Here is a 62,644-nt window from a genome sequence, read left to right as displayed (position 1 = left end):
GAGAATTGGAAATTTAGCTTATCGACTTTAGTGACTCTGATTAGACCGGATGTCCTAATACTAGGTGATCTTTAATAAGCTATTGTTTCTTCTTGGACAACTCTTTAGTCTCTTGAAAGACCAAGAAGCAAATCACCGTTACCCGAGCAGACTATCCTGTACTTGCCAACACAACTTGTGAACTTCAATGAATACTAAATATTTTACAATTTTTACGCATCTTCCCTCTCCACCCACCAGTTTTATATTGTGTTAATCAAAGTGCCATTTATATTGCTGCTAATTTGATTTTTCATGAATGGACCAAACATTTAGAGGTTGATTGTCACTTGGTTCAACAGAAAGTTCAAGTTGGAATGATGAAACTTCTTGCCATTCCCTCTTTTGGATAGTTAACTGACATTTTCACCAAACTTTTGTCTCATCAACCTTTCCATCTTAATCTTAACAAGTTTGGTGTTCTCTACATCTTTCATCCTCTAGCTTGTGGGGTGTATTAAACCACTCTTCTACCTTTACTCATGACAACAACAAAGAAGTCTCACGATCCATAAATTCAGCCTAATAGAATACATAAATTCGATTACAATTTTAGTATATATATTTTAGCTTTACCTTTATAATTTTTTAATTAAGAAATACATAATAATATTTTTTATCTTTACGTATTCTTTATATATTCTTTCAGTTTTATTAAGTGTTCTTGCCATCATCACAATCTTCTTTTCTTTTACACGTTGATGATGAAAAGAATTTTCTCTTGTATAGTTGAAAATGGTAACTTAAATATTGGCATGTATACATTATTAGATGGAATACTATTTTGGCTATCAACATTTTAAACAAATCTTAATTTAATCTTTAACGTTTTAAAAGTTTTAATTTATTTTTAAAACGCTTTAAACAAGTTTAATATTACCTCATTATTAAATTCGACACGAATAATTAGCATATTAAAAAGTCAATAATATTCGATTTTAATATGTAAATAAAATCAACCTGCTAACGATCACTAATATAAAATTGTTTTTTTTTTGTTCTAGATAGTTGATGATTGATTGTTTGAATTCAAAATTTTATATAAAAAGGTGAACAAGAAGAGAAAGTATTATAAGAAGATTTATGTGTCTCTAATACACTAGAACAAGAAGAGAATAAGAGGATATGACTTAGTTAATAATGTTATTAATGTTTATGTTACTCATTCTGTTAATTATTTATGTCAAATTTAACAGCATGACAACATTGATTACATTTCTCTAACACACGGAAATAAGAAGATATAATTTAGTTAATAACGTTATTAATGTTTATGTCACTCATTTTATTAACTATTCATGTTAAATTAACATTAAACCTGCTTAAAATTTTTTAAAATAGAAATATAACGTTTAAAATGTTAGAATTAAATTAGTATTTGACTCAAATATTGGAGACTAAAATAATATTTTATTTTAAATTATATTAAATAATTTAGTCAAATATATTATATCATTTAAATAATAAAACATTTTTATGTGCTGTAAGTTAGTAAAATAATTCACCACCAAATACGTATTCTAAAGTTTGTTCTGTACTAAATAAGAAATACTACACACGTTATTAATTAAACAAATATTTTGTTTGTTTGTTATATTTTATATCAATAAGTCATATTTAAAGTTTAAAGTTTAGAATTTATGAATTTAGATTTAAAATTTTAAAATTTATAATTTAAAATATAAAGCTCAGAATTGAGAATTTAAAGTTTATAATTTAAAAACGTTATACTTTTTAGTTTTTCCTGGATGCATTAGTATTCGCCATATTTCATTACTATTTCAATATTCGCGGGAATCAAAACCATCTGCGAGGCTAAGAGACATGAAACGGTTTTGTTAGAAAATCAAGTTTTCAAACCAATTGATATAATATATTAGTAGAAGGAAAATTGACTGCATCCAACAAAATTAAAAGGGAACTTGAATCTTAGAGTTGCTTAAAGAATATATTTGTCATTGTATTATTTGAATATATTAAAAAGTTAGTTATCAGTTCAAATCACATAATTTTTCATACTCATTTAAGAGATCACGAATTTGAATCACTTTATTTTTAATAAAAAAAAATTAATTTAATTATTTTACAAGTCTTTATAATTTTTAATTAAGTCTTTATATTTTTTTTTCTTTTCAATTGGTTTTTTTTCAATTTAGTCCTTACTAACGTTAAACGTCCAAAAAATGTTAATGAAATATGAATTTACTTATATACCTTTGTTTTCATTTTTGGAGACTCTCAAGCTCCATCAATAACTTCCTCACTCCTTTCCTCCTAATATTTAGTCTCTCCGTCATTACTCATTTCTCTCTCCACCGCCCTTCCAAGCAAAGCTATCTCTGACGCCGCCGACATCCTCGCTGACTCAAGTTTCGTCTCCACGGCCCTCACCCTCCAAGTTGTGGTGGAATCCCTCTTGGAGCAGTCCTCTTCTGTCACCATCTTCGCCCCTACCAACTCCGCCTTTAAGAAATCCCAACGAGTGCCAAGGTTCCCACTATGCTCTCCGGCCAGTCCCTTGTCGTCACCACCTCTCTCTCCTACCGCATTACTTCCCTCAACAATGTCTGAATCACCGGATTTTCGATCTATGATGATGACATCCTCCTCATCTATGACGTAGATCAATTCTTCGATCCAAATTTTCAGGACAACCGTGGATCCAACCAGAAAACCTAATTCCAATGCCCCTTGCATAGTGAGGAACCTAACCGCGAACAATTTCTGACTCCTTTTTCCCAGCCATTGAAACATTGAAATTCGGAGGGTACACCGCCATGGGGTCGTTCTTGGCTTTGCCAGACGAGATAGTGATGAATCGATTTGAAGAGTATCCATCGTTCTTTCTCCGGCACGTTGTGTTGTGCAGACTTTTTTGTACGATCGGGTGAACTTCAACGTTACGAGTTTCTTCCAAGGATTATCTTAGAATTTTAAAAATATGGAGGTCTCCTCAATTAGATTTTTAATTCTAATAGTAAAAATATTCATTTTTTTAACAGAATATTTTGTAACATTTTTTGTTACGATAGAGATTAAATTAAAAAAAAATTATGGTATAGGGACCCAACTGAAAAAAAATATAAGAACCTAACTAAAAATTTGGTAAAACTATAAAGACTTGCAAAATAATTAAATCTAAAAATTTTCATAAGATATTACAATATTTCGTAATGTAAAAGAATCAAATATGTAGATATAATTGTTTAAATTGGAAATACATTTTGGGTTCATTTGTTTGTGTAGTTAAGAAAAGTATACTTTTAGAAGTGGAAATAGAAATTGAAAAATATTTTGTATATATTTAAATATATTTATATAAATACCTTTCATTAGAATTAAAAGCAATTAGTTTGTTTGGTTATGACAAATGTAATTTGTATTACATAATTATTTAATGATTTTACATTTTAATATTGCGATAAATAATTTGATAATTTAAATAACTAATAATAAATAATTTTTTTTATAAATTTTATATTCTAAATACTTCAGTTAAAATTTTAAAAGATAATAATGCTAATAGTTTAAAATAATATTCAATAGTTAAATATAAATATTCTTTAACAAGACAAAAATAATGATAATAAATTTTACATTATTTTTTCATATGTTTCTAAAAGGACAAAAATTACTTATTTTTGTTTTTGTTTTTTAAAATACAAATAAATGACTCAATAAAATAAATATTTACTTTTAAAAAAATATTTATCTTTTTTTTGGTGACTGAAATAAATTAAACAAAGAAAAACAAAACAAGGAACTGTTTAAATAAAGGGACAGTCCTGTTTAAAAATACTCTTAAATTCCTCCCAAGGTGAAAGAAGCTCCACATGCGAAAGTTGTAACTTCATCGCCATCTTTGCCATAGTATCTGCCACCTTATTTGCATATCTCATAATCAAACGAAAGTCAACACGCCAATTCTAACGCATGATATCTCTTATTTTGAGCACCAATGGATCAATAAACCCAAAACCATCTTGAATAACAAGATTAAATGCTTCCACACAATCCGTCTCACAAATAACATCTCGTTGACTCACATCCCAAGCTAAGAGATATCTCCTCCAAATAGCAAATAATTCTCCTTGAAAAATACTATTACTCTCAATCATTCCCAAACACCCCCTTTGCCAACTCCCATTACAATCTCTAATAACACAAGCAAAACTAACACTATCACCTGAACCAAAATAACTAGCATCACAATTAATCTTAAAAGTACCAATGAATGAGGGATTCCAAAAACCATTTAGAGTAGAGGGAATGTACATACGTTGTGATTCAAAAATATTCCTAAGCTCCTTTTCTGAAGTTAATGCCAGACAAATCACTTTTTTCAGAGGTCAAGTTTCATGGGGATTAAAGATGTCATTATTTCTTACTCGCCATATCCACCAAAGTCCCGAAAAGAACTTGAACGGATGCTCTCTGCTATGATACAAGAACCAGCTCTTCAAATCTAAAGAATGACAAGAAATATCCAACCTATGCCAGACAAGTTGAGCTTTTGGACAATCCCAAATACAATGTAAAACCGATTCCTGGCTAGAAAGACATATTGGACACCTATCAGATGACGACATCCCTCTTCTAAAGCGAAAACTTGCAGTAGGAAGAGTCTCCTTAAGACACAACCAAGCCAAAAACTTATGCTTTTCCGGAACAAGCTGACGCCAAAGCCAAAGTCAATTATCCCGCTCCTCCCAACCAAACAGCTGCTTACATAACCACAAGTAACCATTGCGTGAGTCATAGACTTTGGCAGCAGACCCACTCCAATACCAACCCACTTTCGAACCTGCTTCCACATGAACTCTTTTAAATCTCCGGGTCCTGATGGGTTTCAAGCTTTCTTCTTCAAAGAATATTGGGAGATTATTGGTCTTGATGTTTGGAAGATGGTTAAGCAGGCATTCTCCGGTGTTATTCTTGATCCGAGAATGTTGGAGACTTTACTGGTTCTTATTCCAAAGGTTGAATCACCGATATCTATGAAAGATTTCAGGCCAATTAGTCTCTGCAATGTAGTTTACAAGATCATCACGAAGGTCCTTGTTAATAGGCTTCGTCCTCATCTTGCGGAGATTATTGGCCCGCTTCAAGGAGGATTTATTTCAGGACGAGGAACTCCTGATAACATCATTATTGTTCAAGAAGTCCTCCACCTTATGAAGAAGACTAAATCAAAGAAAGGCACGTTGGCCTTTAAGATTGATCTGGAGAAAACTTATGATAGAGTTGATTGGAGGTTTTTAGTTCATACCCTTAAGAGCTTTGATTTTTCTGTTCTTACACTTAATTTGATTATGAATTGTATCACTGCTTCTTCCTTATCTATTATTTGGAATGGGAATCGTCTGAATGACTTTACTCCTAGCCGAGGTCTTAGACAAGGAGATCCTATGTCACTTTATCTTCTTGTGTTGTGTATGGAGCGATTGGCATGCTTTATTAGTCATCAGGTTGATTTGGGCTTGTGGGAGCCGGTTACTATTTCTAGAGGGGGACCAAGAATATCCCACTTAATGTTTGCGGATGACTTGCTTCTATTCTGTAAAGCTACAAAGAGACAAGTGCAAAATGTAATGTTGGTTTTAGAGACTTTTTGCAAAGCACCTGGGATGAAGATTAATGTGGAGAAGTCTAAAGCGCTTTGCTCCAAGAATGTCTCTGCAACAAGGAAAGAGGTTTTCACTGAGGTATCCTCTATCAGATTTGTCCAGGACTTAGGCAAGTATCTTGGAGTTGCCCTTAGCCATTATAGGGTGACTCGTTCAACTTTCAATGGTTTCCTGGATAAGATTTGGAGTAGGTTAGCAAACTGGAAAGGGAGTTTACTCAATCGGGCTGGTAGACTCTGCTTGGTTAATTATGTTGCCTCCGCTATTCCTACGTACCAAATGCATGTCTCTATTTTTCCCAAATAAATCATTAGTAAATTGGAGTCTATGACGAGGAATTTTCTTTGGGAATGACAAGTTGATGGAAGAGGATTGAATGCTGTTAGTTGGAAGGTACTGGTTACTCCAAAAAAATATGGAGGTTTGGGGATTAGAGATCCTTATTGTGTAAATATTGCTCTTCTTGAGAAGCTAGTTTGGACTTTTTTCCAGCAGCCAAACAAACTATGGGTCCAATTGTTGGATACCAAATACCGATCATTTCTATATGACTATTTTAGTTATCCTAAGAACAAGAACTCTCCCATTTGGAGGTGTCTTTGCAAGGCTTGGGAAGTGTTGAATGATGGGTTTGCTTGGTGTATTGGAGATTTGAACCAGAATTTTTGGTTTTCTAGCTGGAGGAGAGAAGGACAGTTATCTAATGAGATGGATTATGTTCACATTTCTGATTCGAATCTCCAGATACAGGATATTTGGTCGGTTGGTAGGTGGCATTTGGATTCTCTTTATTCTCCTTTATCTCAAAATATTTATCTTTTTATTAAGCGAACCAGAATTACCAAGATTAAACTGAAATAATTTAGAAAAGAAAAATCAAAGCTACAAAATTTGCCAAGTTTTAAGTTTTAACCCTTTTCTTTAGGATTGCAGGTGGAGGGCCCAAAATGTAAACATGGCCCATAAGAATAAGGGGAGAGGAAAACAGACAGAAAAGCCCATTGCGATTACCGAAAAATTTTAAAGCCCAATCTGGAAACTCATACCTAAAATTCATAAAAAAAAAATTAACATCTACGTTCTTCTCTTCTCTTTATTGAAACGTTTCGCCAATTGCATCAATTCTTCATTCCTCAACAAAACAACGTTTTTTTTTTTTAATAATACTAAACTAAATATACTGTGTTGTGTTTGTGTGAGACTTGTGTGTCTGTGTTTCTCTCTCCAAGTCTTCTCCCCCAATCTGAGAGATTCCGAGATCCGAACCCTCTCTCACTCTCTCTCCTTCCACCATGTCCTTCTTCCAATCCCGATCCATTTTCTTCTTCTTCCTCTCTCTCTTCCTTTCTTCAGCGTTTGCTTCCGAATCAGATCACAAGGTAAATTTACTTCGTTTCTTGTATCCGCTGAACCCTTCTTTTTTATTTTTTTATTTTGGCTTCGATCTGCACTTTGATTGCTGAATTGGGATTTGGATCTGCACCACATGTGGGTTTTCAGCTGCTATTGGTCACTGGCTACGACTCACTTTGAATCTCTTAGCTTCAAAATTTTCTCGTTGAATTGTGTGCTAGGTTTGTTTCAGAATGTAAATGGTTATGGGTGTTGTATCTTTTAGATCTCAACTAGGTTTTTTGTGTTTGCCTGCTGCCGTGCATTTTGTGCTTGTGATTAATGCATGTTAGGGTCAATGCTGAGCATTTTCATTGCTTATAGGATTCAATTTAACTTGTTATCCCACCAATGGTACTATCATTAATTGATGTTTTCAGGTATTTCCTGATGTGATTGGATATAAAATTAAGCTGATTACTTTTATCATGTACATGCTTAATGCTTCCAGAGTAGTGGTTTGACAACTATTCATGATTTGCCTCATTCTTTTTGTAATGATGGAATGTAACGCTGAGCTAGGCAGCTAATGTGTTAGTTCAGCATGTAGCAATTGTTTGGTTTCCATTTGAGAATAGACTTAAGGAAGAGGTTTAGAGGTGTGAGGTGAGGTTGACTTGGATGATTATTAATCTCCAAGATATAGTTTGTTGATGTGTGTATCAATTGTTTTTTATTTGACTCAAGGATGGATGAGTGCTACAGAGCATCTGCTGAAATTCGACATGTTTCTGTTGTTAGATTTAGTCATAGTTTGTACACATAATGGCAGTATAGAAGCAAAACAGTTTTGTTCTTCTGCTCTATCTGTGGATATATTTTCAGTATTTAGGGAAACCGACAACCCTATTTATTTTCTTTACTTATGTTGTCTGGTAATGATATTTCAGAATTGAAAATGTATAAATGGGAAAGATTGATTTGAAAAGAGTTCAGTGTGTTAGGTTTTCTGGGGAACCAGATTTTATATGCCAGATTCTGTACTTATGTGACAGGTTTTTATTACTGGCCTAGTTTTGAATGCGCAGTACTTGTGATGTCTATTGGTTCCTGTAATAATAAACCATTTAAAGCTAGAATTTGAGTTTGACATGTTGACTTGATTTAGACAGCCACAACATCATTCTATCATGTGTTCGTTGGAAGGTTTAAAATGTTAAGCCTCAAGCTACATTCTTCCAAACTTCCAATTTTTGGTGGCTTAAATATTTGTTTAGAAATCAACCTTAACTTGAGTAGTTAACTATTGTGCATTCAACCTAAGCTATAAATCCATTGAAATCTAAGTTTTTGTTACTCGTCCTAAGGGGTTTTTATCATCTGATACATATATTCTTGCTCATAACTGTGAGTCAATGATTTCTATAATAATAAGATGTATATCATTTTATTGCAGTATCAACAAGATGAACAGGTTACCCTTTGGGTGAATAAAGTTGGTCCTTATAACAATCCACAAGAAACATATAATTATTACAGCCTCCCATTTTGTCATCCATCTAGTACTTCTGAAGCTGCACACAAGTGGGGTGGCCTTGGTGAGGTCCTTGGTGGCAATGAACTCATTGATAGCCAACTTGAGATAAAATTCCAGAGTAAGAAGGCTTCTGTTATTCCATTTATGTTATAGAAGAGATGTCAGTGGCCAAACTAACATTAACAAATACTCCTGTATTCAGAACATGTGGAAAAGACTGTCTTCTGCCAGATAGCTCTGGATGAGGCAAAGGTTAAACAGTTCAAGGATGCTATAGAGAATAATTACTGGTTTGAATTCTTCATGGGTATGTTTTGCATTGTTTCTTGCACTCATTAATATGAAAACTGATAGCATGATTGTTGTTCAAGACATGATCTTGATAGAATCAGCTTGCTGTGGCATTAACTGATCAATGACATAGCTAAACACATTAACGAAGATATTATACATAAGCCACCAGAAAACACGTAAAACATGATAAACAAAGACTTGTCTGTACTGTGATATAATTACAGATTATTATCTTTGGAACTGGAGCGAGCAAATTAATGATCTTGTGTGAAGTAATTTATTAAGCATCTTTTAGTAACCTAAACATTAATAATTGAATTATTGTATAATGATTAAGATAATGATGTTAGTGAGGATTTGTTCTGCAGGTTTTCTCCTTATTGTTTATTTTCATATCTTGATTTTCCTTTCCATTATTTCACTGACTAACTGACGTGCACTTGTTCTTTCCATGGTCATTGCTTTGGGATACTATGCGCTAAACACAAGTTCAGATGACCTTCCTTTGTGGGGTATGCCTAGAACAACCACTTCTTTCTGTTTCCTATATGTGATTTCTTGAGTTCGCATTTTATTTGTTAATCATTATCAATGATTCTTTTCTTATCCCCCTCCCCCAATCTTTAAGGATATGTTGGTGAGCTACATCCTGACAAAAACAGTGATAATGGCAAGCATGTTCTCTACACACACAAGAATATTATAGTGAAATATAACAAAGATCAGGTCAGAATATTTTTTGACATCTAAGGGTGATTGGTTTCTATTTTCATTTTCATTTTTTCCCGGTGTTTTTTATTTTCGGATTATGATGGAAAACTGAAAATAGTGAAAAACTATACTCTAAATTTATCTTGCGAGAAGTTCTGGTATCCATGAAGTGTCATATTTTGTTCTCGACTTGCAGATCATTCATGTCAATCTCACTCAGGATATACCAAAACCTTTGGAAGTAGGGAGACATTTGGACATGACATATGCTGTTAAATGGATTCCTACTAATATCACCTTTGGACGACGTTTTGATGTTTACCTGGACTATCCTTTCTTTGAGCATCAGGTTAATAAATGTCAACAGCTTTGTTTTAATAATTTCTATGATTGGTTATTTTCAGTTGTTCTCATTGCTGTATAGATCCTAGCTTGGCCCTGCCTCTGAGAATTTTGCTCTTTTGGCCTTGTTCCAGATCCATTGGTTCTCCATTTTTAACTCTTTTATGATGGTCATCTTCCTTACTGGATTGGTGTCAATGATATTAATGCGAACTCTGAGAAATGACTATGCCAAATATGCTCGGGAAGATGATGATCTTGAAACTCTGGTGATAATTTCTTCCCTTTTTTATGTTCTATGTATTTATGGAGGATGGAGTCTTCCTAGAAAAATCTGTGGATCTGATTGTAAAACTTTGGTCAATACTCACATGTTTACAGGAGAGGGATGTTAGTGAAGAATCTGGCTGGAAACTTGTGCATGGTGATGTATTTCGCCCTCCTCGCGGTTTAGTTATTCTTTCCGCTGTTGTTGGCACAGGTGCCCAGCTTGCATTGCTGGTTCTTCTTGTCATCTTATTGGCTATTGTTGGGATGTTATATGTTGGGTATGTACGTGAAACTTGACTTCTTGGCAACGAATTTTACTTCATTAGTGCGTGCACAGCCTCCACTGCTATGGCATATTTTGGCTATTTGTTCATCATTCTGGTTTTGTCATAAAATTTATGTTTTTTGTCCCTTGTTATTAATTTCTTTCATTACCCATCTGTATCACAGGCGAGGAGCAATTGTCACAACCTTCATTGTGTGTTATGCTCTCACATCATTCATTTCTGGTTACGTAAGTGGGGGAATGTATTCTCGGAATGGGGGTAAGATCTTAGATTAAGCTGCTGCAGTTTTCTTTTCAAGATTGCTTGGGTCACTTTGTCTCGGCCTTCTCAATTTGTTAATTTTGTTTAACTGATTATAACACTTTGTCATCTACTTGGTAGGGAAAAGCTGGATTAAATCAATGATTCTTACAGCTTCACTGTTCCCATTCATGTGCTTTGGAATTGGATTTATCTTAAACACAATTGCTATATTCTATGGGTCTCTAGCTGCCATCCCATTTGGCACAATGGTGGTGGTTTTTGTTATTTGGGCTTTTATCTCTTTCCCTCTAGCACTTCTTGGTACAGTTGTTGGAAGGAACTGGAGTGGTGTTCCAAATAATCCTTGTCGTGTGAAAACCATTCCTCGCCCCGTTCCTGAGAAGAAGTGGTACCTCACACCATCTGTGGTTTCTATGATGGGAGGGCTGCTACCCTTTGGAAGCATATTTATTGAAATGTATTTCGTATTCACTTCCTTCTGGAATTACAAGGTGAGTAACCTGATGATTTATTTGCTAATACCAACACTGATGGTTTTGAACTTGGCATGATTAGAAAGGTTACTATCGCCTTGACAGAGAAGAGCAGTATCAAGAAAATATTTCATGATGTTGATGTTTTCAATTAAGAATAGTTATAGTTAAGTGAAAGATGTGAGCATGCACTGTTAGTTAGCTTACCTTTTATTTTCCTCCCTTGTGGTGACAGGTTTACTATGTGTACGGCTTCATGCTACTGGTTTTTCTGATTCTTATGATTGTTACTGTCTGTGTGACAATTGTGGGTACATACTTCTTGTTAAATGCTGAGAACTATCACTGGCAATGGACGTCTTTCTTTTCAGCTGCCTCGACAGCTGTTTATGTGTATTTGTACTCAATATACTACTACTATGTGAAGACAAAGATGTCGGGCTTCTTCCAGACGAGCTTCTATTTCGGATACACTTTGATGTTTTCTCTTGGGCTAGGAATTCTATGTGGTAAGTTCTCTATAAATCTCTCCTTTTTTCTTTATTGTTTTGGCAGATGTTCACTCTGCAGGGATGAAAAATGGAGGATTAAAACCCCATGTCCTCCTGTCCTACTTCCTTGATATATATTTTTGTTCTTGTCACCTGCATTGAGTTTCTGGCTTTCATCTAATGTGCAGGAGCTGTGGGTTTTCTTGGTTCAAATTTGTTTGTGAGGAGGATCTACAGAAACATCAAGTGCGATTAAGGATTTTTTCTTTGTTCAGACGCGGAGCACTTCTATTAATTTGTTGTTGGAGACAATGAACACTTTGGAGGGGGCCTATGGTTATATGTGGGGAACCTAACAACATTTACAGGTAGAATCACAGGGTTTTGAGGATGTTGAGGATGAATTCTTTCTGTATTGGGCCCTGAGATTTTTTTTCCCCGGCTGTAATTGATTGTCTTTATAATTTAGATAGATAGTTTAATATCAAACTCTTGTGGCTACTATTTCATCCCTTTATAAGATAGGTGCCAATTGAAGAACGAGAACTGGTCTTTGATTCCCCTACATGGTTAAGTGGTTAACTATTCAATGTATGTAAGAGGGGGATGAAGTCTGAATTTTGTATGAAGATCTGAATATCATTCCTATCTGCTTCCTTCGCACACCCCATATGTTTACATTTCAGTTTAATGCTTCCAAGTTTCCAATGTACTTGACCCTTTTGGCTGTGTAAAATGTTTAGTTTGCCCATAATCGAATTAACAAAAGGCATTCTGGATCGAAATGTAGGACTTTAATAGTGATATTACAGTGTTTTATTATTATTATTATTCAATGTTATCATGTAAACAATTAATGCTGCAGTTCTTTAGAGTGTACTGCACTATCGCCAACTTTTGTAATCAGGCTTATTTCTCTTGCTGATATTATGCTTGAATTGGTAAGTTAAAAGGTTATTATAAATTTGCCGATGGGTCATTTGGCAACTAATGGTGCAGTTCTAGACTGCATTTTACGACGACTAAGGATGGACCTTGGATTTTATTATCTAAATTCGTTTTTAAATTAACTCAAAGTAAATTAGGTTGATTCGATTTATAATTAATGCATGTAATTTTGCAAATTTTATTGAACATTAATATAATCTTATCTTTAAATATTGAATTTATTAAATGTTACATAATATCTATATCGAGTAAATTATTTTAAAACAAAAAATCATATAACATTAAAAATATTAACTAAACTATGAAAATATAATACCTTATTACTGATCTTAACGCAAAATATATATTTTAACTATAAACATGATTTCGGCCGGAGCCAAGTCCATTCGAAACATGACTCAAATCGAGTCTAAAAATTATAACTGATAAAAATGACAAATTTAAACTGAAAAAAATATGTTTTGTGTTTGAGGCCTTGAGCTGGACTAGATTTTTACTTTTTAACACCCCTAATCTTAGAGGTGACAAAATAGAGGTACTCACCACTAAAAATGGACCTACCAAAGTAAGATGAGCCTAAGTATTAGTCTTTGTTGTTTTATCGAGGATTGGTGGCTAGTATGCTTAACTTTTTTAATATATATATAGACAATTAATTAAAATTAATATAATAAAAATAATAAATAAAATTTTAATCATATTTTAAATATAAATAAAAATATTAAATCTTTAGCAATTTTTTTTACAAATTTCTTAAAAAAATTTAATATTAATAGAGCTATCCATCATAATATCTATTTTTAAGTTATTACAAAGAATAAAAAATATCAATTTTAACTTAATTTTCAATTAACAAATAATTTTAAAACAAAATTAAAATTTATGGCATAATATAACACGAAAGCAGAAACAAGATTTTATGATAAAAGAAAAAACAAGAGAACCTTTTTGTTTTAAGAAAACAAGCTAAATAAACATATATATGGAAGTTCAAAATAAATAAATAACAGAAAAACAAGATAAATAAAGGAAACAATAGAACGATAATGAAAAAGACGTGTTTGAAAAAAAAACAAAACACTTTCGTATAAATATTCATCTAAGTCTTCTATTTTCTTCTAAAAAAATTGACCCGATCTGTAGGTCCGCCCGTCAAAACCCGTTTGACAATATGCTCAAAATTTCAATTGGACATGGTTTTTTGGCAAGCTTGGTAGCTTGGTTTGACTAGAGATGACAACACTATCCGAACTTGCGAGTACCCACCTCGCCCCTATCCGTTCGGAGCGAGTAATTATCCGTCCTGCACCGAGTCGAATTTTGGACGGAACGAATTTCCGGGAGGGTGGGGGCGGGATCGAGTTTAGGTAATATTGTCCCATTATATATATAATATATATAATATATGTAAAATAATTAGTAAATGATTAATAATATTGTATCATATTTAAATTTTTATTTTAATTTATATTATGTATGTGATGATGGTTATATAAATTTTGAAATTAAATTTTATTTATTGGATTTTAATAATTACAGGGGTGAATAGGAGTGGGGCGGGTACCCGCAGGAGCGGATTAGGGTTCAACGTTTTACTACCCACAAGTAAAAACAGGGCGGGTTCTATGCGAGTTGTTGTACGGCGGGCGGAGTCGGGTAGAGTAAAAACTCGCCCGTAACCGTCCTGTTGCCACCCCTAGGTTTGACAGATTGGCTCATTTTGTGACTCCGACTTCATTTTTTCTGAATTTATTTTTAGGAGTTTAATTTTGATAAACTAAAACTTTTTACACACTTATTAGTTATTATATTGGTTATTTTAAAGGACTATTTATGTAATTAATATGGAAAAGTATAGGTAGACAATGAGAATACTAAATAATGTAAATAATAGATATATCGGATGTTCAATTCAATAGATATACAGATGATTATATTCATTATTTTTAATTGGATGTCTATTTCTTTTGATTCGATTTACTCATACACAATTAACAATGGCTAGATGTTCAATTCACTAGATGTGCAGTTGGTATCCTAATGTTAAGGTTTAAGAGATAATTTGGGGAGAGAAGTGTTTTTTAACTTTATTTGGCCAATTCTAGATCTCATTGTTCATATTGTTTACAAAAGTCATTGTCTACATATTGTTCATTTCACTAGGTGCGGATGATTATTCTAATATTAAGATTTATGTGAGTAATTTAGAAGTGTAATTAATTTGATTGATGATTGACAGTATATGCAGGAGTTTCGTTTGGGGAGGTAATAACTCTGGTAAGAAAATCCACTTACTTAGCTGGAAAAAGCTATGCTCTCCGAAGAAATCTGGAGGCCTGGGGTTTAGATCCGCCAGAGTGATAAACGATGCAAATCTGATGAAATTGGCCTGGAAGTTAGTTCATAATAGGGATTCTCTTTGGGTACAGGTCCTCCGCAGTAAATATAGGTGTGGTGATAATACCATCCCTTTGATGAAGCCTCTTCAACGTATGTCTAACGCTTGGAAAGATATCTCTCACATTTGGAAACAATTTGAGAGGAACCTTATCTGGAGATTGGTTCAGGTCAGACCGTGGATTTTTGGAAGCATCATTGGATTCCAGGTGTTCATTGCTTGGTGGACTTTGTCCAAACAGAGGTAACATCGAACATGAGAGATGAAAAAGTCTGTGACTATGTGGTGAATAATAATTGGAATTATGACTGTATCGGTTACAATTTGGGGGATGACTGGCTCTCCATCTTTGCCTCTATTAAGCCACCAAAAGCGGAGTTAGGTGAGGATTCGATTGCTTGGATGCTAACACCGAATGGGGTGTTCTCCATAAAATCAGCTTGTTCTGCCCTTGCCTCCCCTGCTAGTTCTGAGAATGCGAGCCTTTTTACTTGGATATGGAAGTTGGAAGCCCCTCAAAGGCTTCGCAGTTTCTGCTGGTTGGTAGCCAATAATGCACTTCTTATGAATGAAGAGCGTGTTCGGAGAAATATAGCTCAGTCTGCTTTGTGCGGTGTTTGTGGCAGCAACTCAAAATCTTTGCTCCATGTCTTGCGGGACTGTCCAGTCGCATATAGAACATGGAAGAGCATTGATGACAGGTTGGATGCGGAGAATTTCTTCACCAAACCCTCTTATCCCTTGGTTGATGGAGAACTTATCTTTCCAATCTTCTTTCAAAGGGGTTCCGTGGCCCATCCTCTTTACTAGTACCTTAAACTTCCTGTAGTTTCGAAAGAACACTTTTGTCTTTGACAATGATAGAGTCCCAGATGAAGGAAAGATTCATGAAATAGCCTGGTATATGGCACAAGACTATCACAGGGCGCATTATGAGTCTATGCGATCTAGGAGAAGAGTGGGGACTTTTGCAGAGAAGCTCATTAAGTGGCAACCACCCCCTCCTCCTTTTATCAAGCTGAATTCGGATGGCTCAGTTAGTAAGGATGGCAGAGCAGCTTGTGGTGGTATCCTTAGAGACAGCAATGATCAGTTCTTAACTTGCTATAGTGCGAATTTGGGTGCATGCACTGTGGCTGCAGCTGAGCTTTGGGGCATACTCTTCGCCCTTGAACTAATCATTAATTTGGGACATTCCCATGTTAAAATTGAGGTTGATTCAGCGGTAGCAGTGCAGCTATGTTCTCAGGATTTGGGTAACCTACATTCGGTAAGAACTTTTGTATCAGCAATAAAGATCAGGTGTAACAGACTCAGCAGTTGGACTCTTCACCATGAATTTAAGGAAGCAAACTCTTGTGCCGATAAATTGGCATCTTTTGGTCATAGTTTAAGCTATGGTTGTCATTTCTTTTTTTCATTGCCATCTTGTATTTCCTTGCATTTCTTTATTGATGCTGTAGGAATGGTTCACTCCAAAATAAGCGTTTAGTCCCATTGTTAATAAAAAAAAAATTTGATTGATGATTATTAATGTTGTTTAAAAAAATTATTGATTACCTAGCATAATCCGATATAATATTACGCAATTATAAAATTATTTTATCTATTTCTAATTGTATGTAATTTTAACATCTGAAAAATATCTGTTACTGTGACAATTACTAGTTGAAATTTTGAATTTTGTGGCACCAATGCTTAGTTCCCTGCTAGCAACTGAAGCGAAGTTGTGAAAACCAAAGTGTCGCATAGATTTCTTCCTATCCAATGGCTACAAATTTTACACAAATAAGAACCACAAAAACGTTGAATCCTAATTTTCACGGACGACAAGAGGATTGTGGCAACCACAGTCACTCACTAAGAACAAGTGGTGACAATAGAGATAAATAAAACAAGGTCCTGCATGCTGCCACGTAGCAGATAAGGCTTCTTCATGCCTTCAACTACTTGTGTTGAGCACGCTATTTCCACATTCTCACCCTTCTCTCTAAACTACTTCTCTTCTTTGTCTTTGTTTGTTAGAACTTAGAAGAGAAAATGGCCACCACACCAGCACTCTCTGGAACCATGGTGAGCACCTCGTTCTTGAGGAGGCAGCCAGTGGCCACCACCACAAGCCTCAAGGCATTTCCAAACGTGGGTCAGGCTCTGTTTGGCGTGAAAGGCGGCCGTGGCGGCCGTGTGACCGCCATGGCATCTTACAAGGTGAAGCTGATCACTCCTGAAGGTCCTCAAGAATTTGACTGCCCTGATGATGTTTACATTCTTGACCAGGCTGAAGAAGTTGGTGTTGAGCTTCCATACTCGTGCAGGGCCGGTTCTTGCTCTTCTTGCGCCGGAAAAGTTGTCAACGGGAAGGTTGACCAATCTGATGGTAGCTTCCTTGATGATGATCAAATTGATGGTGGCTTTGTTCTCACCTGTGTTGCTTACCCTCAGTCTGATGTTGTCATTGAGACTCACAAGGAGGAAGAATTCACTGGCTAAGAACACAAAAATGAATATTGTTATTGCTTTTGATGGGGTTGTTTTGTTCTGTTCTTCTATCTCTTGTGTTGTTATAGAATGAATGGGTGACTTTCTTATTTTACATTACTAAATTTAAGTGAAAGCTGTTGTAGTTGTTTCTGCACATGCTTGTATGAGGCAGGTTCAGGGAATCTTTGTTTCTTTGGTTTTGCTTCCTCTTCTTTCCTCTCTTATGAGGTTTAATAAGAGTTATGAGTTAGGCATTAATCTACAAATTAAACAACAATTTGGTAGAAATTACATGGCATCTTCTTATTTTAAAATGGGGAAATAAGGCGATTGTTATTGGTTGGCTACTTTATAAGATATATTCGCGCCAAGATGATAGTTAAGACGGGAATACACATTATGTTATAAGTTTTGATTATATTAAGTGGATATTAAAATTAGTAGCCAAAATCTATTAGAATATAAATACATGTTAAAAATAAATTAATATATAACTAATATTTTTGTATAAATTTAGTCAAACATATCAAATTTAATTATGCAACTGTTTTGAGCTATTATCTTCAATTTCTGTTGTGAAACTGCAACATGTAAAAAAAAAACAAAAATATAATTGCAGATATTCATTAAGTATATTTCATATCTCTGTGATATATTGATCTGTCCATAATTCTTAATAAGATAACTGAAATTTTACCGAGTATTTTAAAAGATGACTAAGAAAAGGGTCACATATTCCAAGAAAATTGGCACTATTTTAGGCCTCCTTGTGGATGTGGTGTTGCGTCATACTTTGCAAATTTGTTATCTGGAAAACCATGCATTTTCTTTTCTTTTTTCGACATTTTATTAATTTTTTCTTCTCATTTTCTTCTTCATCATATCTGTTAAGTTTTCCGGGTAACCTTAGTTTTTTGTTTCAGTTACTTGGACCTTGGAATCAGTTAGAAACAGGAGACATGTTAGGTTGGGTTGATCCATGTTTGCATTATTACAAGAAATTGTTGATTAGCAGATTCTGTTTTATGATAAAAAGTTGACAAAAAGAATCATCATGATGTGATGATTGAGAATCTAAGCATCAAATTCAAATGGATAATAATAATAATAATATCAAGAAAGAACAAGTTTTCTTACATGGTGACTTGGATATTTATGTAATAGAAGCAAAATCTCTTCCAAACTTGGATCTTTCTTCAGAAGCAGTAAGAAGATGCCTGAGCATGGGGAACTTCTTCACATCACCATTCTCAAAGAAAATGAGGAGTTCAGGGAAAGATAAGATGATAACAAGTGACCCTTATGTCTCTGTAGTCATAGCAGGTGCTACCATAGCTCAAACTAGAGTGATTCCAAACAGCGAAAACCCGATTTGGGACGAGCATTTCATCATGCCGGTTGCTCACCCTGCTCACAAGATTGAGTTCATTGTGAAGGACAATGATGTTCTTGGTGCTGAGTTAATTGGTGTAGTTGATATTCCTGTTCAGAGGGTAGTCTCAGGGGAAAACATAGATGATTGGTTTCCAATCATCGGACAGTACTCGAATTGCTTGCAGGCTTATCCTGAGCTGCATATTTCGATTCAGTTTTGGCCGGTCGGAAGCGTTAAGGATGATATTTGTAGTGGTGATAGTGGAGTTCCTAAGACATATTTTCCATTGAGGAAAGGAGGGAATGTGACTCTGTATCAAGATGCACATGTTCCTGATGGAATGCTACCTGATATTGAATTGGATGGTGGAAAAGTGTTTCAAGCTGGTAAATGTTGGGAGGATATTTGCCATGCAATTTTGGAAGCTCATCATTTGATATATGTTATTGGTTGGTCAGTTTATCATCCAATAAAACTTGTTAGAGAGCCAACAAGGCCATTGCCTTGTGGTGGAGAGCTTTCACTTGGAGAGTTGTTGAAGTACAAATCACAAGAAGGTCTTAGAGTTGTTATGCTCATTTGGGATGACAGAACTTCACATGACAAGTTCCTTATCAAAACTGTAATTTCTCTTTCATTCATTCATTCATTCATTTCTGTTCAAGTGCAAGATGGGTTCTAAAGCTGATCTTGTTCATTGCAGGATGGAGTGATGCAAACTCATGATGAGGAAACCAAAAAGTTCTTTAAAAACTCTGCTGTTCATTGCGTGCTATCTCCGCGTTATGCAAGCAATAAGCTCAGTATTTTCAAGCAACAGGCATGGATTTCCTGCACTTGATGTCTTGTTTCACATTCACATTCACATTATGACATTAGTACTAGTTTAATTGATTGAGTCTCTTGGTTCAGGTTGTGGGAACCCTCTTTACTCATCATCAGAAATGTGTGCTTGTTGACTCACAAGGTGCAGGGAATAATCGGAAAATATCTGCTTTTATTGGTGGTCTGGATCTCTGTGATGGCAGATATGACACACCTCAGCATAGGCTATTTCGCGATTTAGAAACCGTTTACAAAGAGGATTTTCATAATCCTACATTTCAAGTTAGTGCTTACTTTGCTTCTTTAGAATCATGTTTGTTATTCAATCAAACTCTTTCATAAAACATTGACCTCCTTCTTAGAGGACTAGTTTTTCACATCTTAGGTTTGAAATTGTGTATCATATGATGCAGGTAGGTTCTAGTGGAGGTGGACCAAGAGAGCCATGGCATGACATGCATTGCAAGGTTGAAGGGCCAGCAGCTTATGATATATTAACCAATTTTGAACAAAGATGGAGGAAAGCCAAAAAATGGCGAGACTTTAGACTCAACAAGGTCACGAATTGGCACGACGATGCATTGCTTAGGCTAGACCGGATATCATGGATTGTCAGTCCATCTTCGAGTTCTGGTGATGATAAAGCTATCCAGGTGACCGACGAAAATGATCCTGAAACTTGGAATGTGCAGGTAAGAAGCAAAATATGTTGATAGAATCTCATGCCATGTCCTAAAATCTTCTTGTAAAAACTTCAATAAAGGTTATGAACAAGCATTTAATACAGGTATTTCGGTCCATAGATTCAGGATCCGTGAAGGGTTTTCCAAAGGATTTCGACAAGGCTCAGTCTCAGGTGATTAGTTATTTTTGAGTTAACCAAACCTGATTTTCATCTAATTTGAATTATGTTAGTATGTTACATTTAAACCTTAATGTACTGCAGAATCTTTTATGTGGAAAGAATTTAAAAGTAGACCAAAGCATTCATACTGCTTATGTTAAAGCAATAAGATCAGCCCAACACTTCATTTATATTGAGAATCAGTATTTTCTGGGCTCATCATATCATTGGCCTTCATATGAAAAAGCAGGTACATTGAGAATTTAAGTAATTTCTGATGTTCAGCTAGCAAGTATGCATAATTCAGTTAATGATTTTGTTTATCTTGGGCAGGTGCAAATCACTTGATTCCAATGGAGCTGGCCTTAAAAATTTCTAGCAAGATCCGAGCGAATGAACGTTTTGCTGTATACATAGTTATACCAATGTGGCCAGAGGGGGTTCCAACAAGTAATGCTGTCCAGGAAATCTTATTCTGGCAGGTTAGTGTAATTTTCTAAGCAAATTGGAATCATGCATTGATACCATTGAAACTGGTTATAACAACCTTCTCTTTTTGGAATTTGAATGATTATACAGGGACAAACAATGGCTATGATGTATAAGATTATTGCAGATGCACTTAAAGATGCTCAAGTCTCCCATATATATCATCCACATGATTTTCTCAACTTTTTCTGCCTTGGAAATAGAGAACCTGAGGCCACACCAACTCCATCACCACATAGAGAATCATCTGAAAACCGTGGTTTGGTATGAAATATGAACAATTTATGATATGATATCAGATACCCTTTTGTTATTTTCTCAACCAAAATGCCATGATTTCATAAAAATATATTTTCCCCTCAAGTTTATGATGATTACTACTAACACAGGGATCAGTCAAGAAATTCAAACGTTTCATGATTTATGTTCATGCCAAAGGAATGATAGTCGATGATCAATACGTAATCATTGGATCAGCAAACATTAACCAGAGATCAATGGATGGTTCAAGAGACACAGAAATAGCCATGGGTGCTTATCAACCAAAATATACTTGGAAAGAAAAAAACTGGCATCCACATGGCCAGGTTTGAATCTCTCTAAGACAAATTGTATGCACTAAAAATGAAAAGAATACTAAATATCAGTAATCTATAAAACATGCCAATTTTAGCAAAATCAAACACCAAAGTCACTCATTAGTCCATTACATTACATATAGTTCAAATACAAACTAGCATGCTTCAATTACTTGGAGGTTAAGCAACATCATGCTATCAATTCTATAATTCTATCAACTTGTGTAGGTGTATGGATACCGGATGTCGCTGTGGGCCGAGCACCTTGGCAGTCTTGATGACAGATTCAAAGAGCCTCATAGCTTGGAATGTGTGAAGACTATGAACAACATAGCCAAACAAAACTGGAACACATTTGCATCTGATAGAATCAGTCATATGAAAGGGCACTTGATGCTGTATCCAGTTAAGGTTGGCAGAGATGGAAAAGTCACTGCACTTGATAATTGTGATTCATTTCCTGATGTTGGTGGCAAAATTCTTGGAGCTGCAAATTCTCTTCCAGACACCTTAACCACATGATGAAATAACGATCAATGATCATTAACCAAAACTTCTTCAAGAATTGCTTGCAGCACAAGAAAATTGTAATATAGAATGTGGAGTATCTTTGAAGAAAACATTAGAGGTGTAACATAAATACATAATATCCTAAGTTGGTTGGACAGGGTAACGAAACATGACATGAGGCCATGAGGGTATATATGATTCTTTGTTGTGACACATTTTAAAACCGTGAGGGACTTCTAAGTGTACAATATCACAAATGAGTAAAATGGGATGTCACAATATATTGTATTTTTGTATGTAGATTTTTCTTAAATATTTACATAGTGTAAATAAATCTATTGTCCATATTGTTCATACATTAAAAAAATGATAAAATTTAACAATAGAAATGTGATCGTCATGGCATTATTGTCTCTTGTCTCTCTAAAGTTATCTCTGTTGCTTATATTTAATTGAATATGGTTTTTTGTTTTGTATTTCTTTTTGGTGGTAAATTTTGGCAATGAGAAGAAACCAATGGTTTAATCACCATATACTACTTACCTTCGTGTTCAAAATTCAAGATCAATATTTCTATAATATTTTATTTTTAGGAATGACTAACACGCAGGACCGCATAGCGCAGTGGATTAGCGCGTCTGACTTCGGATCAGAAGGTCGTGGGTTCGACTCCCACTGTGGTCGTTTTTAGTAATTTCCTTTATCCTGACTTTTCTCCTCATTTTGTGAGTTATGTGACATCTAAATTATGAATTATCATCTAACCCGGTCATAATATAACTGCACGTCTGCACCTCCTAAGTTGTCATTATATTATACAACGGTCTCTAGATTATTGGTTTATTTGCTAGATTATTAGTCGAATTCATTATTCTGTTATAATTAAATAATTATATAAAATTAGTAATTATTTTTATATGAAATTGATATTTAAAAATTATTAGATAATTTAATAAATTTGATTAAATATTATTTAATAATTTTTAATTATCAACCTTGTATGAATATAATTGTATGTGAGTATTTATTTATTATTATATACTATAAGTATTTATTAAAAAAATAATATTAATTGATATCATATAATTATAAAAAATAATAAATTATGATTCATAAAATTTTTTGTTTATCTTTTTTAGTTTGTATATATTTTATAAAATTTATAATTAAATAAAATATAATTAATTTAAAAATAATTGATTTTAAAATTAAAATAAATTGAATATAAGTAAACTAAAAGATTGCTATATGTATTATAATTTGTATATATATTAGCAGGAAGTATTGCAGTTTGGTGGTACACTCATCCTTGTTGCATTCTTGAGACAAGAGGTTCAAATCCGTGAGACATTTTAAAAAAATTTTCAAAAATCACAAACCTTGACACTTGGCTGCGGTGGAGCACATGGAACATGGTGGACTTGCAAAATGTTGGTGCATCGTAGATTCGCCTTTAATTGCGATCGAGGGATTCGGTTTGGTCTGATTTTTGTCGATTCACTTTGAATTTGATCGATTTTTGTCGACATTGGTGTGGCAGAGGAGACTGGTGTTGGTCAAGATGACGAGGAAGAAGATGAGTACAGCAGAAAAGAAGCGCTTGGCAGTGTTGATAGTGAAGGGGTAATGGTGGAGAAACCCTAATTTGTCAATAAGGTAGACACCGAGAGTGGAAGTAAAGTACTGGAGTGGGGTTAAGAGGTCGGGGCAGTTGAATTGGATGATAGCGTACTTGTTGATGATGGTGAGGAGATTGGAGCAGAGTGTCTAACCGACCACAAGAAAAGGGGATTCTGTGGAGAGGAGGGAGGGGAGGCAAATTAGAAAGGTGTTGGTAGTAGTGAAGATTGAGAAAGTTTAAAATTTAAGGAAGAAAATAAAATTTGGGGGTAATTTAGAAATTTTATTAAAAAATTAATAAAAAATTAGGATTTGGATATTTTTGTCACACGGAACTCATCTTTCATGGATATAACGTTAATTTTTTTATTTGATGGATATTATTGTTAGCGTTCGCAAAGTTCATAGATACAAATGATAGTTTATTCGTTAGTTGAATGTTAATATTTTAGATACGTAATCTTTCAAAATTTGTGTTGCGCACTAAATTTTTCATGATGTGTACCGAAATTTTTATTGTGCATATTTTATTTGTTAAATATCAATGTTTTAGATATGTGGTCATTTAAAAATTTGTATTGTATACTAAAATTTTGTGTTTTATATCAAAATTTTTATATTGTGAATTAAAATTTTTGTGTTCTAATCTTTCGTATATATATAAGAGAAGAATATAAAAAAGACAACGATGATAATGATAATAAAAAAAGATGAGAAAAAGATCAAATAAAAAAAAGACTTTAAAAGAAAAGAAGAAAATGATAATGAAGATGACATTGTTAAAAAAAAAGTTACAGAAAAAAAATAAAAAAAAATGATCACATTAAAAAAAACGTGCCTATCTAATTTAGTTGAGACTAAGTTAATAAATTATTTAGTCACATAACTTTATTGATTATTCAATTATTGATACAATAATAGATTAATAGTTCTTTTGTGTTGTAACTTGTAATGTTATAGCAAATGAAAAGTATAGGTAATTAACAATATTTTTGAACGATGTGCGAATAATATGAATTAATAGGGTTAAAAAAATAAATTTAATTAATAGCATTAAATAAGAGTATAATATACTTTTATTTAATTAATAATTGTTCATATTGTTTAAAATAGTCATTATTTACCTAGCATCGCTATTTAGTGCTCATTTTTAACCCATCATTTATATCTGTTACGTTGGGTAACCGGAGATTAATAGAGTAGATGGCGTAGGTTGGCCCAAAGGTGTGGAGGAGGAGATTTCCGAATGAATGTGCAACTCGGGTGACTCCGTCCGACTTGTTTGTACGAGGAGAGGGGGTGGTACCTGCAAAGACACTCCGATGCCTAAGTTAGCAAGAGTGTGAGCAGGTCTAGAGAGTATTGGGCTTAGAGATACCTGAGGGGTGTCAGTGTATTTATAGTGGTGAGCCAATAACCACCGTTGGAGTAGTGCCGTATCTTTTAGGTGTTAACCGTCCCTTTATCTTAGGGAGGTTAAGATATGGCTTGATGAAGCGGGTAGAGAGATTTTAGGAGCGGTTACTCATTTGAATGAGCGTTTATCTGCCAGCTAATCTCATGTCCGACTTCTTTAGCGTAAGTCGTAGTCGACACCGACTTCTTATATGAAGGTCGGTGCTTAGCTAGGCTTAATCCTTCGGATTAGGCCTTTTATTTGGGCCTGGGCTTTTATCATTGGGCCAGGGTAGGAACAGTGCCCCTACTTGAGCCCAAGATCTCTTTAGGGCTTGGGTTCAAGTATTTAACTCGGGTTCGTAGCCGACTTTCTTGGAGAAAACACGGGTTTTTAAACCGACGTGATTTTCGCGACCTTTTGTTTCTGACAGTTACGTCTATTCAAGCGTCGTGTCCGTTAGGGATGCCCTTAGGGATTGATGGCTTTGGTAACGGTGCACTCTCATTAATGACTGCTCCGTTTTTACCATTATGCCCCTTAGCATGTTTATAAATACTTTCCCTCTCTTTCATTTTTCCGTTTCTGCAATCTTTCAAACTTCTTCTTTCTTTGTTCGTGCCGTACTCACTCGTACTACATTCTCGTGCTCCGGAGACTTCTGCTTCTTCCTACCTTTATTTCCGGAAAGAGGTCAGTTTCTTTCTCCTTCTTCGCATTTTTCGTATGACTTTACTTTGTAGAGAAATAGGTTTGTAGGCTTTTGCTTGATTCCTTTTTCTCCTCTCTAGAGACCTTTGTTTTTGATTTTTCCTTTTCTTTTTCCCTTTGTAGGTTTCCTCATTTTTCTTAGAGAAAGAAAATGGCCTCCGTAGATTGGGTTGACGTTACTGTTCTGGGGGAGGAGCCGTTGGTTGATGCGGAGTTTATTACTCATCTTCGCACCCACCACCGGCTCTGTACTTCGGATGAGGATGAGCCTAAATATGAGTTGCTTGTTCCCGGTTCAGAGGACCGAGTTTGTCATGGGAGAGCCAACGAAACGGCTCCCCATTTCTTCTTTATGTATGAGTGCATGATCACTCGTCTGGGCGTCTTTCTGCCCTTTTCAGATTTTGAGATGTCTGTTTTGCAGCATTGTCGGGTTGCCCCTACCCAGCTTCATCCCAACTCTTGGGGTTTCTTGAAAATTTACCAATTTATTAGCCATGCTCTGGATTTCCCGACTTCTCTGAAAATCTTTTTCCATCTTTTTCATATGACCAAGCCTTTTAGTGGGCTGAACAATAAACAACAATGGGTTTCCTTCCGAGCCATACAAGGTCGGAGGATTTTTACCCTTTTTGATGAATCTTTTCATGACTTTAAAAATTTCTTTTTCAAAGTGCAAGCTGTAGAGGGTCATCACCCCTTTTTTTTGGATGATAATTCTTCTCCTCGCTTTCCTTTATACTGGCTGGAGGCCTCCCCTTGTGAGAAATATGGTCTGGATGACCTGGATGAAGTAGAGGCTGTCGTCGTGGGGTTCCTCCGAGAAGTGTGGGGGAGGGCCCCATATTTGGATACTAAAAAGTTTCTCCAAGGGTCTCCGACCTTTATCCAATCACAGCTAGGTAGTTTTTCCTGGTCTGTTAGATTCCCGACTTGTTAACTGATCATTCCGACTTGTTTGATTCTTTAGCTATTGTTTTCTTTTTCAGAAATGGCAAAGACAAACGCCCAAGAATCTTTCCAGAGGGTCCAGGAGGCTAAAGCTAAGTCTCGCGCTCGGTCTGGTGGTGCCAGGGTTATCTCTCCTCCTCCTCCTCCTCGGAATGTTGGGACTCTTTCTAATCCCATGGTGATTTCTTCTTCAGCTCCCTCTCAGCCGCCCTCCGTCGTCCGACCTTCTCCTGATCCCAAGAAGCGCAAGACCTTAGAGTCTGGCTCTTCTGGGGAGGTTAAAGCGAATGCTCTTGCATTCGTCCGAAAGAATATCTATCCTCATGCTCGTATAGGCATGGATGATATGTCTGTTTGGGGCCACCTTACCACTATGATCGAGGAGAGTCTCAAAGCGGCGGGGGTCTGTGGCAAGCTCTTGGATATCTTTGAGAGGGCCCCTCTCAGCTCTTTAGGGACGACCTCGAGGGTCGAGGAGCTGGAAGGAAGGCTTCGCGCATATCAAGAGCATGAGGGAGAGTTGAGGAAGGAAATTGCCAAGCTGAGGGAGGAGAGAGATACCCTCCGGGAGAAAGGGAATGCTTTGCAGGCCCAATGCAACATGGAGATGGATTTGAGGAAAACGGCGCAGGCCAGCTATCAAAGCTTATTCAAAGATCTTGTGTCTGTGAAGACTGACCTGTTGAATTCTCGGAAAGCATATGAGGAGTTGGAGGACTCCATTGCCGATGGTGCCGAGGAGTCTTGGAGGATCTTCCTGGAGCAGGTCAGAGTTATTGCTCCCGACTTGGATCTTTCTTCTTTACATCCTGACAAAGTTGTCATTGATGGTGCCATCGTAGATCCTCCTGCCCCCGTAATTGTTTCTGAATCAGAGTTGAAGACTCGGGGGCAGAGGATTATTGAGTCTCCTCCTCGCTCTAAAGATGCTCCGAGTACTTCAATGGTTCCTCCGATCCCTTCATCTCCCATGGATGCTTCTGGTGGCGCTCCTCCCGATTCTAGTGGTGGTGACCCGTCTGCTGTGAAAAAATGATCTTTGGCTATTTGGGGGTCCGGCCTGTGGGCCCCCCATTTTTAAACTCTTTATTTATTTATTCTTAGTTGTGCAGTTTGAACAATTTCTTCTGGCCTTCCCAGGCCGTAAACAAAATATTTAAAAAGTACCCCTTTTTGATGAGGGTTTTTAAGTTAACAAAATGGATACCCTTTTGGGATAAGGGTTTGGATTACCTTATGCGTGCATGCTTTTTGATTTTTTAATGTTCCCTTAATCTTTTCTTGCAAACCTTCCCTTTTGGCTTGCTTGTTTTTCTGAGCTTCTTGTTTAAGGACCTTTGGGACAGCCTTTAAACCTTTCCTAAGTTTTCCAATCTCTTTTTGTTATCCCCTATACTCGACTTTGTTTTAGCGAGTTCTTATGACTTAGGTTATTTTTGCGATACGTTTCTCTTATACTCGGTTCTTCGCTCCGATTTACGGGTCGGAGTATTTCCGAGCTTTTCTACTCGGGTTCTCATTCCGACTTATGAGTCGGATTGTCCCCAAGTTTTCACGTTCAACTCATATAACCTCTTTACACCGACTTGTACCTCGTCGTTTTATCCTGACGACCATCTAGGCCGGTTCATGGGATTTTCACGTTTTGTCGAGTTTAAGTCGGCGCGTTTCGTAGAAAGACTTAGAAAAATAAAAAAGGATTTTATAAGAGATATTGTAGATGAAAAAGATCTTTATTAATTGGGGAGGTACCTTCTTGCTACTAAGGGTCTTAATAGCCTATTTTCCCTTAGCCTCTACTATGATGCCTCGTTAAAAACCCTTCTCCAGAAAAAACCCTTTTGGGAAAAAATCATGAAGTTGGGAAAAGAGTACATCAGGGAGTAGAGTTCGCTTTTAACTGTAGTACCTTTTCATATTACAAGCATGCCACGACCTTGATAACTCAGTGCCGTTCAGGTCGGTTACTTTATAATAACATTTTCCTAAAACTTCATTGACTTTGTATGGTCCCTTCCAATTTGCGGCGAGCTTTCCTTCTCCTGATTTGTTGACTCCAATGTCGTTTCTGATTAAGACCAAGTCATCCGGGGCAAATGTTCTTCGAATGACTTTTTTGTTGTACCTTGTAGTCATCCTTTGTTTCAATGCCGCTTCTCTTATCTGGGCATCTTCTCGGACTTCGGGGAGCAAGTCGAGCTCCTCTTTGTGTCCTTGTACGTTTCCGACCTCGTCATGGAGAATTACTCTTGGGCTTTGCTCATTGATTTCTATTGGTATCATGGCTTCTACGCCATAGACTAGTCGGAAAGGTGTTTCTCCTGTGGCGGATTGGGGGGTTGTCCTATAAGCCCATAGCACCTGAGGGAGCTCTTCAGCCCAAGCTCCTTCTGCCTCGTACAGTCTCTTCTTTAGTCCTACCAGTATGACTTTGTTGGCTGCCTCGGCTTGCCCATTGGCTTGTGGGTGCTCTACCGAGGTGAACTGATGTTTGATTTTCATACTGGCTACTAGGCTTCTAAAGGTGGCGTCGGTGAATTGGGTTCCATTGTCTGTAGTAATGGAATAAGGTATCCCATATCTTGTGATGATATTTTTGTAGAGGAACCTGCGACTTCTTTGAGCGGTGATGGTGGCCAATGATTCTGCTTCTATCCACTTTGTGAAGTAATCTATCCCCACGATCAGGTATTTGACTTGTCCTGGCGCTTGGGGAAAAGGACCTAACAAATCCATTCCCCATTTTGCAAAAGGCCATGGAGAAGTGATACTGATGAGCTCTTCTGGTGGAGCTACGTGGAAATTTGCATGCATCTAACATGGTTGACACTTTTTCACAAATTCTGTGGCGTCTTTCTGCAAGGTCGGCCAGTAGAATCCAGCTCGGATTACTTTCCTGGCTAGTGACCTTGCTCCGAGATGATTTCCGCAGATCCCACTATGTACTTCCTCCAATACTTCGGCGGTTCTTGAGGTCGGTACGCATTTTAACAATGGTGTCGATATCCCCCTTCTGTAGAGGATATTTCTCACCAAGGTGTAGTGTTGTGCTTTCCTTCGGATCTTTTTAGCTTCTTTTTCCTCTTTAGGGAGTTCATCCATCCGAGGTCTAGACCAATTACCTCAAGTACCTCTTGCTTATCTTCTGTTTTTTCTACCGAGGGCTCTTGGAGGGTTTCTTGAATCAGGCTTTTGTTGTTCCCTCCTGGTTTGGTACTTGCTAACTTGGATAGGGCATCCGCTCTGCTATTTAGATCCCGAGTTATGTGTTTGACCTCGGTTTCTGCAAAGCGCCCAAGGTGTTCCAAAGTTTTTTCCAAGTACCTCTTCATATTAGGGTCCTTTGCCTGATATTCTCCGCTTATTTGGGAGGTCACCACCTGTGAGTCGCTGTATATCATCACCTTTGTAGCACCGATTTCTTCTACCAACTTTAGTCCAGCGATCAAGGCTTCATATTCTGCCTGATTATTTGAAGCCGGAAATTCGAATTTTAAGGAGACCTCTATCTGGGTTCCTCTTTCATCTACCAATATTATGCCTGCGCCGCATCCCGTTTTGTTGGAGGATCCGTCTACATAGAGTTCCCATGTAGTCGGTTTTTCCTCTTGATCCCCTGCGTATTCTGCCATGAAGTCGGCGAGGCACTGGGCTTTAATTGCTGTCCGAGTTTCATATCTCAAATCGAACTCGGAGAGCTCTATTGCCCATTAGACCATTCTCCCTGCAACATCCGTCTTTTGGAGGATGTGCTTCATGGGTTGGTTCGTACGAATTCTTATTCTGTGAGCTTGAAAGTAAGGTCGTAGCCTTCGTGAGGCTATTACTAAGGAGTAGGCAAACTTTTCTAGTTTGTGGTACCTTAGTTCAGGGCCTTGTAGAACCTTACTGATGAAGTAGACTGGATGTTGTCCGACCTCGTCTTCTTTTATCAGGGCTGACGAGACAGCCCCGTTTGCTACGGATAAGTACAGAACGAGGTCTTTCCCCGGTACTGGTCGGGTTAGGATAGGAGGTTGGCTTAAAAACTTTTTGAACTCTTGGAACGCCTCCTCGCATTCCGGAGTCCATTCGAATTGGCGTCCCTTTCTTAATAAGGAAAATAGTGGGAGGGATTTTAGTGCCGATCCTGCCAAAAATCTGGAGAGGGCTGCAAGTCGGCCATTGAGCTGCTGGACTTCTCTCAAACAAGTTGGACTTCTCATTTCTAGGATGGCTCTACACTTATCGGGATTCGCTTCAATCCCTCTTTGTGTTAGCATAAACCCTAGAAACTTTCCTGCCTCCACCGCGAAGGCGCACTTTGCGGGATTTAGTCTCATCCCATGCAGCCTTATGGTATCAAAGACTTGTGAGAGGTCGGACAAGAGGTCGACTTCCTTCTGGGTTTTTACCAGCATGTCGTCGACGTATACTTCCATTAGGGTCCCTAGGTGAGGGGAAAACACTTTATTCATCAACCTTTGATATGTGGCTCCTGCATTCTTCAATCCGAATGGCATGACCACGTAGCAGAAATTAGCTCTGGGTGTGATGAATGACGTTTTCTCCTGGTCTGGCTCATACATCGGGATTTGATTATATCCCGAGTAGGCGTCCATGAACGATAAGTATTGGTACCCCGAGCTGGAATCCACTAGGGTATCAATACTTGGCAAGGGATAAGGGTCCTTGGGACATGCCTTATTTAAGTCGGTATAGTCGACACACATTCTCCATTTGCCATTCTGTTTTTTGACTAGCACTACATTGGCTAGCCATGTTGGGTACTTGACTTCTCTGATAAAGTCGGCTTCCAAGAGCGCCTGTACTTGCTCTTCTACTATTAGGGCTCGTTCTGGGCCGAGCTTGCGTCTTCTTTGTTATACAGGTCGGGACCCTGGCAGACCGAGAGCTTGTGGGACATGAGCTCGGGGTCAATCCCAGGCATGTCAGAGGCCTTCCAGGCGAAGAGGTCGGAATTATCTTTTAGGAGTTCAGCCAGCCCTTGTTTTAGAGTTTCCCCTAGGTTGGCTCCTATATAAGTGTTTTTTCCTTCCTCGTTACCGACCTGTATCTCCTCGGTTCTTCCTCCCGGTTGTGGTCGCAGCTCTTCTCTGGCCCTTGCGCCGCCGAGTTCTATTGTGTGAACTTCTTTGCCCTTTCCTCTCAGATTTAGGCTTTCGTTGTAGCATTTTCTTGCCAACTTTTGATCTCCCCTTATCGTTGCTATTCCCGCTGAGGTCGGGAATTTCATGCAGAGGTGGGGAGTGGATACCACTGCTCCGAGTCGATTAAGGGTAGCTCTGCCGATCAAAGCATTGTATGCTGACCCTACATCTATGACTATGAAGTCTATGCTCAGAGTCTTTGATTTTTCCCCTTTTCCAAAAGTGGTGTGGAGGGGCAAAAATCCAGTGGTTTTATTGGCGTGTCCCCTAATCCGTATAGGGTGTCGGGGTAGGCTCTTAACTCTTTCTCATCTAACCCTAGCTTGTCGAAAGCAGGCTTGAAAAGAATGTCCGCCGAGCTTCCTTGGTCTACTAGGGTTCTGTGGAGATGGGCATTTGCTAGGATCATAGTTATTACCACTGGATCATCGTGTCCATGGATTATTCCTTGCCCATCTTCTTTTGTGAATGAAATGGTAGGAAGGTCGGGTGACTCTTCCCCGACCTGGTAGACTCTTTTGAGATGTCTTTTGCGAGAGGATTTGGTGAGTCCCCCTCCCGCAAATCCTCCTGAGATCATATGGATATGTCTCTCTGGGGTCTGCGGTGGTGGGTCTCTTCTATCCCTATCATCTCGCTTTCTCTTTCCATGACTGTCCGACCTTTCTATGAGATATCTATCAAGCCGACCTTCTCTAGCCAGCTTTTCTATCACATTCTTGAGGTCGTAGCAGTCGTTTGTGGAGTGACCATATATTTTATGGTACTCGCAGTAATCGCTGCGGCTCCCCCCTTTTTTATTCTTAATGGGTCTAGGGGGTGGCAATCTTTCAGTGTTGCAAATCTCTCTGTATACATCCACTATGGAAACTTTTAGGGGAGTATAAGAGTGATATTTCCTTGGCCTCTCGAGACCGAGTTCTTCCTTTTTTTAGCTTCCCTTTCCCTCTCTTTAGTTGAGGGAGGGGGTCCAGGTCGCCAACTCAGGTCTCTCAATTTGGCATTTTCCTCCATATTGATGTACTTTTCAGCTCTTTCTTGTACATCACTTAGAGAAACGGGGTGTCTTTTAGATATGGACTGTGAGAAGGGACCTTCTCTGAGCCCATTGACTAACCCCATTATGACTGCCTCTGTGGGCAGGTCTTGGATCTCCAAACAAGCTTTGTTGAACCTTTCCATATAGGCTCGTAAAGATTCTCCGACCTCCTGTTTTATTCCCAGGAGGCTCGGTGCATGTTTCACCTTGTCTCTCTGGATTGAGAACCTCATCAAAAACTTCCTTGAGAGGTCTTCAAAGCTAGTGATCGATCTCGGGGGAAGGCTATCGAACCACTTCATCGCTGCTTTCGATAAAGTGGTCGGGAAAGCTTTGCATCGCGTAGCGTCGGAAGCATCAGCTAGGTACATCCGACTTTTGAAGTTGCTTAGATGATGCTTTGGATCCGTGGTTCCATCATAGAGGTCCATATCTGGGCTTTTGAAGTTTCTCGGAACTTTTGCCCTCATTATGTCCTTGCTGAAAGGATCCTCTTCACCCAAGAGCGGCTCTTCTTGTTCGTCGCGGGAGTTGTGACTCTTGAGGGAAGATTCCAGCTTTAAGAGTTTTCTTTCTAACTCTTTTCGCCGTTCCATCTCCTCTTTTAGGTACTTTTCAGTTTCCTTTTGCCGCTCCCGCTCTTGTTCTAACTGTTCCAGGCGGCTGTGGACTAACCCCATGAGTTCAGTTACATGGGATGGTCCTCCTTTTTCTGATTCGCGCCCTTCTGAGGAATTTACCTTTGGGTTCTTTACTCTGGAGGTGCCTTCTCTATGCTGATTGTCAACTTCCTGGTGGAGGGCGAGGTCCGCATCGTTATTGCCTGTGTCCAGATTCTCTTGTTCAGAATCTGTCTCCACATGGCCTTCTTCGTGGGATCTGTCCGCCATCGATGGATGATCTCTCGGGTCCCCGGCAACGGCGCTAATGTTACGTTGGGTAACCGGAGATTAATAGAGTAGATGGCGTAGGTTGGCCCAAAGGTGTGGAGGAGGAGATTTCCGAATGAATGTGCAACTCGGGTGACTCCGTCCGACTTGTTTGTACGAGGAGAGGGGGTGGTACCTGCAAAGACACTCCGATGCCTAAGTTAGCAAGAGTGTGAGTAGGTCTAGAGAGTATTGGGCTTAGAGATACCTGAGGGGTGTTAGTGTATTTATAGTGGTGAGCCAATAACCACCGTTGGAGTAGTGCCGTATCTTTTGGGTGTTAACCGTCCCTTTATCTTAGGGAGGTTAAGATATGGCTTGATGAAGCGGGTAGAGAGATTTTAGGAGCGGTTACTCATTTGAATGAGCGTTTATCTGCCAGCTAATCTCATGTCCGACTTCTTTAGCGTAAGTCGTAGTCGACACCGACTTCTTATATGAAGGTCGGTGCTTAGCTAGGCTTAATCTTTCGGATTAGGCCTTTTATTTGGGCCTGGACTTTTATCATTGCGCCAGGGTAGGAACAATATCCACAATGAATGATAATTGATGAACTAATACATACACCAGTAATTTAGTTCCACAAATATATGATATTCATTTAGTCTTTCAAAAATAATTTACATCAACTTGATTCCTAAATGATATATGTTTACATATTTTAATTTCCCAACATTTTTTTACGTCAATTTAATTAATTTTTTAAAATTTACAAGTGAAATTAAGTAGATAAATGAGTTAAAAAAAAACAGACATACCAGACTAAGTCACATCAAATCATTAAAAAAGTTGAGTTACATTAAACTAAGAGAAAATAATAAATAAGTTGTTAATTTTTTATTTTGATAATAAACAAATTTTCGACTAACTAAAAATAAAAAAGTACTTTTTATATATATATATTTTTTAAAATATCTAAATTTTTACGAATAATTTATTTGTATTTATATATTTTGAATTAAAAAGACTTAAATATTTCTATTTTAAAAAATAAAAAATATTTTTAAATTAAAAAAAAATTATATATTTTTAAATTAAAACATAAATCTATTTGTCTTTTCCTCAAAGAAAGAAAATGAATAATAAATCAACAAGCAAGCTGTTTCCGTTTTAGCGCCATTTTACTAACTAACTAACCAACCAATTTAGCTGTTTGAGCTTCAAGACGCACATCACACCTCTCATTCAGCTTATCGGATGATTCAAATGAAGATAATGATGATGATGACGATGATGATGATCGATTCGATGAATTATAATTATTATTCAATTATCAATTAATTACTATTATTATTTTTTAACCAATTTTCAACCATGGGCAAGGGCCCCTTCTTCTTTCGCCGCTCCGCCTCTCGCCGCCGTCAGAGGAAGATCGTCATTCCGTCCGAGTCTCCTCCTCCGCCGCATTTGTCGCCGCTCGGCAGCGCCATGATCGCCGGTGGCGGTGCCATTTCCATCACGAAGGTCAAGAAGAAGGCTGGCGGGGCGAGGCTGTGGATGCGGTTTGACCGGACAGGGCGGACGGAGCTGGTGGAACTTGACAAAAACGCCATCATCCGCCATGCCGCAATTCCCGCCAGAGATCTCAGAATCTTGGGCCCTGTTTTCTCCCAGTCCTCCCATATTCTTGGTAATTTTCGATTTATGGTTTCTGTAGTTGTTTTGATGGAACCAATTTACTTTATTGCAATTAAAAAATTGAAATTCGCATTATGCCTTGTACATTTCTCTCCATGTGTTTGATCATTTGCCACTTTTTATGCACCCTTACGCTATGATTCATTGGCTGCTGCATTGTAAGGTTAGGTATAATATAATTTTATGAAACCTTGTTGTGAAGAATATAAGAGGAACATTGAACTATGAATTCTTCAACCGCAAGTAACATACTGATGCTTACCTGTTCTCTGTTGTTATTCAAATCTTTTCAGAATTGTAGAGTACAATGGTTAACTCGCATTCGAAGTTATTATGTTGGTGATGAAGAATGGAATAACATATTAACATGTATTTTTCTTCTCTGCAGCTAGAGAGAAAGCAATGGTTGTTAATTTGGAGTTTATAAAGGCTGTAGTCACAGCTGAAGACGTGCTATTGCTTGATCCTCTACGCCGCGAGGTTCTTCCATTTGTTGAACATCTCAGGCAACAACTTCGACATAAATATCAACCTAAACTTAGTGGGCCTGCAGGTGAACAAGAAAGCGAAATGCAGGTTTCGGATGGCAGACAATGGTTGCCAGTGCCAAAGCCTACTGAAGGGTTGCAATCTGAGCTTCCATTTGAGTTTCAGGTTTTGGAGATTGCTTTAGAAGTTGTGTGTACCTCCCTGGAATCAAGTGTGGAAGACCTCGAGAGAGATGCTTACCCTGTATTAGATGATTTGGCCAGAAATGTTAGTACCAAGAATCTTGAACATGTGCGAAGTTTGAAGAGCAATGTTACTCGTTTGTTGGCACAAGTGCAGAAGGTACAATGCACTGCACCATATTCTGCTTATCTTCACATTTCTAGTGCTGCCAGAACCAAGGATTCTCCATGAAATTTTACAGGTACGAGATGAAATTGAACATCTGTTAGATGACAACGAAGACATGGCGCAACTATATTTGACAAGGAAGTGGCTGCAGAATCAGCAACTTGATGCTCATGTTGGGGCCACACCCTCAAACCACCCTGCTAGTATCCGTCAAATTGGTTCTAAAAGAAGTGGAAGTCTGGTAAACTTCACCTTTGGAGAAGAGAATGACGTGGAGGATTTGGAGATGTTACTTGAGGCATATTTTATGCAGTTGGATGGAAGTCGCAACAAGATATTGTCGGTAAGTGTTCCTATAAACAAATTCTATTTGAAACTGCCATTCTATATTTTGATTCTATGGTCCTATCTGATTTGGATTATATGCTTAGGCACTTTTTGATGATAAATTTTCACATTCATATATTCTATATGTATGACTTAGTATAGACAAACACTTATCATCCTTAATGTAGTTAGTAATAATATGGCGATCATTTTATTTTCTCTTGTAATGAGGATGGATAGTATCTTTTTTTATTTTAGTTTCAATTTACAAGCTTTTTTAGAAACTAATTAGATTTAGCCCTCATTAGGGGACATCAAATTTTTGTTACCCTACTATGAGAGACAATGCATACCGGAAAGTGGTATTGGTAGCTTTCAAATTTGTCTTAATTCAGAATTTAGGAAATATGCTATTATCTAGCTGATTTCCATTTCTTGTTTCTATTAAATAAGTAGAAATAATGCTGTTATCTTGATCACCAATGGCGTGAAAGGAGGAAGCAATTTTATGTTGATGGATCATGGACCAAGATCATGAGTGAAACATATTAAATTGTTGAAATGTCAGTTAATTATTATTTTAAGAAGCTTGCACTGTTGCACATAATGTGTTCTTACAATAAGAGAGAGTGTGAGTTTGAAGAAGGACTTTGATGTTTCTGTGTTATCGTTCTTGTGAAGTGATACCGTCCTAATTTGTAGGTTAGGGAGTATATTGATGATACAGAAGACTATGTCAACATCCAACTTGATAATCACAGAAACGAACTTATTCAGCTGCAATTGACATTGATCATTGCCTCATTTGCAATTTCTATTGAAAATTTGTTGGCCGGTACATTTGGTATGAACATTCCTTGTTCACTATATGAAGTACAAGGACTATTTTGGCCCTTTGTTTGGACCACAAATGCTGGTTCATTAATCCTTTTCTTGCTTATAATGGCATATGCAAGATCCATAAAATTGCTTGGGCCATAATTGTAAATTTGATACCCATCGTTGGTTTGTTGTTACAATTGGCTATACGAATCTCAGCAATCAATGATATGAAGTACAATATAATTGCCTTGTGAAGTTTGTAATTTCATTTGATAGAAGTTTTGTTAGTTGGTGTTTTCGGATGTTCCAAACTTCCAACATTGATTGACACTGTACTGTATACTGGTATAGGTGATAGTCATTGTAATTTCTCACTTTGCCAAATTTATGGGGTCAAATAAATAAATATGTTTCTTGTTATTATCAGTTTATATAACCACACAATGTGAAGATTTTTTGGATCATACAATCTATGTGAAAGTTAGTAGCTCAGTATATGGATCTTCAAAGAACTATATGGTATTATTTTTCAAGTTTGCATCTCTGTTAATAGTTTTTTTTTTCTTTTTCTGGTTAACCGTTTTAATTTACGGGCTCGCGATTCTACGTAAATTTATACATATTTTTGCTTTAAAAAAAATGTATCATACAATTAGAAGGGTAGAATTTTAAATGCAAAAGCTGAGGCAGATCACATCCAAGAACCAAGATCAAAGAAAAAAAGATGGAGTCCGAACAAGGATAACACATCTTATTTCAGAAATTAAGTAATTAACAAGAGAGTTTTCATGCTGTATTAGATTCATTCTACTTACGAGGTTGACTCAACTTATATTAACAATAAATCAATAATTATAAATACCGCAGCACTACTTTTTGAGTTTTTTCGTTAACCTAAATCAATGGATTAGTGACAACGCATAATTGCAAGTCTAAAAATCCCTTGTTGTTAAAATCTTAAACCAAGGTAAGTTTTACTTGTTGGAGAGGTATTTGTATTTTTTTTTTTGAAAATACAATCACTTTCACTTTGTATTTGATAAATCAAAATCATATGTTTGTACTTATAATTTCAAAAAGTTAGAAATATTTCTTAAAGCATTTATTTTTTAAAAAAATTATTTTATTTTATCAAAACTAAAAAAGTCTAATAAAATTTTAAACATTAATAAATATTTAGATTTATCCTTAATTAAATTATTGATGCCAAATTTTATTCACAATCAAAATTATTTCTCTATATTTATTATGGTCATTTTAAATTTTTAAAATTATTTTACCAAATATAATTTTGTTGCTTTTACTTATTGAAAAATATTTTCAATTTGATTTATCAAATAAACAGTGTTATAATTTTTGTAAGAAAAGGAAATTTTAAGAAACTACTTGAAAAATATAAAAATTTTATGGATGCGTTTGTTTTTTTATTTAAAAAAAATAATTCTATATAGTTAATAAAAACTGAAAAACTGATTTTAATCGAAAACCATTTTTTAGATTTTTCAAAAAAAAAACTAATTATTATTATTATTATTATTATTATTATTATTATTTATTGTGGGAAATTCTAGTCAAGTTATGTCAAAATTGGAAGGGTGGTAGTGTCATCTGTTACAAAGCTGCAGGCTGCTGCTGAGGCCTTATACAAACAAATTAGGTGTTTGAGAAAACGATGATATGATGTGATGTGTTGTGTGTGTCAGGCCTACTCTCCCAACAATTCTGATTATTATTATTATTATTTAATTATCACTTAATCACTCTTATTAGCTGTTACTAATCAGGATTCAACCATGGGCAAGGGCCCCTTCTCCTTTCGCCGTTCCGGCTCCGGCTCCCGCCGCCGCCACAGGAAGATCATCGTCCCGCCCGAATCTCCTCCCCCTCCCACCTCCACTACCGCCTTGCTCTCCGCCATGTCGCCCGCTGACAACGCCAGTAACGCAATGATCTCTGGCGGCGGCGGCGGCGGTGCCATCGCGATGACGAAGGTCAAGAAGAAGGCCAGCGGAGCGAGGCTGTGGATGCGGTTTGATCGGTCGGGGGGGTCGGAGCTGGTTGAGCTTGATAAGAACGCCATCATCCGCCACGCCGCAATTCCTACCCGGGACCTCAGGATCTTGGGCCCTGTCTTCTCCCAATCCTCCAATATTCTTGGTAATTTCGGTTTTCTTCATTTTATCTGGCTTTTAGGGTTTCTGTGATTGTTTTGACTTCTTATGGAACGTTTGGATCTTGAAATTTTGTTTGGTCTTCGTACTGAAAGATTTCACTTTGATCATTTGCCATCTTACACGCTTGACGCTATGATTCATTGCCTGCTATACGAATAGGTTTGGTGAATTAGGATAATGATTTTGTTAAACCTTGTTGTTCAGAATAGGTTTGATTCACCTATGTAGCGTTCAACTATGAGGAAATTAGTTGCTTACTTCCCTGTTCTCTGCAGCTAGAGAGAAAGCTATGGTGGTTAATTTGGAGTTTATAAAGGCTATAGTCACAGCTGAAGACGTGCTATTGCTTGATCCTCTACGCCAGGAAGTTCTTCCGTTCGTTGAACAACTCAGGCAACAAATTCCACATAAAACTCAACCTCAACTTCGTGGGCCTGCTGGTGAACAAGAAAGTGAAATGCAGGTTCCGACCGGCAGACAGTGGTTGCCTGTGCCAGAGTCTGCTGAAGGGTTGCAATCTGAGCTTCCATTTGAGTTTCAGGTTTTGGAGATTGCTTTAGAAGTTGTGTGTACCTCTCTGGACTCAAGTGTGGCAGACCTTGAGAGAGGTGCTTACCCTGTATTAGATGATTTGGCTAGAAATGTTAGTACCAAGAATCTTGAACATGTGCGAAGTTTGAAGAGCAATCTTACGCGCTTGCTGGCACGGGTGCAGAAGGTACAATGCATGATTACCATAATCTTCTCCCATTTGTTGCTCCTGTTGTTATCCCTTTGTTTCTTTTTCCTTCTTCATTTGTTGTTAGAGTTGTCTCTATGCTTATTTTCACATTTCCAATGTTGCCTGAACCTAGAACTCTCCATGATAGGCAGTAGTTTTATCCGATGATGATTTCCATCAACCAAGTCGTATACCTATATCATTCTTAGGAATTTTATGGCCCAATTTTACAGGTACGGGATGAAATTGAACATCTGTTAGATGACAACGAAGACATGGCGCAACTATATTTGACAAGGAAGTGGTTGCAGAATCAGCAACTTGATGCTCATGTGGGGGCCACAACCTTGAACAACCTTTCTAGTACTCGTCGACTTGGTTCTACCAGAAGTGGAAGTCTGGTAACTAGTAACTTGGGGGATGATAATGACGTGGAGGATCTGGAAATGTTGCTTGAAGCATATTTTATGCAGTTGGATGGAACTCGGAACAAGATATTGTCTGTAAGTGTACCTATTACCAAATTCTATTAAATCATATCTCTTCATCCAAGATGTCAAGTATAGCATATTGAATTCTGGAAAATGTTTTTTCATGATATCGTTCTTGTGAAGTGATAAAGTCCTGATTTGCAGGTTAGGGAGTATATTGATGATACAGAAGACTATGTCAACATCCAACTTGATAATCACAGAAACGAACTTATTCAGCTGCAGTTGACATTGACAATTGCATCATTTGCGATTGTTATTGAGACTGCGATTGCCGGTTCATTTGGTATGAACATTCCTTGTTCACTATATCACGTAAATGGAATATTTTGGCCCTTTGTTTTGAGCACTTGTGCTGGTTGCTTCTTCATTTTCCTGCTTATACTGGCATATGCAAGATGGAAAAAGTTGCTAGGAACATAAGTGTAAATTGATATTGACCGTTGGTTTGTCATTACAATTGACTATACTAATCTCAGCAATCAGTGATTATAGATGCGAACATAGCCTGGATTACCTGTACTGTGAAATTTATAATAATCTCAATTTGTCACAAGTTTGTTTACTGGTCTAGAAAATAACCTCAAAACGTGTTTAGTAGCTCAGGATATGCATGATATTATCATGCATGCAACTTACGAGGTTGAGTCAACTGTCCTTTTAATATCAATATTCTATTTTTGGTGTCTTTTTTGGTTGAAAGACATCAAATATGCTCCGCTGCTTCTTTCTGTTACAGAACACCAGAAAGAAGAAACCATAACCACTATCAGTGCCTGAACAATATCAATGGATACAATTAAAAAAAAAAAAAAAACCAATAGTGAGTTGGATATCACATTGTAATTCTCCATATTATATACTCACTCAATCTATTATTAATTAATGTGTGGTTTCACTACTTATACTTGAAATTTCAAGAATGTTTTAAATTTTAGTTAGAATTAGAATGATAATGATGTAAAGGATATTGAGATGTTGCTTGAGGCATCATTTATTCAGTTAGATACAGCTCCTAACAAAATATTGTCTGTAAGGGTCATATATTGATCAGTGTTAGATAGGTGTTTTCTTGTGGCCAGATTCTAGTTAAGTCATGCCATTGTCCAAATTTGAAAACTGAAACTGTCATGCGTTATTTTGATTCTATTATCAGTCACATTCCAATTTATACTATCCTCTCATACTTTTAGATGATGAAATTCATAAACAAAATTTATTTACATGCATGACTCGATCTGCACAATATTAGTTCCTTACAAGTTTTCAGAAATTATTTATAGCCCTCAATAGAGGCTGCAATTCTTGTTGGTAACTGTTTTAATTCAAAATTTTAGGTGAAGGAAACTCGTTTAGTTAACCTACTTGTTGGCCATAGTGATGCATGTACATTGAATTGTTGTAGTGTCAGCAAACTTTGGATTCAAACAAGTGTACCACCAAATTATGTGAATTGGTATTTTTCTTGCTTCTTATTGGCTATTGATGTAGAGGTAAGGGAGTACATTGATAACACAGAAGACCATGTCAACGTCCAACTTTGAAAACCATATATTTATAGAAACTAAATGAAAGTATTCAGCAATTTAGGAATTCAGCTAAAGCTAAAGCTGACAACTTGACATTGACCATTGCATTAATTTATTATAGTATAGCCACTAGAGCTTTAATTTCTGGTGTATTTAGTATGAATCTTCAGTGCCCATTACTATATGATATAAATGGAACACATGCTGACATGCTATCTTTATTGGAAACATATCTACACCTAGGATATTGCTCTCTCATACTTATTTTTGCCTATGCAAAATGGTGGTACAAAGTACAAACTAATTGGATCATACACATGCTTCGTTTTTAAGCTATTGTTTGGTTTTAATTTCAAAATTTATGTAATGATTTATTGGTTGACGTGTAGCATGTTACATATTGGTTTTTGACATTTCCTATATGTATGGGCAAGATCCTAAGAACTGTTCAATCTGGATTTGAGCATTGTTAATTGTTCTTTTATTTCACAACGGCACTTACAATGGATCAAATGGCTCTAAGGTTTGTGTTCCTAGAAAAGACAGCATATATAAGAGATTCATTTTGCAATGAGAAGGCCAATATGGCATCAACAAGACATTTCAGTTATTGCGAAATTAATCAATATGGATTTAATTTGTTGATCTAACAGTTGAGAATTTAAGCATAGGATATAAGCATATACATGCATGCAATGATAAGGATTTCAAAGTAGAAGAAAGGTCTAATAGATATGTTTTTTTAAGGCAAATATTGAATTTTGATTTTAGTCTAAACATTTCAAAAATATTTTATTTTTATCATTATAAAAAGCATATTTTGATATAGACTCAAGGTTTTTCAAAATGTATTTGGTTTAATCCTTGAAATAATATGATAATTTAGTTTCAAGAATGTTAAACTGTAATAATTCTTTAGAGACTTAAAATAAATCTTTTTTTTTTTCGTAAGACCTATAAATTAGACAAGATAACTATAAGAACTTAAACAAATAAAGATGGTGAATGCCTAAATATAAAGACCAAACTAAAATTTGCAATATAATTAAATAGGCCGAATTTTGTAAAAATAAAATCTTTTCTTTTTTTTTTTGTCATTAAAGTTTTATCCTTCAACGTTATTGCGACTAAATATGCTAAGTTAGTATTGACTCAAAGATAAATAAAACTATCAATTTTCTTTGTTACATTTTTAAGATCAATTTATCCACTCTAGTTAATTTGATTCGGATAAACATTATATCTCGTGACATATTTAAGGAAACACAATTAAAATATTTTTTCCTAGACTAAATTTTATTTTTTTAAATCACAAGTATTTTTTGTCAAAAATTATCCTCTGTATTTTAGAGACACTATTATCTCAAACTAAATAACTATACACACTATCTAAAAAAATATAAAGAATTTATTTTTTAATATATCAACAATATAAAAAAAATGGTATATTATCATTTAATTAAATTTACATATGAATTTTTTAGAGTGACATTTGATCAAAATTAAATTTATATAAAATTTTTACTCATTTTGAAATAAGTAAGATTTGTAGGGGTGAAAATGAGAAATGAGAAAAAATTGAAGGAACAGCATTACTTGTCAACAAGGGCTCACAAATGGAGCCCCAGCTTGAACGAGAAGACAGAGATATATAGAAGAGAGAGAGACACATAATCGTATTCGTAGGAATTGGGATATAGAAAGAAGAGAGAGAAATACAAAGGTAGTTTGAAGAAAAATAAACGAACCCTAGAGACCAGGAAAGAGAAAGAGAAAAACTTTGCTTGGATTTCAAGCCCCCCCTTTTAGCATTGCATTTTTGGGATCTCGAATCTTCAGTCACCAAAGGTCAGATATTTTTCCCCCTTCTTTCCGTTTGTTCCTTCTGCTTCGAGTTTTTGGTTCAGATTTTTTTTTTCTTCCGAGCTTAAGCGAATTATTGGTCCATTGTTTGCATACCAGACGAATCCATCTCCATTTCCAATCTCAATTCGTTCAATCAGCTTGGAACCATTGGCTCTTAGGTGCCAGAATCTGTCGTACATTGCAGCATTTTCATTTCGATGAACTCTGTTTTCCCTCTTTTTTGTGGGAGTTTCGTATTTTCTGAATGCATGCATATGCATGTTTCGTTGAGTTTGTACAAGAAAGGAAGCAAATTAAAGTTTCTATGTTTGAATTTTTTCTCATCTGGGTCCTGCGAGGATAAAACAGGAATTTCAGCTAATTGCTCAAATAGAACAGAAGAGTATCTCCCATTTATTTTAATCAATCTATGCATTTTTCAACGTCGCCCCCCCCCCTCCCCCCTCTTTTCTTTTTTTTTCTTTTCCGTTATTTGCTTCTGGGTTATTAAATTTCTTTTATCCCTTTATATAAGCCTGGAAAATTCTTCTTCCCAAAAACTTCTCTGTTCCATTAGCGAACTGTTGTTTTTCAAGGTTTCGTAGCAGGATGATTGGACCTTCTTCTTTTCAGAACTTCATCTTAGGAAATATACACTTTGTGGAGCTATGGGATTTTTAATTGTCGCTTAACACAAGAATTTTTCTTAATAAAGTATCTATTTTTACTCATTCAAAATTCATAAGATTGGCAAAATACGTTATTATTGTTATTTTGTTCCGAAACTGCCTGGCAACATGTGATGGGAGTTCCTTGGTGCACTAGTATTTGAAGATTATAGGGGAGCTGAGATGATCCTTTTGCACCAACTATAAAATTTCGTAAGCCTTTACAGGCATACTTAAAGTGCTGTAGGACCTTTATGCCGAGTAAAAATGGAATTTTTAACTATTTTTTGTAAGTATATTAGATCATTCGGTGAAAACAGGAGATCGTATTTGAATCAGGCTTGTTTAAATTTCCATTGGAATATTATTCCATAATGTCTCTATTGTATTGGTTCTTTAACATATTGGTTACATTCATTGGTAATTCAAAGCATGTTATTTGACAGGTGTTGGTTCTGCTTCTATGGCAAATTCAAAAGGCTCATCGAATTATAGGAATTTGATGTATCCTGGAAAACATGCCCTGCTTCCTCCTAAAATCCCATTTCCTAGTGCTTCTCAAGCATATGCTGATTATATCCCAAATCTTGCGGTTGGTTCTGGTCAGAAACCTAGAGAAGGAAACATACAGCACCATCGTACTTCATCTGAGAGTCTTGTCATAGAGGAGCAACCTTCATGGCTTGATGATCTCCTTAATGAGCCAGAGACACCAGTTCGAAGAGGCGTCCATCGGCGCTCATCGAGTGATTCTTTTGCATACGTAGACACACACAATATGTCTAACATCACTTATGGAGATCAGGATGAATATAAATATAAGAACTTATTATCTTTCCCATCTTGGTCATCTCAAGACTTTGATCATAACAAAGATGCTCATCATATACTCATGCATGCTGAGATGAATTCAGCAAAACAGAACATTAGATCATGGGACTCATTTTCAAATATTACAAATCATCCAGCTGGTGTTCTCTCTGGCAAAGACAGTGTTGCTTTCCAGGGTTCGGGATCACTATGCCCCCCACCACATGAAGCAGAGGGGCTTCCGTCAACTGCTAATGAAAACCATGATGCAGCGGAATCTGGCATACAGGATTCAAAATCATCTTCTGAGAAAAAGGATGGTTCACATGCAAAGTCGTCTGCTTCTGAAACAGATACAAAACGTGCCAAACAGTATGTAATTATTTTCTCTATATCCGATTCTGTGCCTATTACTTGATTTTGCTATTGGTGAATTTACAGTTTAATTCTTGCGCTGTTTCTGTTAAATTGCAGGCAATTTGCTCAGCGTTCACGGGTTCGTAAACTTCAATATATAGCTGAGCTGGAAAGAAATGTACAAGCTCTACAGGTAAGCTTCAGCATATGGCAATATTTCTCGTGAATGCTGTTTGACATTTTTTTTTGGTTTATTTTTTTTAATGCATTTTATATACACCCTGGAAAATTTGAGAGTTCTGATTCTGGTTCTTTATATGTCAATACATAGGCAGAAGGGTGTGAAATATCAGCTGAACTGGAATTTCTCAACCAGCAGAATCTTATACTGAGTATGGAGAATAAAGCACTCAAGCATCGTTTAGAAAGTACAGCGCAGGAGCAGCTTATCAAATACTGTAAGTTTCCATAACATGAGAATTGACCGTTTCAATTTTCAAGTAATGGTACTACTTTAACTTCTACCTGGGTACTGTGCATTTCTGGGAGTTGCACTTATTGCTTACATCTCCCTGTTAGAGGAATCCTTGTTAGTTGCACATTTCACACGCACGTTATATCCAAGTTTTTGCTGTACAGCATACAAGTTTATTTGTATTCAGTTACACCAAATATAAAAGGTATTTGTTTGGGACACTAATGCTTGTGCAATGTGAAATTCAGTGGAGCAGGAAGTGCTGGAAAGAGAGATTGGAAGATTACGCGCACTGTATCAGCAGCAACAACAGCTCTCACACCAGCCACAACAACAACCGTCTGCTAGTCACAGACGCACCAACAGCAGAGACCTTGAGTCTCAGTTTACAAACCTTTCTCTCAAACACAAGGACAGCGGCTCAGGGCATGACCCTGCAACTGGTGTGCTTAGAATTTAAATTTGCAGTGGCTGCAGCTTTGTTCTGTTTTTGCCTAGATTCAAAAGGTGTTGCACACATGCAACAGAATCATCCCCTTATTGGTGCGGGATTGTGCAGAGATTTTACACAGCATATGCCTTCTCTCTGCCCGCTTTGCAGATTTAAGTTCTCTTGGTCTTCCCTTTTTCTCGCTTGTTTAAATTATTCCCATTTAATCTGTGCCTAGTGGTCATCACCAAAATCTTAGTTTCGGTCAGGTTTACCTGCCAGAGGTGGTAACGCAACAGTTTCAAATCTATCACCTTCACTATATTTTCAGTGATAATTGTGTAACTGTATGCTCCCCTCTTATAAAATCTCCACTGCTGTGGAATTTAGCCTAGTGCAAATAGCAAATAGCTGATATCTCCTTGCTGTTTGATTGTGCATTATTTGTATGGATTATGTTAAGCTAATGTTGTGTAATATGATCTTATTGATATTTATGATTTTTCAACATATCTTGCTTGATGCATTGAGATGTTGGAGAAGGGCACTTTTCCATTTTTACATTTTTTATTTCACAATGTGGAATTTAGGCAATGCTTTGAAAATTGTAAATTGTAAGCAAATGATGATGTACAAGCAATTTTATTACACAAAATTGTATATATTGAATGGATCGAAACTTTTTACCGAGTCTAGTATTAATCATGATTAAAATTGGTAAGTTTTGCTCTCGGGTATTCAAAAAGCAGTTTGTAGATTGGTGTTTTATTTATACAGTATGAACATTGCTTGACTTGATGACATTGCCGATGGTGACAGTTCTTTTTCTTTCTGCTATTTTTTGGGTCAAGACAGATGATGATGGTTGAACAGTTTTTTTCTTTCTCTTAATAGATTATTAATTTATTATTAAGATCATAAGATGGGAAGAAGAATGGTACAAGAATATTAGAGGAAAAGAGATCCTCGTAAACAAAAGAGAAGAAAATGGATAAAGCTATCAACACATCATTTCCTTCTTGATTCTTCATTGTTTAATTTTAAGTACAATCTAGACTTGCATTCAATTTTATATAAAACGAGCGTTGATATAACCACTAATTATTTTTTTATTAAGAAGTTTTAAATTTTCGTCATCGCCAAAGCATATATGACCATAACATCTACTTCAATTTAATTTATTTACATGAAAATTTTCCTACATGCTTCCTTTGCTCATCTAGACAATATTGCTGTTGACACAAGTTTTCCTACTTGGATGTGGATTACTAACAAACACCATTTTCGGTAATGATATAACGTAAACATAAGACAGAATGAGATAAAAAGCCACAAGGGAGAGATTGAATCTCACAAGTACCTCATTCTGATTTTGCAAGTTTTTCATAACATGCATTATGGCCAGACCATGGCAACCATAATCCAATATAAAAGAAGCAATATATATTAAGAAATAGCCACAATATCCAATATGGAAACATCATTTTCTCTTGCATCAATTCAAAATCTGTTCTGGAATTGGTGCATAGAGATTGCTCAAGCAGTATCAGTCATCCTAGATAACCCCACACGGCTGCTACGAGGAATCTTCTTTCATTCACCGTTTCCTAAACTAACCACTTGAACGAAAAATTGAAATAATCTAGCTTAACAGTCTATAAATGGCGGTTTGAATAGTTTAGAAGCTGCATCTTGCTTACCACATTCCTTTAAGTGCATTCCGTCGTCACTTATGTTTGCCTGCGCCTTTTTGTATTATCTTCTGCAAATAACTCCCAATTATTATGATTAAGGTGGCTCAAGTCATCAAGCTCCGCAATGGCCAACAAGTATTGAGTCAGTTTCACAAGCTCCTGATCACTGTCCCGATTAGCATGAGCCTTCCTGAATGGTTTAATTATCAAACCATTCTGTGGGTTCATCACAAAATTTCTTCTGAGATCGTCAAACATGATAGTATTTGAAGCACTGTAGAACTGAAATGAAATTAAAACCCACCAATGAGACAAGTGCAATACGGTTGAGAATAAAAAAAAAAAAAAACAATGAAAAACAGATATAGATTGCAATAATTCAGCACATTAAACAGGTACTTATGTTTCATACATTTTATCCATTACTATCCTCAAAAGCATGAAACAACATAAAACATCTTTTAAAGATTTCAGGAAGATGACATTGCAGCAATAGTGTATTTCCAACTGAATCAATACATGGGTCTATTGCACTTTTACATGTCTTTTACTGTTTTTCCGGATATCCATTTCTCCCCAGAATTCTATTTATCAAATGATAGAGTAAATGGAAGGAGCATTGTAATTCGTATGTACTATACCTCGGGAAATTGAGCCCAGATCAAACCTAGTGGCTTGCAATCGAAGACCCCCCGAGATGAGGACTGAACAGTGATCATTGCCAAGTGATCAAGAAGAGCCGTGATCTTGTAGTTGGGATTGTCCAGCACCCCAAGTTGTCCCATCTTGAGGTTAATCCACTTCATGCTGCAGCAAGAGCAAATAATTCAATTCCATGAAATAGTAACCACATTCCATGAGAAGAGAATTGTCATCAAATGAACATTAACCTGGTGGCAGACCATATCATTATGTCATATTCAGCATAAACAGATGTAAGGAACTCATGAAGGTCTGCAGAAGAAACAGAAAAAGAAAATGACAAATCTAAATTGAAACAAAAAGAAAAAGAATAATTTTAGAAAGAGAAGAAGGTTATAGTTATACATGGTCTCATGAGTTGACGAGGGTTCTCAGCAGGGGAACGATGATCGAAGAGGGTGTAATCAATGTCAAGAACCAGGAGCTTCTTTCCTTTCCGACACGGATTCTGAAGCTCAATCTTCACGTAATTGTGTATGCATAAAATAAATAATCAGAAAACACATTCCAAGAAAATAGATTAGAGTGAGAATGGAGGAAAGGAGTAGTAACCTTGAAGCTAGAGATGCGTCTTCTGAGCTTCTGCTTGTTGACTTCCATGTCCTTGATGTCCACAACGTCTTCCTGACCAAGCTCGAAATCGTCAACAATCTCCGGAGCCTCCACGGGATCAACAAGAATGTCCTCTTCGGTGGTCCTGCATTTGAGGAATCAGAGAGAGAGAGAAGGGGAAAATCGGAAACCCTAGAGAGAGAGAGAGAGAGAGAGAGAGAGAGAGGCGCACCCGATCATGGTCATCTTGAAGGAGGACTTAAGGGGGAGGGTGGAGAGAAGGAGGTTGTCGTCGTTGAGCTTCGAACCAACCTTCGGGTAAAGAAGCTTCTGCCGGATAGGGAGGACGTTGGTGAGCTGGCAGATGCGCCGCTTCAGCTCCCCAACGGTGTCGTCACCGCAAACCCGGACTGTGTACTCCTTGCCGCTCCACTTCACTGTCAGCGTCACTTCCTCCTCAGACAGAGACGATGATGCCGTTGCCGCCGGCGATGCTGAAGAAGCCATGCTTGTCCTCTGCACAGTCCAAGACTCAACTCCCCAGCTTCCCTTCACCCAAACTAAACTAGGTTTCTTCAGAACTGAGGGTTTTGATTAAAAATGGAGTAAACAGTCATTTTTCGCCTCCAAAGCAAATAGTTAAAACTTAAAATAAATTCTAAAAGATATACACATCACAAAATAAATATTAAAAATTAAAAATGTGTTCTGTTTGAGAAATTAAACTAAACGTTAGTTAATTTTGTAAAACATAATATATTTTTTTTGGACAGTGCCAGGCCCACTAAGGGCCCAAAGAACAACATAATATATATTTCGAAATTATTTTGTTATTTGCCTTTTTTGAAGTCCATTTTATAATGCTACAAAATGGTTGTTCACTTGTTTGCTCAATTGAAAATATTTAGTAGTTTATTTTTTTTTAAAAGTATTCTTATCAAATGAACCAAAATTGTAAATTTTAAAAGCGGACCGAAAAACTCCTAAACTTAAAAATGTTCTCAAGGCTCTCCTTAAGATTCTGATAAACTCTAACTTAATGTCGGATTTCTTTGACTTACAAACTACATTGGTTGCTGACGAGTATGTCATGTATAGGCTTATTGAGAAGAATGACAATAAAGACTTTGGTTAAAATTCACGTTTTATTAACTAATATAATTCTTCTTCCTAACAATTATAATTTTCCAACAGCAAATACAGTCTTGTATAACATGAAACTGTCCTTTGGTGAACTAAATGAAATGAGGGAAAAATTTTGTAGAAGAACAAAACAAAGACAAATATTCAAATAGTGGCAGAGGATGCCACAAGTATCTCAGTCTTCATATTCTGTTTCTTCATCATCGTCGTCATTGTTGCCAGCATATCTCCAACCATCTTCAACATTGTCGCGATCCTCCTCTTCTGTTTCTTCGCTGTCTTCTTCGTTGTAAGCCTCCTCTCTCACATTCACAGACCAAGGTTTCTTTGTTACGGCTATGGTGGCAGGAGTAGGTGGCGGTGCTTTGCGTTTGGCGATTTTGGAAGGAGGCAACTTAAGGTTTGGTTTTAGCTTACTTTGCTTCTGAATTTTACCATTTGACCGTTTGCCACCATAGGCATCTTGATCGCTTGCTTCATCCATTTCATTATCAAGATTAGCTTGAGCATGCTCTGCATTTTCATCAGACATATGCCCAGGATGTTCCCTCTTCAAATGGAGTTTAAGCTTGTATTCATGAATGTAGGCTTTTTCACATCCTTCATAAGGGCATGCATAGGGGCGATCTGACGATGCAGAACCATATGCTGTGCCAGAATGTTTAGTAGTTTTTGGTTGTCTCTCTAAAGGCGGAGTATACATCGGCACCTCCAGTGCTGCATTCTGTAAGTCGAAATTGTGAACCAAAAGATTGTCTAAGGTGATATATTTCAGGACTTTTGAATTAGAGATATGCACCAGTCACAAACAGAAAAGATTACCCTACCTTTTCATGGTGAGAGGCAATGTGATTCTTTAGCTTGTATTCGTGAGCATATCTCTTTCCGCATTCTGAGTACGGACAGATATGATAGTTCTCTTGTGAATGTGTTTTCATGTGAGACCTTAAGTTGAAATCCAGAGAGAAGGCCTATATAGATCAATAAATTTGGTCACAAAGATGTTGCATGCATACACATAAACTCACAAAAAGGCTTGTTATCTCAAAATAAAGAATAATGGAGTTCAACAGAGAACGAAATAGTAAATGACTAATCAAGACACATACACAAACACAATTTTATCCATTGTGAAGAGTAATGCAGACTCTGAAGAAGTTTTGTCATCCATCAACAATTGTCATACTAAAAACAGTACATGTAACAGCAACCAGGGAAAAAAGAAGTCCTCAAAAAAAATAAGAACAAGCCCTTTCAATGGATAGATTATTACCTTACCACAGCCTTCATGGGGACACACAAAATCCCTCTCCCCTGTGTGAATGAGAAAATGTCTTTTCAACTTTGAGCTATCAAGAAATTTCTGAAACACAAACAATTTCTCAATAGAACAGTATGTAGATACAAGAGATGCATGTGTGTGTCCCAAGTAACAAAATCAGTACCTTTCCGCACCCCTCATAGTGACAAACAAATTGTCTCTCTCCATGAATGTGAGAATGTTTCCTCAATGCACCGGCATCAATGAACGTCTTTCCACATCCTTCATAGCTGCAAAGAAAAAGCACTTCAGTAGTTGGCTCTGGTTCCGGTTCAGGTACAGCCGGTTCTTTTTCCTTTTCCTGCAATGCCTTCAAGGCATCCTCTAAGCAAAGTAAAACAAGAGAATCGTTAGGCAACAGTCACATCTATACAAAGGTTGAATACTAGTTCTAGAAGCTACACAAAAATAGAATAGAAGCATAAGTTACAGTACTAACCTCTAACCCATCTTAAGAGCATGCATTTCCCCCCAGTGGCTACAACATCTTGGGGAACCCTGGCAGGAACATTGCGCCGATCGTTAGCGTAATACATGTCCAACTGATGACAAAAAGAAGACTATAAAATGCAAACTGAAAGCAATATATGAATTAATTGCAAACTAAGAAACCACTTCTTATTCAAGAAAACTACTTTTTGATCCTAGATATATCAAATTTCCTGCTCAATAAATAAATAAAATACAACTTCAATTTGTTCAGACAAAGACAATTGCATTCTCCATTCTCCAATTAACCACTATTTGTTCACACTCCACACCAAATTCCGTACATGAATAGTATCAATCTCAGTGTAGCACACTAAAAACCACGCTCAGAACAGTATTGCACACATAAGCACCAAAAATGAATTCAAAGAAGCAGCATAGAAACACAATTATTTTAAATGAAAATAAATAACAAAAGGGACATTGGATTGAAGAAGAGAGTGATGGTACCATTCTTTAACCCATTTAGCAGCTGGCGCATTGGACCTGATTATGGGGCGCCTTTCGAAGTAACTGCTACTGTAGTGAATCTCCATCGATTTCTAGACCAAGAATTTTCCGGGCAAAAAATCCCGATGCTACGCTATCTGGTTCGGACAATTTATTAGGGTTTGGTCAGTGGGAAGCAGTGAAGGAAAAGAAAAGAAAAAGATCGGAGTTTTTGGGAACAGAAGAACAGAGAGAGCGTCAGCTTTGGGGTTCCATGTTCGCATCGAATTCAAGCAGCTTCGGTTCGTTGATCTGTCGAACCAGAAATTGAACCGGAACCGACCGGACCGAAATGGAGTTTTGTTTTTCTTTTCGTTTTCGGTTCATAGGTAAATCTAACAAGTAACAACACATAAAATCACCAATGTCTAACAAAATTATACTGTTATTACTCCTATTTTTATATTGTTATTTCTTGCATATTTTTTTTGTATCGTATATATTTATATACATTTATAAAAAAATAAGTGATATTATTAGAATAGAAGTGATAATATTATTTTTTAATATCTAGTACTGTATTATATTTGATACCTATAAAGCACAACTGCACATACATTTTATTGAGTTGTCATAGTGTATGGATATATTTTGACACCATATTTATCAGCATTCTTCCAACACATGTGTTTATTGTATTTAACTGTCTTAATAAAAAAAATAAAAAAAAAATTTTGTTTGAACACACTTAAATATCATCATATATCAGCGTGTTCAGTTTTATTCTTAACCTGTATTCTTGAAAATGAATATAAAAATAATATATATTATTATTTATTAAAACAAAAATATTTTAAATATTTTATATAATTAAAAAGAGACGTTAAAATAATAAAAAAATTATATTTTAATATTAATAAAATATTAAAATATTATTATAATTTATTTAAAAAATAATTTATATATATATAGTCATATCTTATAAAATTTTAAAATATGTATCTATATATTATGTGTCATATTGTGTCGTATATCCGTATCAATGTCTGTACATGATAGTTTGACATTAATAACCTAGAGGTAATGACCAAATCAGTACTCGAAAGATTAAAACGTTGACATTTCGGTACCTCACTATTGTAATTGACAAAAAGGTACCTAGAATTTTTTAAAAACTGACAAGCGTGTCCATGTGCTTGCCGGACCAAAGCTCCGATGAGGACAATGCTGACCTGGAGGCCGAATTTTGCTGACAAAACATGTTTTATTTGAGTTGTAATTTTCAATTAACTAATTTGTTAGCAAAATTTAATGACAAAAAAATAAAATTTTTGCTAAAGATATTTTTGTAAAATATAATTTATTTTTCTTGAAATATGGATAAAGTTAACCTTAGTTAACACAAAAAATTTAAAATAGAATAAAGATGTGGTTTTCTAAAAGTTATAAGAAAGGAGAATGTACATTTTATAAATAGAGGGGGAGCGTTATTTTAGCATCTTGTAGGAAAGGGGAGTGGAATTTTCTCTATAATTTATAGTATATAGGTCAAAATTAATAAGTATATTATATAAAAATCAACATTCAACTGCATACTTTAAGTTTTGGTATTTTTAAATTTGTTCTGCGATATTTCATATAACTAAAATTATTAATTTACTATCTAGAATAAATTTTGAAGCATTATCTTTTTTAACATATACAATCATATAATCTGTTAAAAATTTGTTTTTTTATCTTGTTTTAATAATTTTTATTGTTTAAAAAGTCTATTTAATTGTTATTGTTGTCGTAGAAAAAGTCAAAATAAGAATTTTTTTTTATAGTTGTTGATTTTTTACATTAATTCAAACCTATATATTTCAATAACTTTTCAATTATTTATATATTTATAAGCTTTTATTTTTTTAAACTTCTTTTTTATTTGCTATTAATATATTATAATACACATTATAATTTATACATATTAAGTTATTAACATGTAATTTTTTTTAGTGTGTAATATATTAAAATATATTTAATCTATAATTAATATATATATATATATTATTTATATAATAATAAACTAATAATACTACTTTTTTAAAAAAATGGGGGGATCATGGCCACCTTAGACTTTTTTAGATTCGCCTCTGAGAATAAGAAACAGAGAAAGAGTTAAGGATCGAATGGAATTAGAGTCGGAGTTAAATTAGATTAAATTTAAAAATTTTAATATTTTTTACAATTTTTATAATTTTATCTAGAGAAGCTAATTTTTATAGATATAAAGTTAATTTTATTTTTTCATAGATAAATTTATTGATGTTTTGAATATTAATAGATAAAAATAGTAGTGTATCCTAAAAACAGTCTGTTTAATAATGTGGTATGGGCTGTAAAGAAGCAGAGTAGATGCCACAAGGAAAGTATTTGTCTATTTATTTATGTTTTTAAAGCGGGAATGATAGGGGTGACAACCATGCTAAGAAAACTCAGATCCATTTCTTCTTCTTTGCATCCATTGTTCGATCAATCAATTAGGGAATCAAAGTTATTCTCTCCATAATAGACTGACTTTGACAAGAGTGACCAAATTTAAAATCTTTAACAAATAACTTTGTCTCATTAAAAAAACAAGCAGCTTTATTCGTGGTAAACTGTTTTGATCCTATATGATTAATGTACAAAAGAAATACATTATTTATTTAATTTAAAAAATAGTTAGTTTATAATAATTGTCTTAATTTTATGGTTTGATCCTATGTATAGTATAGTTGTGTCTGGGACATATAATGTAATGACAAAAGTATTTGTCTCAAATTAAAGCCACACGGGTTCGAATTCTAGCCGTGATGGCTAGGTTAGTAATATAAAATATTGATATAGTGAATTTAAAAACTAGTTATAAATTGAAACATTGATGAAAAGGAGTTTTATAATAAAAAATAGACTAAAACAATTTAATTATATGCATATTAGTGTAAAATATTTTTACAAAATAAATTAATTTATATTTTTACATTATAAAAATATTTAACTTAATTATTTATTATTTAAAAACTTTACAAATATAATTATTTTATGAGATAATAATATAAAATAATTTTATACTAATATAAAGTGTTCAGTAAAATAAGTATAAGAGAGATAAACCAAAATTTGTGTTGTAATTGTCTTGTTTCTATTATTATTATTATTATTATTATTATTATTATTATTATTATTATTATTATTATTATTATTATTTTAAGTTTGGAGTGAGACTCGAATCCAAGATTTTTATGTAAGAATGAAAAGATTATGTCCAGGGGCGGAGCTAGAAAAAATATTGGAGGGGGGCAAAAAATATTTACACAATAAAATAAGACTAAAATAAAATTTTAAGGGGGGGCTAAACTGAAATTTATATATAATTTACATGTAAAAAATTAAAATTAGGGGGGGCCATTGCCCCCCTTTGCTTGTACCTAGCTCCGCCCCTGATTATGTCGTTTGAGTTATAGTTCGTTGGCTTCCTATTATTTTTATTATTAATATTAATAATAGGATAAAAGATAAAAAAAAATATCGGGCGTGCTACACATCCATGTAACTATATAACCAAGTTGGCCCAAATCCAAATAGAGTCACGCGCATTAATGACGAGCGAAAACGCACTCGAAAACCCTTCGTTAATTCGCGCTCATTATGAAAAAACGTTACTTTTTCCTTAACACGAAACTGCTCCTTCTCTTCGAATCTCTCTAAAAATCACTCAAATTTTAGTCACGTTCTTTGTAAAAACCACTATTGGAGAAGAATCACGAGAAGATTTGACAAAAGAAAACCAGAAACGAACAAAAACAACAACAGAAATTCGCCTTCCTCCTCATCCTCATTCTCCTCCTTCTTTTTCACGTTCCTTTTTTTCACGTGTTTTCTTTTTTCCTTATATTCATTCTTTTATTGTTATTGCTGCTGTATTTTTTTTTTGTCTTTTCCTCTTTCTCTCCCTGGTGAAGAAGTAGTAGAAGGTAAGGAGGAAGAATTTTAAATTGTGCATAATAGAAATAAACCAAAATGGCCAACTCTACTGAACCAAACATCATTCATGTGCTGAATAAAACGTCATAAACATTTAATCATTAAAAAAAATATTTCTATATGCACAAGGACTCAATTGAACACACTAACAATCAAGTAAAACAAAATGAGCAACTCCACTGAACCGAACAACATTCATGTGCTGAATAAAATATCATAAACATTCAATCATCAAGAATAGAATTTTTCCATGCAAAAGAAGTCAACTGAACACATAACAATCAGGTGAACCGAAATGACCAACACCAATCACGTGCTGAATAAAACGTGATAAACATTTAATCAGTAAGAAAAATATTTCTGCATGCACAATGACTCAACTGAATACATTAACAATCAAGTGAATCAAAATGAGCAACTCCACTTAACCGAGTAAAATGTTGGTGTTGTTGGTGTTGTTGGTGATGATTATAACGAAAGAAGAAGAAGAAGAAGTAGAAGAAGAACCTATGTGCACGAATTTGAAAGAAGAAGGAGGAGGAGGAAGAGGAAGAGAAATACTATTCTTGTTGATTGAAAGTTGATCACAATTTATTCACCACATGAACATTGTTCGGTTCAATGGCCTTTGTGATTTTGATTCACCAAATAAATGTTGTTCGGTTCGGTGGCCTCTTTTTACTTTGTTTAGTGTTTAAGATTATTGTGAAGCATGTAGCAATCATTTCTTAGCTGTCTCAACGTAATAACTTCATTCAACTGATTTGAAGTTGAATCATTCATTGTTTCTATTTAGAAGTATAGATCGAAGAAGAAGAAGAATGACGGAGTTTATTAAGTTAAAATCAATGCAGATCACTAATGAAGAATGCAAGCAGAGAAGAAAAACGCGAATAGAGGAGAACGACAAATTTTACTAGATTGAAGAAGAATAAAAAGAGTGCGAACAGAGAAGAAGAAGAACGAAAATACGAGAAAAGAACAAAGTTTATGTTATATGAGGTACGTATATAACAAACACGTAAAGAAATTGGAGAGACGCGTCTGATTGAAATTACTTTGATAGCTTGGATAAAAAAATTACACGGATGTAAAATTTTTCTCAAAAAATATTATGATAAGAAGATGGAAAGCTTTTGCCATCTTTAGACAATGTCATCATATTCGTGTTGTAAAAATAACTTCCAAAAATATACAATCATCATTAAATTAAAGGAAAATTGTTTGACGTGCTAGACTAAAAGAAATTGCATAGACTAAATCCAATTTAAACCCGTAAAGATAGAGAAATTTGACTAAAACATATGTATTATTTTAAGGTTTTTATTTTCTTTATTTTTTAATTCATATTTTAAGATGATTGATTAATAATGATTTTGTTGCAATCCCTTGTTCCATGGGGACTACTATTAAAATTACACGGAGCCATAGCCGGTAGAAAAGGAAACCCTAAACCCCCTTTTTATTTGGTGTCAACCTTCTCTCAACTCTCTTCTGACTTGCAAGCTTCTTTCTTTCTTTCTTTGCTTTTTTTGATTGAATCCAAATCGAAATTGAAAGATGGATGAAGAGTACGATGTGATCGTTTTGGGTACTGGCCTCAAAGAATGCATCCTCAGCGGTCTTCTCTCTGTCGATGGCCTCAAGGTCTCTTCTTTCCTCAGATCCAACTTCTTCACTTCAGATCACTGTTACTTCTTGTTATGATATGCATAATTGTGTAGTTTTTGATGATTCTGTTGTTGATGTGTTCGCTGCGCCAGGTTCTTCATATGGATAGGAATGACTATTACGGAGGAGAATCCACTTCCCTTAATCTTAATCAGGTTTTGTTTTTATGATCTTTTTTTGTGAACTGTGATCGAGGGCAAAATGATGATGTTCTTGTGTGTGTTGTTCAGCTATGGAAGAAGTTCAGGGGAGAAGACAAGCCCCCTGCGCATTTGGGTTCAAGCAGAGACTACAATGTTGATATGATCCCGAAGGTTCGTTATTTTCAATTTTCATATATATTTTTTTTACTTGTTTTACATGTACCCTTGACCATTTTTGGGTATTTCGATAAATGTGCTGACCAGTTTCAGTTTCTGTGATCCGTGTTTTGTTTTTTCTTCATATTTGGGGGGAGCTAGTTTATGATGGCAAATGGAACATTGGTGAGGGTTCTCATACACACTGATGTCACTAAGTATCTCTATTTCAAAGCTGTGGATGGAAGCTATGTCTTTAATAAAGGAAAGGTATGCTTGTGTTTTACTTTACATCATCCATTGTACTTGGATTTCTTTTCTTCTCTCTCTCTCTCTCTAGATTATTATTTTGGTGTATTAATTTTTTCCATCGTTTCCATATAGGTTTACAAGGTGCCATCAAATGATGTGGAGGCCTTGAAATCCCCACTCATGGGTTTGTTTGAAAAGCGTCGAGCACGCAAGTTTTTCATCTATGTTCAAAATTATGAGGAGACTGATCCTAAAACTCACGAGGGGATGGACTTGACAAGAGTGTCTACCAGAGAACTGATAGAGTATGTGTACTCTAGTTTTCTTCTTGTGTCTACTATCAGGGTTTTCATTTCTAGATTTATGATCTAACTGTTTGTATTGCCTTGATTCCCTGCTTAAGCATTTTGACTGCAACATTTTGAAGTCGAACTGGCACCATAGTTAACTGCAAACTTTGGTATTTTTGTTTGTGTACTCATGTTATAGCATGTAAAATTTTTGTTGCATGTTACTTATATACATCCTTCACCATATATTATATAGATTTCTTTATCCTTTTGATGAAAAAGAAATTGGAATGGTGTGTTGATGGGCAAAGAAAATATTTTGAGGTTTCCTTGCTTTTCTTGTTGACTTGTAACAGAAAATATGGCCTCAGTGATGACACTGTTGACTTCATCGGTCATGCTATTGCCCTTCATAGAGATGATCGCTATTTGGATCAGCCAGCACTGGACACCGTGAAGAGAATGAAGGTAAGTCTACAGGATCTTTTCATCTTTCCTACTATGGATCTTTCTCAAATTGATGATTCATCTGCTCCATTTTGTTCAAAGCTTATCTTGTCTCCATCATCATACATGTGTTTCCTACTTGTAGTTATATTCTGAGTCTCTAGCACGCTTTCAAGGAGGATCACCTTACATATATCCTTTGTATGGTTTAGGAGAGCTTCCCCAGGTATCCTTCTATACATATCTTGTTATCCATCTGTTTACCTATTTGGGGAGATGTGGGTTTTTTTAGCTTACAGTTTGAAAACTCATTTCTATTTTCAGGCATTTGCACGTCTTAGTGCTGTGTATGGTGGAACATATATGTTGAATAAACCTGAATGCAAGGTAGATCCTCTATGACAACTATTAGTATTTCAAAACCGTGGAAAGAATCTGACCCAGCAAATTTATCTTCTGTTCCTTCGATTTTTTTTTTTTTAAATCATTTTCTTAAAACGCATCTATTTTGCTGGACTTCCAGGTAGAATTTAATGAGGAAGGAAAGGTTATAGGGGTAACATCTGAAGGTGAAACTGCAAAGTGTAAAAAAGTTGTTTGTGATCCGTCATACTTGCCCAACAAGGTAATATTTTCATCATAACTACTTGTAACCAATTCAGGTGATGATAAGTGTACGGAATATTGTTTGGTCCTAAAAATTTCTCTTAAAGTGTAATATCCATGCTAAAATATGATACTGGTTCTGTTGATCAGTTTATGATTGTATTCAGCCATGTCCTTGTTAGAATAAATAAAATTAGTGGTGAAAGGTGATAATATCATTTTACTTTCTATTGATTGGAGATTGCATCCTTTAAAAAAAAATTAACCATTTCAACAGGTGAGGAAGGTTGGAAGGGTTGCAAGGGCAATAGCCATCATGAGCCACCCAATCCCCAACACTGGTGATTCCCATTCAGTGCAAATTATTCTACCTCAGAAGCAGTTGGGACGGAAGTCTGACATGTAAGTTCTCATGCAGTCCTTTGAATATAAAAATGCACTTAAATGCGTGCAATTCATTACAATGCACATACAGTAAATCAAGAATATGTATGCTGATATAGAGATTGTTAATTAACCTGAGCTCTGCATTTTGGACTATTCTTTAGACCTTCTTAATAAGGAAATTTCAAAGTCTATTAAAGTAGCAAAGGTAAAAAACTAGCCATGTCAATCATATATATGGTTTGTATCTCACTTTCAGTACTCTTCGCCTAAAAAGCATGATTTCAACATTTACTAAATTTAACGAAATTGCTGATTGAGTGAAGAACTAAAATCGCAACCATGTCATCTTCAAAACTTATCTAAATAAGTAATCTTTTGACATCGGAGCATCTGATATCGTATTAATTACAGATTTCAGTTTTACCTTTTAATTGGATGCTAATTTCTGTTGTCCTGGCAGGTATGTGTTTTGCTGTTCGTACACTCACAACGTTGCCCCCAAAGGAAAATTTATTGCATTTGTATCAGCAGAGGCAGAGACTGATAATCCTGAGTGTGAACTAAGGGCAGGAATTGAACTTCTAGGACCAGTTGATGAGATATTTTTCGATATATATGACAGATATGAACCAGTCAATGAACCCTCTTTGGACAACTGCTTTATATCAACTGTATGTTCACTCTGTCTTGTATACCATATACTTATCCGTGTTATATGGATTGGCCGATAATTAATATATTTAACATCTTTGGCAGAGTTATGATGCTACTACTCACTTTGAGTCAACAGTAGTGGACGTTCTCAACATGTATACATTGATAACTGGAAAGGTAAATTTTTTGCACTTACTTCCTTTTGTATTTATGATCCATTATTCATGATATTCTCCTGATAGTTTTCCGGAGTATTCTATGGTTGATATATTTCTTTATTATGAATAGGTTGTTGACCTCAGTGTGGATCTAAGTGCTGCTAGTGCTGCTGAAGAGTAAAGAGAGGACACTGGATTTATCAAGTTCTGTTGCTGGTGTATGAAATGTATTATCTATTTGGCAACTGTTATTAACGTTTATAATAAGTACTTTATGCTGTGGTTTTCAAAAGAAAAAGAAAAAAGAAGTAAACAGTGAAGGTCGACTTGTAAAACGCTTACCCAAGCACACTTCGTGGGGTTGTCCATGGTACTACATTTATACATTTATGTTCTTATATGATCTCAGGTGCTGCTTTGCATTGTTGCTTATTATTTGTTAGTTCTGCACTTCTAAAAAACCTCGTGGATGATTACTTCTAGGGGTGTTCAAATTCAAACCGATCC

The 62,644-nt window shown here is 35.9% G+C and overlaps 9 protein-coding genes and 1 non-coding gene across 14 annotated transcripts; 8 read left to right on the top strand and 2 right to left on the bottom strand.

Moving 5' to 3' along the window:
- Positions 1-6,764: 6,764 nt before the first annotated feature.
- On the top strand, positions 6,765-12,452 carry LOC112792127 (transmembrane 9 superfamily member 1). The gene is made up of 12 exons (XM_025835221.3): positions 6,765-7,045; positions 8,455-8,653; positions 8,738-8,842; positions 9,324-9,341; positions 9,458-9,555; positions 9,737-9,889; positions 10,017-10,151; positions 10,264-10,430; positions 10,603-10,697; positions 10,821-11,194; positions 11,412-11,685; positions 11,856-12,452. Exons 1-12 carry the CDS (start codon positions 6,959-6,961, stop codon positions 11,921-11,923), a joined length of 1,773 nt encoding a protein of 590 aa, XP_025691006.1. The 5' UTR covers positions 6,765-6,958; the 3' UTR covers positions 11,924-12,452.
- A 4,601-nt stretch (positions 12,453-17,053) lies between these two features.
- On the top strand, positions 17,054-17,752 carry LOC112792125 (ferredoxin). Its single transcript, XM_025835220.2, has one exon. It carries the CDS (start codon positions 17,054-17,056, stop codon positions 17,501-17,503), a length of 450 nt encoding a protein of 149 aa, XP_025691005.1. The 3' UTR covers positions 17,504-17,752.
- An 833-nt stretch (positions 17,753-18,585) lies between these two features.
- Positions 18,586-22,396, top strand: LOC112792124 (phospholipase D delta). 2 transcript variants are annotated; one of them, XM_025835219.3, is made up of 10 exons: positions 18,586-19,491; positions 19,573-19,689; positions 19,782-19,976; positions 20,108-20,386; positions 20,482-20,550; positions 20,641-20,788; positions 20,872-21,020; positions 21,118-21,291; positions 21,417-21,614; positions 21,834-22,396. In XM_025835219.3, the coding sequence occupies exons 1-10, from the start codon at positions 18,586-18,588 to the stop codon at positions 22,125-22,127; spliced, it is 2,529 nt and encodes an 842-aa protein (XP_025691004.1). In that variant the 3' UTR covers positions 22,128-22,396. The 2 variants fall into 2 exon arrangements, with proteins under 2 accessions (XP_025691004.1, XP_072069355.1); XM_072213254.1 differs by having other exon boundaries at positions 19,782-19,980; positions 20,112-20,386.
- Positions 22,397-22,725: 329 nt separating this feature from the next.
- Positions 22,726-22,799, top strand: TRNAR-UCG (transfer RNA arginine (anticodon UCG)). The gene has a single exon. It is a non-coding gene; the product is annotated as a tRNA-Arg (tRNA).
- A 12,426-nt stretch (positions 22,800-35,225) lies between these two features.
- Positions 35,226-38,103, top strand: LOC112771574 (magnesium transporter MRS2-4-like). Its single transcript, XM_025816364.3, has 4 exons — positions 35,226-35,541; positions 35,938-36,380; positions 36,463-36,732; positions 37,419-38,103. The coding sequence occupies exons 1-4, from the start codon at positions 35,226-35,228 to the stop codon at positions 37,695-37,697; spliced, it is 1,308 nt and encodes a 435-aa protein (XP_025672149.1). The 3' UTR covers positions 37,698-38,103.
- Positions 38,104-39,107: 1,004 nt separating this feature from the next.
- LOC112792123 (magnesium transporter MRS2-4) lies at positions 39,108-41,480 on the top strand. 2 transcript variants are annotated; one of them, XM_072213253.1, is made up of 4 exons: positions 39,108-39,695; positions 39,988-40,430; positions 40,667-40,940; positions 41,074-41,480. In XM_072213253.1, exons 1-4 carry the CDS (start codon positions 39,332-39,334, stop codon positions 41,151-41,153), a joined length of 1,161 nt encoding a protein of 386 aa, XP_072069354.1. In that variant the 5' UTR covers positions 39,108-39,331; the 3' UTR covers positions 41,154-41,480. The 2 variants fall into 2 exon arrangements, with proteins under 2 accessions (XP_072069354.1, XP_025691003.1); XM_025835218.3 differs by having other exon boundaries at positions 39,117-39,695; positions 40,667-40,936; positions 41,069-41,480.
- Positions 41,481-44,020: 2,540 nt separating this feature from the next.
- Positions 44,021-47,548, top strand: LOC112792121 (uncharacterized protein At4g06598). Of its 2 annotated transcripts, XM_025835216.3 has the most exons (6): positions 44,075-44,301; positions 44,416-44,477; positions 45,413-46,148; positions 46,251-46,326; positions 46,465-46,591; positions 46,857-47,548. In XM_025835216.3, exons 3-6 carry the CDS (start codon positions 45,430-45,432, stop codon positions 47,066-47,068), a joined length of 1,134 nt encoding a protein of 377 aa, XP_025691001.1. In that variant the 5' UTR covers positions 44,075-44,301; positions 44,416-44,477; positions 45,413-45,429; the 3' UTR covers positions 47,069-47,548. The 2 variants fall into 2 exon arrangements, with proteins under 2 accessions (XP_025691000.1, XP_025691001.1); XM_025835215.3 differs by lacking the exon at positions 44,416-44,477 and having other exon boundaries at positions 44,021-44,301.
- Positions 47,549-48,466: 918 nt separating this feature from the next.
- On the bottom strand, positions 48,467-50,688 carry LOC112792122 (ubiquitin-like domain-containing CTD phosphatase). The gene is made up of 6 exons (XM_025835217.2): positions 50,219-50,688; positions 49,987-50,131; positions 49,780-49,894; positions 49,623-49,686; positions 49,374-49,539; positions 48,467-49,014 (listed from the first exon to the last, which is right to left on the bottom strand). The coding sequence occupies exons 1-6, from the start codon at positions 50,491-50,493 to the stop codon at positions 48,769-48,771; spliced, it is 1,011 nt and encodes a 336-aa protein (XP_025691002.1). The 5' UTR covers positions 50,494-50,688; the 3' UTR covers positions 48,467-48,768.
- Positions 50,689-51,112: 424 nt separating this feature from the next.
- LOC112792120 (zinc finger transcription factor YY1) lies at positions 51,113-53,845 on the bottom strand. 2 transcript variants are annotated; one of them, XM_025835214.3, is made up of 6 exons: positions 53,390-53,845; positions 52,890-52,992; positions 52,575-52,774; positions 52,403-52,492; positions 51,957-52,100; positions 51,113-51,853 (listed from the first exon to the last, which is right to left on the bottom strand). In XM_025835214.3, exons 1-6 carry the CDS (start codon positions 53,390-53,392, stop codon positions 51,305-51,307), a joined length of 1,089 nt encoding a protein of 362 aa, XP_025690999.1. In that variant the 5' UTR covers positions 53,393-53,845; the 3' UTR covers positions 51,113-51,304. The 2 variants fall into 2 exon arrangements, with proteins under 2 accessions (XP_025690999.1, XP_025690998.1); XM_025835213.3 differs by having other exon boundaries at positions 52,890-52,948; positions 53,390-53,669.
- A 4,817-nt stretch (positions 53,846-58,662) lies between these two features.
- LOC112792119 (guanosine nucleotide diphosphate dissociation inhibitor 1) lies at positions 58,663-62,537 on the top strand. The gene is made up of 13 exons (XM_025835211.2): positions 58,663-59,020; positions 59,137-59,199; positions 59,275-59,358; positions 59,506-59,613; positions 59,728-59,900; positions 60,242-60,353; positions 60,478-60,558; positions 60,657-60,719; positions 60,856-60,957; positions 61,216-61,340; positions 61,786-61,996; positions 62,082-62,156; positions 62,268-62,537. Exons 1-13 carry the CDS (start codon positions 58,934-58,936, stop codon positions 62,316-62,318), a joined length of 1,335 nt encoding a protein of 444 aa, XP_025690996.1. The 5' UTR covers positions 58,663-58,933; the 3' UTR covers positions 62,319-62,537.
- Positions 62,538-62,644: the final 107 nt, after the last annotated feature.

This window comes from Arachis hypogaea, chromosome 13 (assembly GCF_003086295.3).
Source record: "Arachis hypogaea cultivar Tifrunner chromosome 13, arahy.Tifrunner.gnm2.J5K5, whole genome shotgun sequence".
In the NCBI taxonomy this organism is placed as follows: Eukaryota; Viridiplantae; Streptophyta; class Magnoliopsida; order Fabales; family Fabaceae; genus Arachis; species Arachis hypogaea.
This window is presented reverse-complemented; position numbering and strand designations above follow the sequence as displayed.

Excerpts from the sequence above, each read along its gene's own strand:
- LOC112792127 (XM_025835221.3), top strand. The coding sequence starts at position 6,959 with ATGTCCTTCTTCCAATCCCGATCCATTTTCTTCTTCTTCCTCTCTCTC. Across the intron at positions 7,046-8,454 it reads CTTCCGAATCAGATCACAAG|TATCAACAAGATGAACAGGT; the intron begins GTAAATTTACTT and ends ATTTTATTGCAG. Across the intron at positions 11,686-11,855 it reads TGGGCTAGGAATTCTATGTG|GAGCTGTGGGTTTTCTTGGT; the intron begins GTAAGTTCTCTA and ends TCTAATGTGCAG.
- LOC112792125 (XM_025835220.2), top strand. The coding sequence starts at position 17,054 with ATGGCCACCACACCAGCACTCTCTGGAACCATGGTGAGCACCTCGTTC.
- LOC112792124 (XM_025835219.3), top strand. The coding sequence starts at position 18,586 with ATGGATAATAATAATAATAATATCAAGAAAGAACAAGTTTTCTTACAT. Across the intron at positions 19,492-19,572 it reads ACAAGTTCCTTATCAAAACT|GATGGAGTGATGCAAACTCA; the intron begins GTAATTTCTCTT and ends TGTTCATTGCAG. Across the intron at positions 20,551-20,640 it reads TCGACAAGGCTCAGTCTCAG|AATCTTTTATGTGGAAAGAA; the intron begins GTGATTAGTTAT and ends AATGTACTGCAG.
- LOC112771574 (XM_025816364.3), top strand. The coding sequence starts at position 35,226 with ATGGGCAAGGGCCCCTTCTTCTTTCGCCGCTCCGCCTCTCGCCGCCGT. Across the intron at positions 35,542-35,937 it reads CCAGTCCTCCCATATTCTTG|CTAGAGAGAAAGCAATGGTT; the intron begins GTAATTTTCGAT and ends TCTTCTCTGCAG. Across the intron at positions 36,381-36,462 it reads TGTTGGCACAAGTGCAGAAG|GTACGAGATGAAATTGAACA; the intron begins GTACAATGCACT and ends GAAATTTTACAG.
- LOC112792123 (XM_025835218.3), top strand. The coding sequence starts at position 39,332 with ATGGGCAAGGGCCCCTTCTCCTTTCGCCGTTCCGGCTCCGGCTCCCGC. Across the intron at positions 40,431-40,666 it reads TGCTGGCACGGGTGCAGAAG|GTACGGGATGAAATTGAACA; the intron begins GTACAATGCATG and ends CCAATTTTACAG. Across the intron at positions 40,937-41,068 it reads CTCGGAACAAGATATTGTCT|GTTAGGGAGTATATTGATGA; the intron begins GTAAGTGTACCT and ends CCTGATTTGCAG.
- LOC112792121 (XM_025835215.3), top strand. The coding sequence starts at position 45,430 with ATGGCAAATTCAAAAGGCTCATCGAATTATAGGAATTTGATGTATCCT. Across the intron at positions 46,327-46,464 it reads GAAATGTACAAGCTCTACAG|GCAGAAGGGTGTGAAATATC; the intron begins GTAAGCTTCAGC and ends GTCAATACATAG. Across the intron at positions 46,592-46,856 it reads GGAGCAGCTTATCAAATACT|TGGAGCAGGAAGTGCTGGAA; the intron begins GTAAGTTTCCAT and ends TGTGAAATTCAG.
- LOC112792122 (XM_025835217.2), bottom strand. The coding sequence starts at position 50,493 with ATGGCTTCTTCAGCATCGCCGGCGGCAACGGCATCATCGTCTCTGTCT. Across the intron at positions 50,132-50,218 it reads TTCAAGATGACCATGATCGG|GACCACCGAAGAGGACATTC; the intron begins GTGCGCCTCTCT and ends CCTCAAATGCAG. Across the intron at positions 49,895-49,986 it reads GACGCATCTCTAGCTTCAAG|ATTGAGCTTCAGAATCCGTG; the intron begins GTTACTACTCCT and ends AATTACGTGAAG.
- LOC112792120 (XM_025835213.3), bottom strand. The coding sequence starts at position 53,475 with ATGGAGATTCACTACAGTAGCAGTTACTTCGAAAGGCGCCCCATAATC. Across the intron at positions 52,493-52,574 it reads ACTATGAGGGGTGCGGAAAG|AAATTTCTTGATAGCTCAAA; the intron begins GTACTGATTTTG and ends TTTGTGTTTCAG. Across the intron at positions 51,854-51,956 it reads TTGCCTCTCACCATGAAAAG|AATGCAGCACTGGAGGTGCC; the intron begins GTAGGGTAATCT and ends TTCGACTTACAG.
- LOC112792119 (XM_025835211.2), top strand. The coding sequence starts at position 58,934 with ATGGATGAAGAGTACGATGTGATCGTTTTGGGTACTGGCCTCAAAGAA. Across the intron at positions 59,359-59,505 it reads ATGTTGATATGATCCCGAAG|TTTATGATGGCAAATGGAAC; the intron begins GTTCGTTATTTT and ends GGGGGGAGCTAG. Across the intron at positions 61,997-62,081 it reads ACAACTGCTTTATATCAACT|AGTTATGATGCTACTACTCA; the intron begins GTATGTTCACTC and ends CATCTTTGGCAG.